Source organism: Epinephelus lanceolatus, chromosome 1 (genome assembly GCF_041903045.1).
Source record: "Epinephelus lanceolatus isolate andai-2023 chromosome 1, ASM4190304v1, whole genome shotgun sequence".
NCBI classification, from domain to species: Eukaryota; Metazoa; Chordata; class Actinopteri; order Perciformes; family Serranidae; genus Epinephelus; species Epinephelus lanceolatus.
In genome coordinates this window covers 32,774,417-32,845,174 of record NC_135734.1, presented here as the reverse complement: position 1 = coordinate 32,845,174, position 70,758 = coordinate 32,774,417, and the positions used below count along the sequence as shown (strand labels likewise).

The 70,758-nt window shown below is 40.2% G+C and overlaps 3 protein-coding genes across 3 annotated transcripts; 1 reads left to right on the top strand and 2 right to left on the bottom strand.

Annotated features, from left to right (window-relative positions):
* Positions 1-7,545: 7,545 nt before the first annotated feature.
* LOC117257353 (protein shisa-4-like) lies at positions 7,546-12,797 on the bottom strand. Its single transcript, XM_033627506.2, has 5 exons — positions 12,640-12,797; positions 12,199-12,355; positions 11,924-12,081; positions 11,478-11,627; positions 7,546-8,457 (listed from the first exon to the last, which is right to left on the bottom strand). Exons 1-5 carry the CDS (start codon positions 12,713-12,715, stop codon positions 8,327-8,329), a joined length of 672 nt encoding a protein of 223 aa, XP_033483397.1. The 5' UTR covers positions 12,716-12,797; the 3' UTR covers positions 7,546-8,326.
* An 8,363-nt stretch (positions 12,798-21,160) lies between these two features.
* On the bottom strand, positions 21,161-37,074 carry LOC117257286 (protein shisa-5-like). The gene is made up of 5 exons (XM_033627362.2): positions 36,917-37,074; positions 35,322-35,460; positions 34,690-34,829; positions 25,470-25,697; positions 21,161-24,002 (listed from the first exon to the last, which is right to left on the bottom strand). Exons 1-5 carry the CDS (start codon positions 36,984-36,986, stop codon positions 23,833-23,835), a joined length of 747 nt encoding a protein of 248 aa, XP_033483253.1. The 5' UTR covers positions 36,987-37,074; the 3' UTR covers positions 21,161-23,832.
* A 12,799-nt stretch (positions 37,075-49,873) lies between these two features.
* Positions 49,874-55,960, top strand: alas1 (aminolevulinate, delta-, synthase 1). Its single transcript, XM_033627580.2, has 11 exons — positions 49,874-50,049; positions 51,674-51,915; positions 52,084-52,266; positions 52,368-52,514; positions 52,791-53,010; positions 53,535-53,719; positions 53,839-54,018; positions 54,163-54,327; positions 54,851-55,119; positions 55,239-55,401; positions 55,634-55,960. Exons 2-11 carry the CDS (start codon positions 51,696-51,698, stop codon positions 55,792-55,794), a joined length of 1,893 nt encoding a protein of 630 aa, XP_033483471.2. The 5' UTR covers positions 49,874-50,049; positions 51,674-51,695; the 3' UTR covers positions 55,795-55,960.
* Positions 55,961-70,758: the final 14,798 nt, after the last annotated feature.

Sequence of the window (70,758 nt, the reverse complement as noted above, 5' to 3'; positions counted from 1 at the left end):
GAATCAAGGAGACAAAAGAAGCCTAAATGTGCACAGTGACCCAGGAAACTTTATTACAGACCTTTAGCTGTGACAGAGCAGTGAGACAAAATCAGGAAAACTGCAGGACTCCAACAAAGCACATCAAGTGTTATTTTATGTATTCCCTGATGTGAATTATAAGTGGTTTACCTCAATGATTTTCCATACAAGTAGCTCAAACAGCTTAATGCCAGCCTACCTCAGTCATGCCCTCTCACCCACAGCTGCTGTTTTAACCAGCTGATTTCTGTCTCTCTTGGGTCAGTCTGTGTGCAGCTGTCAGTGTGTCACCTCATGTTCCACACAATAAACCTCACACACACAACAGTTGCACACCAACAACGTGAGAAAATGAGGTGCTTTTGTGTGTCACCTTCTCAGTTAGGATTTTGGATAATAAAAGAAAATGCTTAGAGGGATGTGACTTAAGATTTCATTGAGCAGTGAGGTTTTATAGATGAATATTCAACCTCAGTTACCAGAAAAAACGTTAGATTTGCACGTTATTGTGTAACAGATACGTTGAAACCTAATGTTGTTAACGTGGTTAGGTTTACGCACAAAAACCATGTGGTTATGGTTAGGAAAAAATCATGTTTTGTCTCAAAATACTCAGTTTTGTGAGCACGACTGGCAGGAAAAGCAGTGATTTCTCAGTAAAAGACAACTGCTTTTTGTGCCACTATCCCCACCAACGGGTCGCTACAAAACACCCACATTTGGAGTCTAAAAGGTCATTGGAAACATAGCAATGACTAGCTAAAATACAGCCAGTTTGTTGTCTCTTAGTCTCGAACAGCTTGGCTGGCATCCACTTATAGATTATGTTACTTTTGAAATGTTGACATGATACATATAAAGGTGCAAATGTAACATATTTGGGGTTTGCAGAAACATACGTTTTCTTCTAACACCTGGACTGGATGTTCATATTTCCATTCAAGTGTAAATCGTTTTATTTGCAGCTAAACGTGCAAGATGAATACATTTATTTTTGAACTTATCCCAAAGGTCTGACTTGCGTGTGCAGAAAGGATCCCATCGGGGAAGTGATATCAGAAAACAAAGACGTTGAATGAAGATTTTATATGAATGACACTGCGGGACCACAACAAATAAAAATGCACTTCTACTTTTTACACTGCCAAGAAAAAAACCTCAGAGTTCATTCTGTGGAGGTTCTCTTGTGCGTAATATAGGCTACACTCTATTAGGTACACCTATACAATCTAATGCATTCCAGTACAACAGGTATTGTAGTTATTGAGTATATCCTCAGTTTTAAATAGCTTGTTTTCTCCAGTTGACTAAACCATGTGATGGACTTTGTTGGTGTGATTTTATTATCTGAAAATTCAGCTAAGATGTTAGCTCTGAGCTTTGACAAAGAGGCAGCGAAGCTTCTTAACAAAACTTGCACATTAAGGAGGATTATAACTGACCAAAGATTAGTGTCTCTGGGCACTATCATCAAGGATGAGCCCCTTTCATGTGATCATGCTGGCATCATGTACCAGCTTCTGCTGTCAAACCCTCTCTGCCCCCTGCTGCCTTTATGTGGTAGATGCCTCTTTACACCTTGCTAAAATAATACAGTCTCATCTGATGCTGCTGAAATGTATTGTCTTATACTGACAGGTGTTTCTATTTATTGTTCACTTTATTTACATCAATAATATCTGATGAATTACAGTCCAGCAGCACCACAAGCTCCATCTTTACTGCAGGATTGTTTTCATTAGGCTGCATTGGTTTAAGTTAGAAACCCAATACACTGGCAACTGAGGAGTGGCTTCACAAAAGGACTGTGCAGCTTTTGTGGCTGCTAAACCTGCAGAGATATGACAAAAAGAATCTGTCTGCAGAGAGTTGGTGGGAACTGAAGCACACTGAAAGCACTTGGATATTACATCCCAAACGCAGTTTCTCTCTGCCCTGTTAAGATTCAGCTGCAAAACGTTATTGGCGTGATTGTGCTGTAATAGCATTAGTGCAATATCTTTTGTGAATTGGACCTTAAGACGGGGCAGATAGCAGTTGTGAGTGATGCGTTATTCATAGTGCCATCAGCATTCTTTGTGAATTCACTCCTCAGTGTATCTACAATTTCAGGATAAGATATTTTAGGTATTTATTGTAAGCTACTTTGAGACCAATGCTAATGTCAGCATGCTAACAAGTGCACAATGATGATGCTAACATTAAGCTGGTATCAGTGTTCATTTTATTGATGAAAACTATGATAAAGATTTTACGTCACTGACTTTTTGTCCGTGGCAAAAACAAGACGATGACTAAAACTAATAAGCATTTTCGTCTCAAGACTAAGACTAAATCTAAAATAGCTATCAAAATGTACACTGGCTGGTATAAAGTTTGCCATGTTCATCGTCTCAGTTTAATGTATTAGCATGCTAACATTTGCTAATTATCACTAAACACAAACTACAGCTGGGGGTGATGAGAGTATGTCATTAGTTTTGTTGATATTTGGTCATAAAACAAAATATTGGACACATTTGAATATTGAATCCATGGAATTCATCATGAGGAGGACATGAGTGTGTGTCCCAAATTTAATTGAAATCCATCCAATCATTGTTGAGATATTTTACAGTAAATGAGAAATGTCAACCTGCCACTGGCGCTAAAAGAAAAGTGGACAAAGCTGGTAGGATCCATCCTCTGGGGATAACAAATATCATGGCAATCCATCCAATAGTTGATATTGGATGGATGAGATATTTCATTTAAATCTGGACCACAGTCACCAATCAACCACCACTGCCAAACCTTGAGTCATGCAGCTAACATTTCGGGGGGTTTTGTACCTTAAATAGATCATTTGTTAGCAATTATCTTAAGAGATGGAAAAGATGTAAAAATAGCAAAACATGAACACAGTTGGAAACTTGTTATCACTCATCTTCAATGATGGAAACTGATTTAAAAATACTGAAAGATAAATAATGCTGTCAAGTCTGTTTGTGTTTCCAGGCATGTGGGAAAGTTCAGCATGCATGTATCTCCTTGGAGCATCTTGGCCGCAGTGAGAGCACGCACTGGGGAGTTTGTCAGCAGTTGCTCCCACACACAGCTCACTGACTCAGTGTCCTGAATAAATATCTCAAACCTGATCAAAAGGCTGATTTCTGATATCCAAGAACATAGTGTGACCCCTGTCCGCTCTCTGTATGCTGGGCAGCTCTGACTTATAAATACCAGAAGGACGCCACAGAGCAGAAGAAAAGGAGGAAGAAGAAAGGAATGGTGTGGGATGTCGAGAAAATGCTGCAAACATCCTAATGGCAGCTCGGGCAGGAGGCCAGACAAGAATGCCTTCAGACAGAACAAAGCACAGTCAGAGGGAACGACGGAAGAAAGGGATGGAGAAGAAGGGAGCAGAAGTGATGGCTGGCCTTAAAGATTATCTGCCACAACGTCCATGACACCGGCGAAGTGCTCATTAGTAGTCTGAGCCACACCTCAAGGAGAGATCTTATTTTAGACGGCGAGCGGGGAGCAGTACACACGGAGGCAGGGTCGTTTTTCCTGTTATAGCGCCCCTCCACTTTGATGACTGAGACAGCCGCAGTCAGCACTATTACTGTATTGATTAATGGATTGTGTGGGATGCTATAAGAGGGAGTGGTGCTGGTTATTATGGGATTAAATGAAAGCACGCCCACTCGGGCTATTTAACTGCACATGATCCCAAAGGAAGTGGCCAAACTGAGCACAGTGGTTTTGTCAGACTGTTTAGCTACAACTTTATGGATTTATGTAACTCTGATTTAATTTTTCGAGGATTTAGCAAGCAAACTAGTAAATTTCTGCTTTGTTTTGATGCATTGCTGCAAAGCTCCACAAGGTTTTGTGTCCTAAAGACTCCTCATATAATCCTCATTTATGCACACACTGCTGAGACAAATAACTAACTCCTGACTCGAGACAGCAAACAACTAAACAGCTATAACAATATGTAAGTATAATCAGGAAAATGTAGCTGAAATATGCAGTAGTCAATGCAGAAAAATGTCCCCTGTGACTGTTACACTTGTATATCATTAGATTATTACTAGTCCATACCCATTGAGTACAGCATACCATACCATGACTTAGTCATACCAAAAATTAGAAGAAAATCGGTCACATTTTAGCCATTTTTAAGCATTTTTCTGTTGTTATAGCGCCACTCAGTTGCCAATTAGAGTTAAATTTCTCCAGTCACCTTGAGGCGTCCTGTTCTACATATCTATCAAGTTTAGTAAAAATCGATATGGCGGTTAGGCCTAGATAAGAAATTAGCTCTCTAGCGCCCGCATTTTGTTTGATGAGGTCAATAATGGAAGGGTCCCCTCAGATTATGTGTGGTCATATGCCTACAAAGTTGCGTGGTGATCGGTGAAACCCTTGAGATGTTATACACCTTTATGTCACGAGCCACACCCTCCACAATATTCATTGCCTTATAGAAGCTCAGTTTTAGTAAGTTTGCCAAGAGGGAACTTTAGATATTGGTCCCTAGATTATGTTCACCGAGTTTCATGCAGATCGGTCAAACTTCCTAGGAAGAGATCGATTTTAAGTGTTTTTCAAAAAATTCAAAATGGCGGAAAATCTATATAACCGCAAGTTATGGGTTCTTAAGGCAAATTTGTTCCTTGTGAGGAGAGGCGTCACTGTGCAAAGTTTCATGTCTGTACGACATACGGGGCATGAGATATGTCCATTCAAAGTTTGCAATTTCAGTCGGTTGCTATAGCGCCCCCCTTTGGCCAATTGATGTAATATTGCTTCATTCGCATCCTCCCATGACCCTCTACCACTGTGCCAAATTTCACATGGACTGACCGAGTCAGTGACAAGAAAAACGTGGAACAGACCCACACAGACACACACACACACACACAGACATAGTTTTCGTCATTATATAGGATAAGATAAGATGAGATAATCCATGCATTAATATCAATGCAGGATTTTACTGTTGTAGTTATTTATTTTCATTATAGCTTGATTCAGTTTAGGACGAGACCCCTTACATACATGAGACTACAGGCTGGAGTGATAGTGTCATCTGAGGGTTTCCGAGTCGAAGCCACTGGGTTAAAGGGAAATTTCGGTTTATTTTAACCCGTCTCCTATTGTCCTAAATTTGTTTCAAGTGACTAGTGACATAGAAATAATAGTTAGCATGTTAGCCGTTAGCCTAGATACAGCCTTAGCGTCAGACCTGTTAAAACGTAAGTGAATGGGCATCCTTTCAAGTGCAAAGTTAGTCCACTAAACAAGCTTTTTCTCCACAAAGACCGCCTCATATCGTTAGGATAAATGTCAGAGAACATATAGAAAACGACATGTGAACGTGTTGTCTTACCTTACCGGTGTGCTGCCATGTTTGTTTACCATCTAGCTCTGCTTTCCAAAGCGCAGCCGAAATATATCTCGCCAGCTCTAGATAAAGCCCAGCTGGATACTAACGTTACTCCAGGTGGAGGTGTCTCGTCCTTGGTCACATCCAGACCTTGAAAATAAGGCTGCAACCGGTCCCATTCCTTGCAACAGAGGCATTCCTCTTCTGTGGGCACTGGGGCACAGCATTCACAGATACACCACCAATCTCCAGAGCGACGCAGCCTTGCAGCAGCCATTCCTCCCCTCTCGTCCTCTACCTGTTGTGCCTCTCTCTCTCTCTCTCTCTCTCCTCCTCCGTTCTTCAGTTTCACGAAGCTCTTCGTCAGTGTATTCTGGCTCAAATAAATAAGGGCGGCCATCTAACTCTGCAAAATCAAATTCCTCCTCCACAAAGTCGAAGTCTGGCAAAAAGTCAGCCATTATTCTATAAATCTTTCATAAAAAAAAATGAATGAACTTTTCAGGCCACTGTCAGGTTCTGCCTTGCAGCTGTTGCTGCTTGTTCAGGCACGCTATGAGATCGCTGCTTGTTCTCGCCATATTTCGGCTGCGCTTTGGAATGCAGAGCTAAATGGTAAACAAACATGGCAGCACACCGGTAAGGTAAGACAACACGTTTATATGTCGTTTTCTATATGTTCTCTGACATTTATCCCAACGATATGAAGCAGTCTTTGTGGAAAAAAAGCTTGTTTAGTGGACTAACTTTGCACTTGAAAGGTTGCCCGTTCATTTACGTTTTAACAGGTCTGACGCCACGGCTGTATCTAGGCTAACGGCTAACATGCTTACTATTATTTCTATGTCACTAGTCACTTGAAACAAATTTAGGACGATAGGAGACGGGTTGAAATAAACCGAAATTTCCCTTTAAGTTTAGGTGGATAGAAAAGTAAGAAAGTGCACAGGGAAGGCAGAGCCAAGGAGCGACGTCTGTGCAGACTGAACTCTCCTCTGTCGGCCAGGCCATACACTTTACCTCCCCTACTCCCTCATTTTCATGAGAGAGGAGAGGGCAGAGGAGAGGAGAAACTAAAAGGAGAAAACTTAGGCTGCCTAAATTAAACTGAGGTGGAAAAGCATCACTGGGGTCATCAGTTGGAGATAGGGTTGCCATGTGGCAGGATGGTCCCCTTCCTTGTTGCACATGTCTAACAATGTCCTGGTGATTAAGGGCTGACCTATTGTGAAGCTGCAGATGGGGTTCACTTCCTTCCACAACCGCGTGTTGGAGCTGTTTGGGCTACACATGGGTGACAGGATTCTGTCAGTGTCATCTCCAACCTTACCTTGAAGCACTTGCACTCCTCTACAAGACTATATAGAGGGAGCTCCAGAGGGCCTTTAGGGTTAGGGTTAGGGGGTTAGGGGGTAACCCTCTCCAGTCTGTCAACCTTTTCTCCATTAATCAACTGTTTATTTGGTTTGTAAACAGTATAGTAGTAAAGAAAATAGTGAGAAATGTGGTTACAAGTTCTCAGAGCTAAATGGTACAAAATTCAAAATTAATTAAATTAAAAATTAAATTAAATTAAATTAAAAATTAATTAATTAATTAAAATGAGGAAAAGCAGCAAATTCTCACAGTTGGGAAGCTGGAACCATGAAATGTTTTGCATGAAAAAAAAAAGATTAAATCAATTCAAATCAAAATGTTCAATCCCATTTACATTGGACTTCAGACTAATTATACAGTTGATACCTCTGTATATTCTCACCCAGCTAATGAGCTGACACAAGGCTTACCTCAGTGCTGTGGCACTTTGGATTCTCTCTGCAGTCACTGAAAAATTAAAATTATATATTACAGTAATTAAAGGCAACAGAGGATGACCCAGCATTTTTATGGTACCCATCAGACTCAGTTTATAGTCTGCAATCGTCCCTAAAAATAAAACAGGACAACTAACCATGTATCTTTACAGCACCTGTGATTTTAACCCTGGACTTACAAGTATTCATCATCACAATGAGACAATCAGAGGTTTATTGTCTGGCATGTAAAATAATATGCTTGATAACATGACTTTGCAGCTCCAGCAAGCAGCACACAGTATCCCACTGGTTCCATTTTCTATACAAAACAAAAGCAGGTTAGAGGCGACCTCTAGTGGCAGATAGAGTTTATTAAAAAAGAAACATTTTCATCATACATGTTTCATCATAATTTCACCACTGTTTAAGGTCAAACAGGGTGTAGAGTACACACATCCAAATAATCTAACTAACTACTGAAGCCAAGAATCACACAAACTGTACAAACTGTAATAAAAGCTCCCAAAATCCCCAAATTCCTCAGTTGTTCTCAGAATAAACACAGATGGAGTGCAACAATTAAAGTGATGTTTGTTCAGAACATGTGAATGGATCTAAATTGCAAAGAAATACTGAATTTTTCAGAATAAATATCACCTTAACTGTTATCCCATGCTTAATGTAGCCTATTTGTTTGTTGTTATATAATTTGTTTTATTTCTTTTATTGTAATTTTTTTTATCTTCTTTTTTATCCTGACTTGAAATGTGTCTTTTAGTTCTTGTGTTTCTCTCCTAAAATTCAACATTTCTTCAACACTAAACACAAAAAGTAAGGACACTGCTAAACAAATGGCCATAACTGAACCATTATTCATATCACTGAAGCATTATTCATAAAGGTTTACCCGTAAAAAGCAGCAGCAGCAGCAAGATATAACGATACATTAAAGTAGTTTATATTGCAAACACATTACTAGAAAAATGCAGTTTTCCCGAGATATATTTGGATTTAACACCTTGCAAAGAGGGTTTCCACTGTATCAACACACCATAACCCACACATTTCACATGTCTTTGACAGTGGTAGTGCAACCAGGGTTTCAAGGCATGTAGTGCTCTAACTATGCAGTTCAGGAGTAAGCAGGGTTGTAGGGCAGTGGTGCATTGTCATTTGAAGGTGGCGCTGATTCCAAAGGCGGGCCGATGAAGTTCACCATCGGCATCCCTGGATTGAATCCACCTTGACCGTGAGGTGGATTATCTAAAAAGAAAAAATCACATATTTGGTTTGTTATTGTGTCTTTCCCACGCCCCCTTTTTTAACTAGCATGGCCGACCTTGAGGTAAGGAGGAAGGGCAAGGCAAGTTTCAGTCTGTTAATCATATTGTTAAATTACATAATTTGTGTTTAAAGTAAACTAGTAAACGTGTAAAAAAATCATATAAAAGACTGACAATGTTTACGCAGTATTTTTAGAAAAGAAATCTATCCATTGGAATGGACAGCGGATCAGAGTCACACCGGAAAATCTATAGTATAGGGAGATCCTGTTCTGATTTGATTTTCTAATGTTACAGTCAACCTGTACTGCATTTTATTGATTATGTACACAGATTATTAATCTCAGGAGGTTTTCAACATATTGTTTTCTGGAGATACTTGGAAAATTTAGGATATTTTGAGTTGTGATGACAAATACAAAACAATATATAATGTGTTTTAAAGCATCACTTTATTTATTGATATGAGTTACCTATGAATGAAAAATAAATAATCTCATGTTTTTGCTGCATTAATATTCTTCCTCCATTGGAATACACAGGAAAAAATAACACCTAAAGTATCCAAACCAATGTATTATTATTATTATTACATTTAATTTACTTTAATTTAATTCTATTTTATTTTATTGTATTTTATTGTATTTTATCTTATTTTATTTATTTATTTACTTTGTAAATGAGAAGTGAGAGTAAAAATCCAGCTTTACAATATTTTTTGTGTTTGAAACATAACTGGGTTCTGAATGGGTCAAAAGTTTATATGATTTCCCACTAATACTTGGGCACTGTAGTTTTTAGTAAATATTTCTCTATCAGGAGTGAATAGCAGATTTGTTAGGGGCTATTGTCAGATACTGATTCATACACATCTGGTGCTCTGGTGAGTTTTGTCAACAATAGGACTGTGCATGTTTGACTGACTCAAACTAAACCGCCCATGACCATGGTAATGTGACCCAAAGGGTGGCTCCTTGTATGTTTTTAAGTAGGGAGGGTCCGCTAGTTACAAATATGTTTTTCCCCATTCTGTATCACCAGTTCAACTTTTATTGTAAACACTATCCTCAAACATAGGACTCAACTGGATAATGTGATAAGCTAATAGGGTTGTGTTATCGGGCTAAGTTTTACCTGATTTCAACTTACATTTTAAAAAATTAAGGATTTATCCAAAGGTCAAAATACCACAGTACCCTTGAGCCTTGACCTCCACATTTTTTAAATACACAAACTTGTAACTTTGACCTTTTGTAAAAGAAAAAAAAGGTATTTTTTCATCTTTGGTATTGATTATTTGATCAAGGCAGTTTCTTCCAAGTCATAGAGTCTGTGAGTCAAGGAAACTTTTACTTTGGTAACCAGGGGCACCCGAAAAAACCCCTCCTACTTTGGTTTTGGACAACAGTGGAGCTCCATAGTACAGAGAAATATGATATATCAGACTTTGGACATAAACACAATACTCATTAGTAAGATACATTACTTGTAGGTTTTGGTCTCTTCATCAGTTTTGTTGACAATAAAAAAATAAACAATGTGTTTCTAACCCTTTAAATACATAATCACAACACCAACTGATACATAACATCCAGATGGGCTAGTTTGATCAACTGGGTGAAATCCTCCAAGCCTGCTACACCTGGAGGCTCTATAAAACCTTATCACCAGATTAAATGTTGGCATTGTACATGTGTGCAAACCACAGATATGTTACATTTGTACGTTTAATGTATAGCAGATATGTGAAACTGTGAAATTTTATGCTGTGACAGCACTGTGGCTAACGTGTGGATAGGTTCAGGCACCAGAAACACTTGTTTAGGGTTAGGAAAATATCATGTTTTGGCTTATAATACCTGGTTTGATTGCTACAAACACTACTGGACATGTTCTGAACTGTCTTTTTGTGTGTTTTATGTCACTGTCCTTCATCACCGGAACATCTTAGCTAAAGTGGGACAGCCAAGCGGCAACCTCTGAGGCTGAAAAAGAAGCCAATGTGGAAGTGACAAAAACCGCAGTTCATCGCATGGCCACTCGCCGGCTCCAAAACAGAGTCAGTCCCCATAGACCCCCATGTTAAAATACCCAACTGTACAGCAGATATAAACATGTTTACAACCTGGTAAAAACAAACAAAAAAAACATTTTAGTCTGAGTGACAAGCTGTGTGCAAAGGGTTGCTACAGTCTGAGTCAGATCCACCCCTCGCTCCTCCACAGCTCCAACTTTTTGTTCAAATATGGTCACTTCTGGCCCCAAAAAATCAAGATGGCCATGGCTGAAATGCCGAACTTGAGGCTTCAAAACAGCAGTCCACAAACCAATGGGTAACATCACAGTAGCTACATCCATTTTTATATACAGTCTATGGGGACAGCATTATTTAGGTAAACTGTGACCTCGTGTTATGCTTTGTTTTTGCTATAAAACTACATATATCAACTGTTACCAGCATGCCTATAAGTCACACCCCAAACCTGATTGCAGCCATAGTCCCCCCACCCAAGCCCTGAAGTCTATGAGCTCCAGTCAGAGAGAGACATTAAGGTAAATATAGATTAGCTCACCTAAATGGCAGGGTCATCCTTTAGGCTACATTGACATCTAACTTTTAAAATCAGTGTATCCCCACCATACCTATTAATGAGTGAGCTTCCTGATCCCTGATTAGCCTACACGATAAAATATTGACATGATTAAAATAGTGATGAAAATGGAAACATGAAATAGCTACATTCAGACAAGAGTGATTGATAGGCTACATGATTAAAAAATCCTGTTGAATTGTGTTGTTCTGATTACATGATTAACACATTGACAAGACTGAGATGAAATGCTGATAAAAAATAATCCTACATGTAGTCTGAGCTATGTGATACGACATGAAACGTACACGTCACATATCAGTAGGTTGCAGAAATGTACAATACCAACATTTTTTTCTGACAACTGGCCTGCTACTTCTTAGTTTATAAATGTCTGAAAATAACTCACTTCCTCCCATGTATGGTGGCGGTGCTGAAGGGTTGGGCATGCCTCCAAATCCAGGTTGGCCGGGTACGGAGTGGTAACCCCCCGGGTGGGATGGGTAATTATTGGAGGGGGGGAAAGGAAGCTGGGGCCCACTGATCATGGTGGGGGGAGCTGTTGGTGAAGTCATACATTCAGTTTGATTTGAAAATAAGGTCCATATAATTTTAACAAAGCCAAGCTGTTTCTATACTTTGTGCTAAGCTAAGCTAAGCTAACTGGCTGCTACATATACATACAGATGTGAGAATAACATGAAACTTTTCATCTAACTCTCTTAGCAAGAAAGCGAATACGCATATTTCCCAAAATGTCAAACTTTTCCTTTAACTGCTTGCACATATAGTATATTAAAAGTTGTACACTGTAGAGCGTGCACAAACTAAACTGTGACCAAAAATGTGTCCTACCCTGGGACCCTCGGCTGCGTCCTTTTCGACACTTCTTGTAGAACAAGCAGCAAGGAGCCATACAGCAGATGACGACACCCACACAGAGGATGATGGGAAAAAGAGACCCTAAGATGCTTCCAAGGAGTGTACCAAGTTTGCTTTTCCCATGGCCACTCCTGAGGAAAAAGACACAGCAAAAAAAGCTATTTCAGTTTCTTCAAAATGCTGAAATCGTTTCTTGAATTGCAACTGTCTTGTGTTTTTTTAAACACAGGTTGGGAGCAGGAGCACACCCTTTAGAGCAGCGTTGTTGGTCTTCTTGACTAATCCGATATGATCTGTCACTGCAGCAGGATCTTTGATAGCAGTTTCCACAGCAGTAGTAATTGCCACATTGCTGACCTTGATGTTGGTAACCATTTGCATCCACGTAGCTGGTGCAAATTTCAGCTGTAAGATATATAGCACGAAGTGAGGTGAAGACAGGTGAGGGTGGGAGGTTATCTAAGGTGTTTCAGTAATACAAAAACTGGTAACAGATTAGTTGCAAATACATGTACACAAGCTCAAAACAGGCGTCATCTCCACTGAAAAGCAAAATTAAAGTAGTTATGAAACTGCGGCACTCGATAATCAACTGACTGAACTGGTTTCACTTTGTAACCATCTGCATTTGACTGAGGACAGTGTAAACATCCTATACCTGCTGATAAAAACACCAAAATAAAACTCACCCCATACAGTCTGGATCAGGAGCGAACACAGGATGCACACAAGACAGGACAAGACCCTTGAAACCGTAACTGCCATGATGTAGTGTAATAAGCAAATGCGTCTTACTCTGCAGTGAGACGATTGTTTCAACCTGTCTGTCTGTCCCACCCTTAGCAAGCAGCCCTACGGCATTCCTCAATTCATAAGGAGGACTTGTCACTGGAGGATTTATGAAAGATTTTTTTTGCAAAAGGGAGTGCTCCATATAAACGAGCCAAGCATGAGCATAAAAACTGTGTCACAACAACTAATTCAATACAGACGAACAAGACAAGAAACAGTTGCATTTAAATACAGTCAAGATGTGTGTGTGTGTCTTTTTACACTGGCTGTATTTCACCTCTCTTTAGCTGCACACACTCAGTTAAAATGAACTTATTATTTTTGTGCAGGTTTTACATTGATCCCCCCTCTATGGTAATAAAGGAAACCCTTAAAACTGAAACCAGCTCATAAAAATTCATGCCACAGGTGGATGTGCTGTAGCATTGCTACTTTTCAGTTCCTTTCCACATGCGGTTAGGCAATATGTGGATCCACCCAAACTTGCTTTGAACAAGTGTTGTTTATTGCCTCCACCCACTCTCCTCTGAGCTGCTCTTTGATTCTCCAGCATTTATAACTTTCCCCATTTCCCCCTCCACGCCCTTGATAGTGTAGTATAGTGGAAATGTATTTAGGTCCTTGTTAGCAATGTTCTAAAATAATGATAAAGAATAAAAAGCCATAAGGCTTTAAATTAAAAGGGAAAACAAAAAAATATAGAACAAAAAGATGCAGGCTGAAGCTTATGCATGTGCTTTTTACTTAGTATATTCTCAACTCATTTACTACTGGGCTTAAGTCATACAAAAAAAAAAAAAGGAACAGAAAGAAGAGGGAGTATCCATTTTACTGAATGTAAAACAGTATGTGTATTCTTGCTTAGATGTTAACTCATTAATATTTTTGTGATATTAGGGCGTTCTGTCAGGACAGTAGTCACCATATACATTATACATAGACACGTCCCCCCCAGGGTTCAGATATGCTCAAATTGCCGTAGCAGAATGCCAAGGCTGGTTGCCATGGTTGCCATCATATGGTTAACATTCCAGGCAGGCAATGTAAATTTGTCTCTCTATTCATAACTGAATAAAAGTGAAAAACGAGAATGTAATATGAGCGTTACGTAGGCTATATTGTAACTGTTTATTGTGATTTTGTTAAGTGTTATGAAATTTTAATGTCGTGAATGGTTATTGTTTTGCAATGTTGCACCGAATGTAACCACGTTGTAATAGCTAGCTGGCTAGCTAGCCAACTAGCTAGCTCACAACAAGCCTGCGTGAAGTTTGAACTTGGAAGTGTCTCTCATAACGTTAGCGCTGCATGTGTAATTTCACAGTGAGTTGTCATGAGCAAGAGGAAGGGTGGCAGAGACATTCAGCTTTTTTTTGGCCAGTCTCAGAAAAGAAGCAAAGCAAGAGCAGTGAGAAAATGAGTAGCGTTACCCTATCAGTCAGATTATAGAAGTAGCGTTAGTTATATGGTACGGTAGCATTAGTGCAAAAAATGAGTCAGTGTTTCTTGATATAAGAATTATTGTCATTCAGATCAGAAATGGTTTGTAGGCTATCTGAGCAAGAGACACCACTTGTTATCTGATAATAATTCTTCCATGTTCACTTTGGTCTGTTTGACATTCAAAAAAAAAAAGAAACGTCTTTTGCTAATGACTCTACAGAGTAATTATATTCACATTCTTTAAATTTATTCCATTCTTCTTTTCAACCATGTCAGTTCAGACTGAAACATCTCAAAAACTACTGGCCAGATGTTTTCTGTTAGTGTTCCCTGTTTCATGTTGTTCATTCATGTTTAATCTGTTTCCTGTTTTATTTTGTAAATTCTCTCCTCGAGTGTTGTGTCTGGTTTTACTCCGTCTTTGTGTGTTTTCCCACCTGTTGTCTGTCACACCTGTCTCGTTAGTCCTTCCCTGCTCTTAGAGTCACACCTGTTCTGTGTTAGTCTTGTTTGCTCCGCCCTAGTGTTCCCCTTCACACCCTTGTTGATAGCCAACCCCCATTTCCCTCCTTTTGCCCATGTCCTCCTACTCCAGTTGTGTCTTGTTCTTGTGATTAGTTTTCTGTGTATATACAGGTGCTGGTCATATAATTAGAATATCATGAAAAAGTTGATTTATTTCAGTAATTCCATTCAAAAAGTGAAACTTGTATAATGTATACATTCATTCCACACAGACTGATATATTTCAAGTGTTTATTTCTTTTAATTTTGATGATTATAACTGACAACTAATGGAAACCCCAAATTCAGTATCTCAGAAAATTAGAATATTGTGAAAAGGTGCAATATTGAAGACACCTGGTGCCACACTCTCAATCAGCTAATTAACTCAAAACACCTGCAAAGGCCTTTAAATGGTCTCTCAGTCTAGTTCTGTAGGCTACACAATCATGGGGAAGACTGCTGACTTGACAGTTGTCCAAAAGACGACCATTGACACCTTGCACAAGGAGGGCAAGACACAAAAGGTCATTGCTAAAGAGGCTGGCTGTTCACAGAGCTCTGTGTCCAAGCACATTAATAGAGAGGTGAAGGGAGGGAAAAGATGTGGTAGAAAAAAGTGTACAAGCAATAGGGATAACCGCACCCTGGAGAGGATTGTGAAACAAAACCCATTCAAAAATGTGGGGAACATTCACAAAGAATGGACTGCAGCTGGAGTCAGTGCTTCAAGAACCACCACGCACCGACGTATGCAAGACATGAGTTTCAGCTGTCGTATTCCTTGTGTCAAGCCACTCTTGAACAAGAGACAGCGTCAGAAGCGTCTTGCCTGGGCTAAAGACAAAAAGGACTGGACTGCTGCTGAGTGGTCCAAAGTTATGTTCTCTGATGAAAGTAAATTTTGCATTTCCTTTGGAAATCAAGGTCCCAGAGTCTGGAGGAAGAGAGGAGAGGCACAGAATCCACATTGCTTGAGGTCCAGTGTAAAATTTCCACAGTCAGTGATGGTTTGGGGTGCCATGTCATCTGCTGGTGTTGGTTCACTGTGTTTTCTGAGGTCCAAGGTCAATGCAGCTGTCTACCAGGAAGTTTTAGAGCACTTCATGCTTCTTGCTGCTGACCAACTTTATGGAGATGCAGATTTCATTTTCCAACAGGACTTGGCACCTGCACACAGTGCCAAAGCTACCAGTACCTGGTTTAAGGACCATGGTATCCCTGTTCTTGATTGGCCAGCAAACTCGCCTGACCTTAACCCCATAGAAAATCTATGGGGTATTGTGAAGAGGAAAATGCGACACGCCAGACCCAACAATGCAGAAGAGCTGAAGGCCACTATCAGAGCAACCTGGGCTCTAATACCACCTGAGCAGTGCCACAGACTGATCGACTCCATGCCACGCCGCATTGCTGCAGTAATTCAGGCAAAAGGAGCCCCAACTAAGTATTGAGTGCTGTACATGCTCATACTTTTCATGTCCATACTTTTCAGTTGGCCAACATTTCTAAAAATCCTTTTTTTGTATTGGTCTTCAGTAATATTCTAATTTTCTGAGATACTGAATTTGGGATTTTCATTAGTTGTCAGTTATAATCATCAAAATTAAAAGAAAAAAACATTTGAAATATATCAGTCTGTGTGTAATGAATGAATATAATATACAAGTTTCACTTTTTGAATGGAATTACTGAAATAAATCAACTTTTTGATGATATTCTAATTATATGACCAGCACCTGTATACCTGTATGTTTCCCTTTGTTCCTCGTCAGTTCGTCCTTCCTTCATTCCTGTGTTTGTCCCAGTCTGCACGGTGTCCTTTCTTCCTCAAGTTCTTTTCTGTGTGCATCTCTAGTTGGTTCAGTTCAGTTTTAGTTCTTCTTTCATTTGGATTTTTAGTTACCTGTCTGTTCTGGGTATTTTTTAATCAGCTGCATTAAAGCATGCTTTTTGTTAAAACTTCAACCTGCCTTTTACTCTGCACATGGGTCCTCCCTGAACTGATTTCTCAAGCCATTTGAGATAACATAAAAATGTGTACATTATTTAGGAAAAACATGATAGATGCCATGAAAAAAAATCCTGTGGAGGCTACATCCTATTTTGTGTCTAACTGTTCTCTGTCTTCATCATTCTCAAACCATAACATAACAAATGTTGACTAGTTTTCACTCCTGTCGCCTAAAAAGGAGGCAGAAAACATCTTATGTGACTGTTTTTATGTTATGAAACACGGGTAGGCTAGGAATTTGGTGTAAACAGCGTTGCAGAGCCTGAGGATGGTTGTAACAGTATTGACATTTCCGGGGATGTTTGTAACATTTTTGACATTTCTGCCTATCTTAGAGCTCTTTTAAGCCTGTGCGTTTAAACCATAGACCTTTCAGTGCTCAAGTAAATACAGCATTGAATGTGGCGCGCCGTTCCTTCGTATGACAGTTTGTCAGTGGCACATGAAGCCAAAATGGTTCAAGTGTCATGTATAAAATCATCCTGATGATCTGAGCTTCTTCCATACTGTGAAGCCCATAGAGCAAGCACACTAGTTACTTGTGGCAGCTGAGCTATGCCGACTACGACCGTGCAGCCAATTTCTGGTGGCTGGTTTAGCACTGCGCCAACTTCAATGGGGAAAAATTATTTAATCTTGCAGCTCTTCTAGAGTTTGTAAATGTTATTGGCGCGAATGGATTAAATTCTGATGGTGAAACGAGTCATTTCGTGGTGGTTATGAGGCTCAAAATAAGTATCCACTGATTTACAAGCGTTTCTTTTGCCATTGAAGTCAATGGGAAAAAGTCTTTTTGGGCCGTAGGACATCATGTGACGGACCCTGGAAATTGCAGTACCACTGTTTGGCCACAACGAAAACTGGATGCAAAGCCTGGCGCACTTCTTGTTGGCCTGGTTCAAACTAGTTACATCATGGTTTGGGGCTGCATGAGTGCTGCCACCACTATACCTGACTGTAGGCAAGAGACAGTTGTCTTGGTGCTCTTCACCAAGGTGCCACACACGCTGAAAGAGCACCAAGACAACTGTCCCTTACCTACAGTCAAGTATAGTGGTGGCAGCATCATGGTTTGGGGCTGCATGAGTGCTGCCAGCTCTGGGGAGCTCGGTTCATTTAGGGAAACATGAATTCCAAGCAGAGCACGATCGCCCCTCTTCAGAAACTGGGCTGCAAGTTTTCATTATCAAGTTTTCCAACATGATAATGACCCAAAACACACCTAGAAGATGACAACTGCCTTGCTGAGGAAGCTGAAGGTCAAGGTGATGGACTGGCCAAGTATGTATCCAGCCCTAAACTCACCTGTGCACCTGTGGGCCATCCTCAAGCTGAAGGTGGGGTAGCGCAAGGTGTCTTCACATCCATCTGCTCCATGATGTCATCATGGAGGAGTGGGAGAGGATTCCTGAAGCAACTTGTGAGCTCTGGTGAATTCCATGCCCAAAAGGGTTAAGGCAGTGCTAGATAATAATGGTTGGCACACAGAATATTGACACTTTAGGCACAATTTGGACATGTTCACTGTGGGGTGTACTCACTTATGTTGCCAGCTGTTTAGATGTTGATGGCTGTATTTTGAGTAATTTTCAGAGGAAGGTAAATCTATGCTACTATACAAGCTGTACACTGACTACTTTAAGTTATATCAAAGTGTCATTTCTATAGTGTTGTCCCATGACAAGATATAATGAAATATTTGCAAAAATGGGAGGGGGGTGTACTCACTTATGTGAGATACTGTACATGTGTCTGCTATTAAATAGTGTAGCTGTTTGCTCCGTTACACAAACAGAAAATAAAACACAAGGAGTAAATGTTACAATTCACCCCATAGATTGGGATAGTTGGAACATAGCCTGAGGTGAAAAGTAGCATTATGAAATAAGGATTATGACAAACATCTAAGATATAATAGTTTAACACTTAAATGACTTTTAAACATAGGTCTAATTGGTGCGTGTTTCTGTGTGTCTTTACTGCAGTCGTGTATGTGAGCCAAGTCTATTAAAACTTTGTTTGGGATAGATTCTGATATTTTTCCTACATGTTGTTACAACTAACCCAGACTCAGGCTGCCACACACCTGCTTACCTCACAACTAACAGCTGAAACACTAGCACTGACGTCTTGCATGAAAGATATTTACATTGGCAAATAATTAACATGATATAAGTTTGATAAATTTAACAACAGAGCAGGCAATGTTTCTACAAGACATTAATATTTGGTTTAATTTAGGTTGTGATGTCAGGTGACCAAAATTCAATGTCAGAACATCTAATGTCAATTTCAAATTGAAGTAGAATACTGACGACTGATGACGGTGATATTTTGTTGGTTTTATGGTGTGCTGTTAAATAACGTAAATCCATTGTCTTTTAAATGTCTTATATGTCAACGTCATCTTGACATAGAATGATGACATTCAGTTGTAAGGTATGGAGAGCAAAACCCCACGTCTGCAAAACATCATAATGTTAACGTCCAGACAATGTGGAATATAACGTCATTAGAGATTTAAAATATAGTCAACCCATTTAAACCAAATTTAAACATCTTTCTGATGTCATATTGACTTCCAATGCCAGCTGGGAGGGTGCTGGTTGGAGATAATGAGTGTTGCAACTATCCCATGTTACAACCATCCCCAGTCTCCCCTACTAAACATTAAACCTATTTTTGTCATACTGTGTTGGAGTAGAGTTCACAGATTAAATGTTTCGCTGACAAATCTGCTCCATTTGAATCAGTATTAATCAATCCATAATCTGGGCTGCTCTAACTGCAAGTCAGGGATCCCCATCAATGCCAAGTAAACGTTGTCTTCAATACTCTAAACTGAATTTTAGGCCAGACAACACTTACTTAATTATATTATATTAGATTCCTCTTTCAGGAATGATTCAAAGACATTCATGTTTCCCTCAGAATGACTCGCACTGATCCTCTCCATCATCAGGTCACAATTTTAATTTGTCGTATACTTTGCTTTGTGACTTCATACTTGCAAAATATATAATAACATAATAACATTTCCACCAGCCTCAGCTATGTTTGGCGTTAATCAGCAAATGTAAGCATGCTAACATGCTACAATTCAGATGGTGAACATACACAGCAAACATAACACCAGCTAAACATCAACATGTATTTGAGCGCACATCCGAATGCTGACATAAGCATGCAGGTCAAAGCCCCTCGGCACTGACCTTGTATGGCTGCTCATGAGTGTGATTTTGACTTTTATAAATGAGACTGATATATGTTCTGTGTCTTGGTCTTGTTGTGTATTCAATTATTAAGTAATATAAAGGTGTAGTTTAGGGGTTACCTTTACTATCAGAAGAGTTATTTTTGGCCCAAAAAATCTGTCTCCAGCTGCAAAATATATTCTACCCTTATAGTCTATTAAGGCTAAATTAGAATCAACATTACTAATAAGTTTAAATGAGCATTCATCGATTTGTCTTACCACAAGATGGCTACTGTGCAGTCAGCTATTTATGATTATTTGCAGCAAAAGCAAACAAATCTGTCAACACACTATTAAATTCTCTATTTTCCTCAAAGACTTTAACTTTTGTCAGATTTGAAATTTGTAGCCTCACTAGGGTGACTAAAACTAACCACCACTGTCATGGTTCAGCAAAATTTAGAGGGAAAAGGAGCTAGAGCGTAGACTGAATGACGCACAATTTAGTTGACGAAATGTTAAAACATTTTTTTATTTGGTGTATAGATACACATTTTTATATAACTGGAGAATATAAGAATCACTTTAACCCTACAAGAATAATAAATGATGATTAAAATTTTAATAATAATAACCATTACCTCTATATAAAAATACATGTTTTTGTTCCCTGGTGGCGCATGACAAATGTTGTATTACTCTGTAAAACTTAATCATTTCCTTTTTTTTTTTTTAAGAAATACATATCCATTTCTCATTTCCATATATTTTTTGTCAAAGTTAAATGGGGCCACTGGAGAGGTGAGAACCACATGGCGCTGTAGGTTGCTTACACCTGGTGTAGTGTGTGGGATTAGTGGCATCTAGTGGTGAGGTTGCATTTTGCAGTTAACTAATATCTCCCATGTGCCAAATGTGTAGTACAACAGTGGCTGACACCCTAACACGAATGGCCATATCTAGAGACAGCGTTTGGTTTGTCTGTTCTGGGCTACCATAGAAACATGGCGGACTCTGTGGAGGAGGACCTGCTCCATATATGGACATTAACAGTTATTCTAAGGTAACAAAGGATTATTAATTTCAGGTGATTACACACTAAAGAAAACACAAATACTAATATTATATTCAATTTCTGCTAATACATCCAAAATCCTGCACACTGGACCTTTAGCTGTTTGCATGAGTTGTTAAACACACACCAAGCGCACTTTGAGTTATCACCTTCAACTCTGAAAATCCAATAACCAAAGTTGGGGCAAACAGAAAATATATATTTTATTGAACTCTGCAGAGGAAGTGGTGGGTTCTTAACAAAATAAAAGTAATGTACATACATCTCAAAGTAGCATCAGTGACAATTATTCTTGGACGAGAAACACAGATGGAGCAAGAATAAATCTCTGCTGCTGTCTTCCACACAGAACACAGATGGCTATTATCCACACACACGCACGCACACACAAATAAAAACACTCCAACTAAAGTCATCTTGAAGAAACAACACTGGCCAAAGGACAATCACAGGTAAACACATTTATAAAGATAGAGTGCAGAGAAAAAGGCAAGCAAATAGGAAGTACAGACGAATCACTCAGGACACATGCACATTCCTCACAAATTAACTATTTTGCAAATTACAAAGACGTGAGAACATTAGACGTCTTTCGTTAGCTGACATGTGGTTTCCCGTGTCAGCTGGTAAAATAAAATAAGCCACTGCATAGATGTGACTGAAGATCACTCTGAAACCTGCACCTGTGACACTCGCATGTAATGAGACACTGAAATGGAATAGGTTCTACTGTGTGCCCTTTGACCCAAACCAAAGTCTGGAGAGAGGAAGTTAAAAACCCAGGGTTGCTCAAAAGATCAATGTCTCATCACATGAGCTGTGACTGTACTTCTCCAAGCTCAGCTGGGTCATAAGAAAAAAAGGTCACTTTAGCAAAACTGTTTTCAAGTCATTCCAGTCAGCACGAAGCAGAAGTGACCGAGCAGAGCAGGGAAGGCATATTAGTTTAGAGTTTAGATTTAAAAAAGGAACAGCGACAGGCTACTTATTCAAACATGGCTGCTACGCTGGTTCAGTGTAATGAAGGCAAAAGTGAGGACAATATCCAGAGAGAAAAACAGGATGTGACAAGACAAGTAACACAATACTGAATATAGTGACCTTTAAAAATTCGTAACACGCACAGTTTGGGCTGTAACTAAGGTTGAAAAGCAGCTTACTGCAAAATAATGTAGCAGGTTAAAGTGAATGTCAGTCTTTATGACAGTATAGCACAAGCAACACAACACTGAGTGAAACAGGCAAATCAAACACACGTGGATAACTAGAAAACAAGATTTTAAACAGTTAAAAATAACATGCAAAAAGTAATGTGGCTAAGAAGGCACAATCGTTTCTTGCATTCTATAAGTATAACATTTGTATTTTTTGTGGATGTTTGGTTAGTTGAAAAGAAATTTCCTTTGGTTAATTCATTCAAAGCTGCTGATGCATTTCAGCTCAGTTACACGCGTTGCAAGATGGAAACTGAATGAAAACGACCTGAGCAAAAGAGGAAATTAAGAAACATGATGTGGAATCTCCCTTGTACATGGACACAAAAATACTTTCATGTGCGTTTCTGTTGAATTGACATGATGAACGTTCCCTTTGTCTGGAGGGTTAGAGGAAGACCTTTTGTCCTGTACATCGTTAGTCAACCATAGACTGTACAAAAGAAGTGGACGTAGCCTATGGATCTAAAAAGTGCCTTACACCTGCATTCTTGTTAATGGCCAGCAGGGGGCGATTCCTCTGGTTTTAAAAAAAGAACTGACTTTGATTGTATACATGGCTATGAGAAAATGACACTACTTCTCACTTGATTTATTATATCAGTAAACATTTTCCTGATGAGTTTATGGTCGTAATCACTAGTTTCACATCCTCTTCAATAAAGTATGACGTTCATTTTGTAACTTAAAGTCCTGTTTAAGTAAAACAGACGATAAAGCTGGGTATGCTTTAGGGCATGGCTACCTTGTGATTGACAAGTCGTCGTCACTGCAACCTGTCAATCAGGATAGACGCAGCTCTACCCTGTCATCCAATTCTGATCACTTCTTGCTCGAAGAAATAAAACAAGATGGCGACAGTCAAAGTGCCAATCTCGAGGCCTAAAAATGGTAGTCCACAAACCAATTAGCAACATCAAGTGGCTACATCCATTTCCTTTATGCAGTCTATAATAGTTAGTTAATAATGACATGCACCCTTCCCATCACAAATCCTCTACTGAGAATTATTACACACTCTGAAGTTGATTTGTTCCCAAGTAACACACATAAGCATTATAAATTACATTAAAAAGAGATTAAAAGCACTTGGTCGGTCTGAAATAAACTGTCAGAAAGCAAGGAGATTATGGAGTCTGACTGCAATCACTGCAGATAGGGACTGAAGAGGTCAAGCAGGTTCAGCCGGTGCACAGCGTCTACAGGGACCAGGAGCAAGATGTTGAGGCATGTTTGGATGGTTGGAAAATGCTGTAAAGCACTTCATCTACTCTTTAAAATCAGACTCAGTGGTTTCATGTGTAATTCGTCAAGATGACCAAGATGGAGACACTAAAAAATATATTCTTAAAAAGAACAACAACAACAACAATTTCACCACTTGTATATCATGAGTCCATGCAATACGAGCTGAGAGGTATCAACATTTTCACTTGGCAACTCTTCGACAAAACAGATGCACTAACACAACTACAAATGTGTCATAACACTCCCATAATTAACCACCAAAACACATGGATCAAAGCACCTGTAGACGATTCTCATCTTTGATTCGGGTTACACAATTCCAGTTCTGCCAAGTTTGAAAATGTTGCAGCACGTTTAAAGTGGCTGAGAGCGTGGCACTGTGGTCCGTTATCCGGTCTAGGGTGGCGGAGCAACGTAATCTGGGTTGTATGCTGGCTGGGCTAGAAAGTCTGTGTGTGGAGCGTTGGGCTGCGGCTGGACGGGAGGATGCAGAGGGTACGCTGGCTTGCCGGGGGCGTACGCAGCCTGGCTGTAAGGCATCGGCTGGGGAGGGTAAGCAGGACCGGCTGCAGACAGAAAGACAACATGGCATGAGGATGAGAGGGATGAAAATACTTTGACACTAACCACATGTTCAGATCTGTCACACAGAGTAACCATAAATGTTTCATTTCTTATTTTACATAATCCAGACATGACCCAACATTAAACCAGCAGCGGATATTCCACCTCCACTTCCGACTGCAGCTATTCTGAAGCACCAAAATGGCACAATGTTTTTTTTTTTCTTTTAAAGCTACAGTGTACTGTGTCATTATCCAGTGTTGAGCAGTTATTTTGTATAGTCTGCTGGTTGTTACTGGGGGAAAAATGGTCCAGGGACCAGAACCGGCCCACCAAAGGGTCCAATCCAGGCAGATTTTCCACACCTAATGTTGATGCACATGTGAAGGCTGAGAGGTTTCCGGAGAAAATTAAACAGTGAGCAGATTCTTCATGTAAAATACTGCCTAAGAGGCTTTTCCACTCTGACCAGAATGCAGCTCTCTGAAATAACAATAAGTACATTCTATGCTCATGCTTAAAGATACTGAACATTATTGACAAAATATTGTCAACCAGCAGCTTCAGTTCACAGACTCTGTATCAGACTTCTGTCTTGCAACGATATTAGTGGAAACCTGCTGCTGAGGCACTCACAAAACAGGGGGTGACTTAACCCGCTTCTTACAAAGCTTCAACTTCAGTGGAAAATTATGAAAAAAAGTCACATGTAATGAAAGTGAGTAGTACACTGAGTGAAAGTGGAAAAACTAACACATTCAGTTGAATTTGCATATTTTTTTCCTTCTTCTTTGTTTGGTAAATGGATGAATGTTTTCAGAATGAAAGAAAAATTTGAAGGGGTTAATATTTATAGGTTATAATGCAGTGGTTTCAGTGGTCCGGCCCACTTGAGCTCAAATTGGGCTGTTCTGAACTGTAATGAGTTTGACACCCCTGATCTAGAGATAACCCGTGCAGATTTTTTCCCCCATGGACCAATCGATTGATTGAAGAGTAAGTAGAATTTCAGTGGACCAAGATTTTCTTTGGTTGATTACAGCCCTACAAAGTCCATCTTGTCTGATAGCATCCACCCTCTGCACTTAGAGTTTCAGACCTCACCTTCAAACACCCACTGGCCAAAACCAACTGATACAAACACTCCTTCACACCCTGAGCCACTTCACTGCTGAAGTCCAACAGAAAAATGTTATATCAACTTGGCCACCCAACCTTTTGATTAATCTGTTCACTCTGTTTTGTTTTTTTTTAATATATGTTGAATTGAATCGCCTTCTTGTATGTTTGTCTGGATATTTACCACTGCACAACTAATTGCCCCTCTCAGGACAAATCAAGTTTGTCTTAATTAGACAAATTACAACTATACTTTGAAAAAAGAATGCACACTTTCTGATAGTGGTTGACAGAGTGGTTACTGTTAAATGTGTTCATTTTGAGACTTGTTATAACAAATTCACACTCACTTGCTTCCTGATATGTTGGTGGCGGCCCTGGGACATACGGTTGTCCATGGTAGGGTGATGTTTGCATGGGCTGGGGTCCATAACCCGGCTGCACTGGTACGGGATGGTAGGGTTGATACTGGCCTCCCTGGTAGGTCTGAGGCAGCCCAGGTGTTGCAGTTGGCTGCTGTGGGTACTGCTGAGGAGCGGTGGTGACCACTGTGGTGTGGGTGGTGGTAGCAATCACAGCTGTAAGCAAACGACACAGAAACAGATTAAAAATACAGATAATAAGAGCTAGGCAGGAGGTTACATCGCAGCTTCAGTTGAAATGATGAAATGAAAACACAATGAAATAAAGTAAAACTAGCTTTGACCAATAAAAGCACATGTGGTCTGAGCTGATTGTTTGTGAACCGGGAAATCATGATTATATGCTGGTTAACATGGTAAATGAGATCACTGGCGCTGACGTACCCACTAACAGCAACATAAAACTGCCCTATATATGCACATCATAAATCACCTGGTTAACCAGCATTCATTTTCGGGGCATAACCACCAACACTGGCACAGACTAAGGACGATACTTACACAACAGTAAGAACAAGACATTACAACATTAAAACAAAAGGGAAGTTTCATACCACAAAATATGCAGCAAGAGTTAAATTAGACAATCACTTCTGCATTTATACAACTGTACAAACCGGGCAGTGACTCTAAAGCTGGCATTACACCAAATGACTTCCAGTGATTTCACTGTCAGATACATTTGGGATAAAATCAAGAGAGTTTTAGCTCATCTGGTACGCACTCCTGTGATCTTTATCGTTTGGTACAAGGTGGTCATAAAACTCTGTCCGAGCTGTCTCAAGGCAATCTCTTTCTCGTCTTGACGCTCCAACAAAATCAAACATCAAACAATATCATCACAAGTTTTTAGTCTTGGCTCATGCAAATACTGAAGTTTAATGACTTAAACATTCTCAAGAACTAATAACTGTACTCTCTCCGGCACAAAACAGGAAGCAGCAACCCAGGTAAAAGTAAAACATGGAGAGGACTCAAAGGAGGCACAAGAACCTGAACAAGTTTTGGTTCACTTTCGGAAAGGGAGGAGAAACTGGTGGAGCTGTGGAGTGAACAAGAGTTTGTGTATTTGGCGTGTACCTGATCCACTACCCATCACTTATTTTAGTGAGAAATCTTAACTTTTGAAATGGTTCTCCTCTCATTCCCAGTCTCCTCCCACTAAAACAACGCAGCTAACCAATGGAGGCTGGCAGCGAGTTGAGGGGACAAAATCCAAAATGTAAAGTTTGTACACAAATACAGTTTATCTTTATGAGTTATATTGACACCAAATCAACAAAAATACTGTTGAATACATATAACGTATTTCATCTTGTCTGGAGGTTACGTGTTTATGTGGATACGTATGGAGGTACTATATTTATTAAAGGGAGTTTGGCGTAATATTTTACACCCCGATGTGAAATAATCTCAAAAGGAAGCTAGTTGGTGAATCTGCAAGTTCCCCTGTCTTTGCAAAATCTTATACTGTGCGACTAAAACCTGAGACGAGTGTCAGACTTTAGTCTTTTAAGAGTTTATTTAAAGTCTACTAGTGTACGGCAGGCAAAAGAAAACTGAGTTGTAAAACTACTGAGTCAGCAAGCTTCTACAAAATGTCCTGTCCTATGAATGTTACTAAATTTGGTGTCACAAAATGACTGCATTGGCTTCTTGTTTTTATTACACTGGAGGAGGATACAGGGCCTTGGGGTGTAATTCACCCTTGGGGTAACTTTACAAAATCAGTGTTTTTTTAATCCACTGTTTTAGCACAGTTTCACTTATTTAGTAAAATCTCCTCTGACTGCTCAGCTGCCACAATCTAGACAAGAGAAGAGTAAATAAAAAATGTTTACACAGTTATCTAAGTCAGTTTCAGTTTTACCTTGTTACACAAATTAAAGTTGATGAGCAGCGGTGTGTGATTTTTCGGCATTATTTGCTCTGGGCTTTGCCTCTCAGACTGTGTACTGTCTGCCCTCTCTTATCAGTGGAGGTTGTTGAGGCCATTTGCAGACTGAAAGTAAGACCTGAAGACGGTACTCGGGACTGAAGAAAGCCCATCTTCTATGCATGTTTTCAGGTTACACAGATAATTATTTTTAGTTATAGTAAATATTCTTATAAAATGAGACAAGAATTCAACAAGGACAGCGCTAGTTAAGAAGGTGATGGTGATGGTGATGAACAGAGCTGATACACTGATATAAATGTATATGAATACAGAACCAAACCTCCACCCTAATGTTTCCACTCTAAGTGTAAACCCATCACTCTGTAAGCTAAGTGAAACTGAAAGAGGGCAGAAACCCCGAGGGCAGAGAGATGTGTGTGTGTCAGTCACTCCCCCACCATGGTTTTTTTCCCCCTTCACAGAGTGGGAGTCATCCCGACCACTTCCTGTAAATGACGTGGGATGGTCTCGAGTGTTCCCGACTGTGGTTGTCGTGGAAACAATGAGTCACACGAGGTGGAGCTCTGACATTCCTGGATGTGATCCCAAAATGCAACAGCCCAAGGCTGGGGAATCCACATTCCTGCTGCTGTTCTAGCCGACTGCTCTCTGTCTGCCAGAGCTGAGCCGCTGCATGGCAAAGTCTGAATGAGCTGACCACACTGACACGAAGTTTGAGAAAAGTGTGTCAAGTGCCAAAGAAAATACACAGAGAACTCAGGTGCTTTCCAACACCATGGGGATTTTTTTTAAGGAATTCATTTGGAGAAGCGGGTTAAAGGGCGGACATGAATAGATCAGTGATATCCAGTCCCAGCACTGGGAAGAGAAAGGAGGAGATATCTTGAGTTGGAGGGCTAAAGAGACTGGAGCTAAATCCACTCTGATGTAATGGAGCAAAGAGGATGAAAGCTGTCTGTCTCAGATTGCGCAGAGCCCATAAAAAATAAGGCGTGGAAATTCCCATGCCAAAGTTTTCCCTGTTTATGTTCATTCCTACTGTAAACGGTCTGTAAAGGCGTCTGTCTTCACCACCAAAGCTGAAAATATTGTATATAACATATTCAGGCCAATTTATATTTGTATCTCTTGAAGTTTTTCCCTTTCCTTTCTCTCAGTATGGTATCCTCAGCATCAAACAATTTTCTCACACTTTTTCTCTCTCTTTAATCATGATGCCTTAATGTGAATGAATGTGTAGTTTAAATAAGATACAGAAACATGCCGAAATAAAGTATATAACCAAGACAAACTTAATGCAACACTGATTTTCTGTTCACCACATCAATATCATCATGGCTTGCCAATTTAGATTTTAGTTTTTTAGATTTTATGAATTTTGTTGCTCCCCCTGACAGTGTAACAACACCTTCTGTGGACTATAATTCTCTTGTTAGATCTCCAAGACTGTCACAAGCCTCTTTAACACCTCTCATATCTTACACTTTGCTTTAAAACATTTTTTCAAACATTTAATTTCATGTTTAACTGTTCCCTTTTTATATCTATTCTAGTACAGCTGTGCTCTGACATGACGCTGTTGACAGCTTTAAAATTCATATATTAGAATAAGAAAGGACCTGAAACTCTGCGGTGTGGAGTTCTTGTTTTTACTCTTTGCAAATGAAACTTGCCCACACATGAAGTGGAAGAGGTGACATTATATGGCAAATTCAGGGGCATCAGGAGCGATTTACGATAAATTGAGAGAATTTGGTGAATCCAACTCGAACACTCTTAAGAGCAAGAGAGAAGAGAAGTTTAAGAGGAGTTTAGGATACAAAAATGTTCATGCATGAAGCCCACTGTCTTTGTTTGTCTCTCTGCACGGTCACTCAGACTCTTAGTAAAATTTGGTGGATAACGGCCAAGAAAGAATTCACTACATTTTTACGATCAGGATGTTGAGGAAACTGCGATAAACAGAAGTTTGGTTGCAAAGCCTGTGAAGTGTTTGGAAGGTGATAAAACTAAAGTAAACTGAAGACTTCTAAGAAGTCACACTACATGATGGGGGGCTTTCACACAGTTTGTTTCTGACTTCTTTTTCGTCACCTGCAGCAGTTACAACTTAGTGTCTGCTGTTCAGAGGCAACAATTCTGTGGCAAGAACATGTACTACATTTTGTGTGTGATGTATCCACGTCAGAGACAGCTATTATTTACACCTGTAATATTCACTGTTTACTGTGATCTTAATGGAAACGATGTGAAGATGAGCATTACTGTATTGTAAGTGATGTAAATAAAGCTACACAAAGTAGAGACAAAAAGGTAAATTAATATAAATCAAATAATGATCTAAAAAAATGAGGGTGGTGATATTCTGTATTTCTGGTATTGTCAACTAATCCCAGTCTGTCTGTGGTGCGCAGCTCAAAGCCGATTGGTTCCTACTGAGATGTAAATCTCTAAAAACAGCTAACACACAAACAGTTTCATTTATTTAAAAAGGGTTAAGATTTTCCTTTAACAGCTGGACACTGCAGTTTTTAGCTAACAGTCAAACAGGAGTAAATATTGTTTTTGTCAGGGACTATTTTCAGTCCTGGGTTTGTTGCATTCGTGAGTATTTATGGCTGCAGGATGTAGGTATACATGGTATTGGCTCAAAATAAACGACAGTGCCCCATTCATGGTAATGTTGTCACTCCGTGCAGTGCTGTTGGTGCATGCGTGTTTATCACACAAGAATAAGCTATATCCGGCTCTGGCTGCACAAACAATACTTGTTAGTGTGATCAATTCATTGTTGGTGTTGGTTTCACTCTTTTAATGAGATTTGCTGACAATAACATAAATATAGAATATCATCGGGCTTACCCTTAATAAAAACAGTTTGGCATCCCAAAGCTGATATTTATCCCATCTATGCCCTCATTCATAGCACTGACACTGAACAAGCCCTGGCTTGTAAAACAGCAGAGCAAATTAAGTAAGGATGTGATCTTTCCAACACGTGGTGTTCAAGTTTGGCACAAGCTTCAAAAAGTAATTATCACGGATGACTCTACTGGGTCATCAACCTGTGGGATACACGCCTCACCACAGCACATCACTGAGAAGCCAAGTGAAAACCTGCACGGCACGCAGAATGATGGGAAACACAAAAATCAGGAACTTCACAGCTCTGGACAGAGTTTACTTCACTGAGTAAAGCACCTCTTTGTAACTCTCGTCAGTGTCACATATCCTAGTGATTTGGGGAATGCTCTGCGTCTCAGTGTCTGTGTTATTAGTAAGACCAAGTCACTGCAGTAATGAAAGTCATGTGGTGGGTGGGCCGACAGACCTCAGATAAGTCCCCTGATGTTCAGTTTTCAAGACTAGACAAGCTGGTACACCGACACACTGGAAACTAAGAGTCTGACTTCTTCATTAGAACAAACCCCAAGAAATCAGACACTGCATTTAAAGTAGGTTGAGAAGCTACCAGTCTGACGGTCGTTGGTTTAGTGCCGGAAACTTACACATGTGCAACTACGTGTTGCAAAAGCAGCAGCACATGAGCACCTGCTGTCAATACAATACTTAACTATGTGTTAACAGACTGTTAGGGTCCTTTGTTACTGGCTCTGGTATTAAATAATACCTACAAATTCTGATACCCGGTCGATGCTCAGGGCTTGTGTGATAGAGAAATGTAGTGAAAATGCCCCAGGGCTGCAACTAAACATATTTTCACTATCAACCAATCGGCCAATTATTTTTTGATCAAGTGATTCATTATTTCTGCCATAAAAATGTTAAAAAGGCCCGTCAAAAAATAACAATTGACACAAAAGTTGACGTACAGTATTTATGTTTTGTGCAAGAGCTTCAATAGCCTGTCTGGCTTTCCCATACGTTCATTTACTTTCGGTGGCCCACCACACACTGATTTCTATTTTTGGAGTTGCAGGAACACAAAAACACATTGACAACAGACCCACCTGTGTCTACTGTTCTTCCACCTTACTCTAGATAAAACCACCAGTGTAACTATTGAAACTGTGCTCACATAGTGATATGAGGGAACTGATTTTTATTAGTTTCCTGTTTATCAGACTACAAATGGCACAAGGCAATGCGGCGCAGAAGAATTGGGGACATGGTACACATTTTAATTTAATAATAGCTTATAAGTAAGATACACATTAAGTCTTACATCTAATGCAGCTTGAAAAAACTGTTGTCTGAAGTTTGCTGTTAAAGCTGGGAACACAGCTGAGTTTACTAATGTTAACAACAGCTTTTTTTTTTTTTTTTAAAAGGTAGCCATTTCAAGATGAAAATCTAGGCAATTCTTCAAATTGTTACAGTAAAAAATGCTTGATTTTGAGTCTGTATGTAGTCAGAGATGTCTTTAATTAAAATGTATTAGTCATTGTCAGTGTTTTTCCTAGCCACTCAAAATCAGAGCAATCAAAGTCATTTCAGTCATAATTTAGAAGGATTTCTTATTTATTTCTTATCTATAACGACAGGTAACATGTTTCATACGTCCTATAAATATAAGCCTATTAATCTGATTTCCATATATGCATCTGTGTAAACTCTTTTGAAAAGCAGATGTAGTCACGTGTTTATCCTGGGCTGTTTCAATGGGCATTTTCCTTAGGGGTCAGGTGCTAATGTCTTTTGCTTGGTGGTCCAAAATGCATTTTGCAAGAACTCACACTACAACTGAAGCTAATAATGCATGGTCTTTGAAAGATAAACAACTACACAAAATCTTTTTACATGGACATAACACCACAACATTCAGATACACAATACCTAGGCATGTAACGATATATCGAATTTCGCGGTGTCGCGATAAAGTAAATTCTCGATACCGTCGTGGGAATGCCACGGTAGTTATATAGCTGCGTTCTCCTACAGAGCCGGTAATATGACTGTGCAACTACATTCCCCATAATCCTTCGCATGCAACAGCACGCGCAGGTGAGAGCAGACTCGTGCAGCTCAGCCTCCGACTGTGACCCGTGTGTGACTGGAGGAAACGGCGAATAAAAGTAAGGAGATTGATTGTTCTTCTCTGTGGATTTTCTCCGCGACCGTTCGTCAGAGCGAGAAGCCAGACTTATCATGTGAAACAGCGGAATCGTGGCTTTCCGACAAGACCAAGCACTTGTCGGTAGTCCATGTTTTCACAGCAAAAAAAAAAAAATTAGAAAGTTACAGTACAATAATGTATACAAAGCTTTCATACAGCTTTGCACACACATTACTTTTGGATGGATTACTCGCGAATGCAGGGTCGCACAGAAATACCACGCATATCACATGAAAGCGCAGGACCAGAGCTTTCCTCTCCTCATCTCCTGTTCTGAGAAAGTGTTAGGGTCTCCTTGTCAAGATTGTCAACCTGGCGTGAACAAATTGAGTGAATGTGTGTTTTTGAGTTTTTCTATGACTTCCAGAGAAATGGCTGGGCTTTATTTATTTTGGTTTTCTTTTACACACATCTCTACCCACCTCTCTCTCTCTCTCTCTCTCTCTCTCTCTCTCTCTCTCTATCTATCTGTGAGTGAGGGATTGTGTGTTATTGAGTTTACATTATTTCTAATTTGTTAATTTTGTTGTTGTTACAGGGTCTGATTGTTCTAAGTTCTGCATATTTGATGAATATTAAGACTATCCTCATAATTTGATGTCATTCAGATGACTTTCTAGTAATAGTACTACACTACTTTTGTTCAGAGTAGGTTAAAAAATACTGAATGTTTCCATTTTCATATTCTGTCACTATAGTTTTAATTGACATGACTTTGTTATGGCACTTTAATGTCTGCCTACCTAGCAGCAATAGGGGGGAAATGAATGCATATGTTCAACTGTGTGTTGATTTGTTTATGATACGCTTCCAAGTTAAAAATAACTTGCTGTACAGTGTACATGCACTATTTTTGAATAAAATAGCTATTTTTAACAATAAATTTTCTCTTTTTTTCCCCTTGTATAAATATCGTGATAATATCATATCGTGAGTTTCTGGTATCGTTACATCCCTAACAATACCTGAACTATACATGATAAAGGGACAGTATTTTAACCTTAAATGTCAAATTTATGCCTTAATAGGCTATTTATAGAGTTATTTGTTATTGAAGAACAACTTAATGGACTAAGTCTAAATGCAGCGAACATTGATATGATACTGTAGTGGCACACACTGATAGTTGTCTTTTTACATAACAGGTGGCGTGAGTTAGTGGTAGTAGTGTCAGTGAATGAATGCAGTTGTACAATCAGATTGATATTTTGAGTTTGTCACACTTTGATGATATAGAAAGTAAAATCAATTATCAGAAATACATATTAAAAATGTGGATGGTAGCAGCTTTATCTCAATACACAGGACTGAACCAATGTCTGTGCATCATATCACTACCAGTATAAAAGTGGGCACTATGGCTAAACTCCTATATTACAGCAATCTGTCATTTCATATTGTGATATTATGATAGAGTTCAAGGTTAAAATAACCAGATGGGAACATCTGTTCTCAGGACTTCAGGGCATTGTTGGATTTTCTTCCACTTTCCTTTCGCACCTATTTAAGTCACTATTTATCAAAAACCTCTTCTGTGCTGACCTGTATTCAACTTTTCACGTAGTTCCCGGACGTGAACTGATCAGGATTTTGCTGGTGAACTAGTGAACAATGCAAAACATTTACTGACTTCCTGTGTATCATGTTATCACCTAATCCCAATGGATTAGTGAGTAACGCATGCCACCTTATTATTGACAAAGCTCAACTACAACTTTAAAATCTTTTTGTGGCCTGGTAGTTACTTAAGCAGAAACACTGATTTGTCCACATACTGTAAGGCTGTGCCAAAATAAATCCTTCTTACACCCTTCAATGGAAGAGGAAGATGAGGCTTTGCTGATTTGGGGTTTTTTTTTAAGTACAAATATTTCCCCATGGTTATTTCAAAGGGTTTTCTGTTGGCTACCGAATATGGAGACTACTGAGGAAAAAAAATCCAACAAAATGAAGCATAAGTGCCTCACAGACTGAAAAAACTGTTTGCATCCACATTTAAGTCAGCCAAATTAATGAATCAAGCCACAGTCTGTTTAAATTTCTGAAATATTGGCCCTTGTAATTATAAAGGCACACCAACTCTTGGCCAAAGAACTAGCTGCTGGTTCTGCATCTGAAAAGCATCAGCACCGACAACAGACATGTTTAATTGCTAATGGAGGGCTACTTACGTCTTGGCTTGCGGCACATCTTGTACAGGCAGCAGCAGGGACAGACACAGCAGCAGATGAAGATAAGCAAAATGGTGATGAAGCCACCAATACCAAGGACCATGGGCAGCGGTGTGTAATGATAGCTAAAGGTATCATCACTAAAAGAGGAACAAAGAAAAAAATCATGGAAAACAATATTTATGTTGCCATTACCTTACTGGTTCAGAACAGTAGATGAGAAAGTTGAATAATGTTTCAAGCACTCGTACAACTAATGGTGGTAAACAATATTAATACACAATATTTGTCACAACAATTCCCTGGGCAATGATCATAAACAGAATACTGCTCTGTTTGTGAAATCCCCTTCCCTGTTTACTCTGCTGGTTAACATCAGATAAGTAAGCTAAATATATTTCATGAATCTGTGATGTATAAGGGGGACTTCTGCTGCCGCAAGCAGCAAAGACGTTCACACATTAGCTTCACGCCGGTGGTCGTGCACAGGAAGACACTACTTCCTGTTGCTTCACTGCATAATCTTTGCATAACAGGCTGCAATGACACATGTGTACAGAGTTTACACAGGGAACAAGAGAAACTGTAGTTAGAGGCTTTTTATCGTTTATTAAAGAAATGAAATAGAATACCAATCCTCTTGTTCGTCCTCAGAAAAACGAAAGACAGAATCCTGACAGCAGTATCTTCTCAGACAGGAACCACAGCAAAATCCTGTGAAACATTTTTGGTATGGCGTGGAACCATAGGCCATACAGTCACGGCCCAGTGCTGTAACAGAGCAGAGAGAGGAAGCAGAGGGGGACAGGAAGGGTTAGCCTTGTTACCACTTACTACAAAGCTGTAGTGTTGATCAACTGCCACAGATGGGTAAAATAGGAGTAAATCATGGCAAGATATTAATGAAACATAGGCATACCTCCAACCACTTACAAAAAAGGCATGACTGCTATTTTAAGAAGTTTATATATTGGTTTTACGGTCGGTTTACGGAAAGCTTTTTTTTTTTTTTTTTTTATAAATGACTAATCGTTTTGGGATCTTTTCAAGCAAAAATGTCAATTATTCCCCACCTTTATCTCCTCCGAAATGACTATTTGCTGTTTTTCCTTGTATTTCAATGAACTGAACATGTTTTGGTTTTCAAAGAAAAGTAAAAGCAAAGTAAATATGTTGCCTCTAGCCCTGGGACACTGGAACGTATAGGTCATGAGAATAACCATTAGTTGTGGCTAGAGCTGGGCAATGTATCTAAATTCTATTAATATCATGATTTCAGTCTCGATATTGTCTTAGATTGTGTGTATCATAACATCGTAGTGTTGTCTTCTCCTGGTTTTTAAGGCTGTGACATGTAAGTGATGTAATTTTCTGAACTTATCAAACTGTTCTAGCTGTTGTAATATTTGCCTTTAGTCATTATATCCACATTATTCAGGATTATTTGCCAAACATCTCACTGTGTTAATAAATACACCAATGGTCAACCCACAAATATCCTTGCAATATCGATTTTGAGGTATTTGGTCACAAATATTGTGGTATATGTTTTTCTCCATATCATCAAGCCCTAGCTGCGGCTATACAATCCAATCACTACTTTAAACATGAACAAGCTTGCCAGTTTTATGATATGAAAAAGTAATGCAGTATAAAACAAAAGCACTGCAGTAAAAAGACTACATTTATGAGGGTTTAATGTTCAGCTACTGTTGAAACTACTACTATAAAGGGGTGATTCAGCTTTACCAGTCACAGTAATGTGTTGTCAACCTTTATCTATATAAACTGGCATAATTTATACTTAATTAATACTGTAATAGATTATGGAAATAGACAATGTTAGACAATAACGTTAGGAAATGGCAAAGCCCTGGCAACGACGAGTTGAGTCAATCCCTTCACGTTAACGTTTTATATCTGTCGTTGTGTTGGCCTTCAAATCTTATAATAAAGATGGACGGTATCCGGTTGATTCCCCGTTAGTATCATAAAGTTGAGACACGCTAACGTTACAGTTTACGTCATGGTTTCTGAACAACAATCGGTAACTTTAACAAACAGCTCTCCGCTGCGGGGCTGACATCGCGCAGGATTCTGTTAGTCTGTTGGAGGGTTCAGGCTACGTTCACTGAGCTAACGTTCAACGTTAAAACGCACAGAAAATGAAACAATAAGAGAGACGGGAATAATGACAGTTTAGAGTTAAATAAAAATTCAAACTCACCTGACACAGACGGGGCCAGGACCACACATAACGCCGACAAAACAACAACACAGGACAGGCCTGACGCCATAGCTACTTCAGGACTCCCGGATTCAGGCAGGAAACTGGTCTGAACCGAGCTGCCGCCGCAAAGATCGTCTATACACCGTGATGACGTCACTCAGGCGAAGCCCCGCCCTTGTTCCTGGAAAATGCCCTGCGTTCCAAATCGCATACTTCTACTATATACTTTTAGTATGTACTGCAGCTGCCCTTAAAAAGTATGTAGTGTAGTATGCAGTATGCATGCAGTGTGCATACTATTGGGACACACTACATCCGCCATCACATCGGTCCCTGAACTCCGACCCTCTTGCTCACTTCCGCCGCCGTCCGTAGCGTCACATTTGAATATTTTGTGTTGTTGTACTTCGGAGATGCAGCAAATCTCCTATTATTAGTGACCTGTCTACTGAACTAGTCACCAGTAGGCATATTAAATCCCCTTCACACACAGCTCTCTGTTGCTGGTAGATATTTGTTGTTAAATATATTTACAGCTATGCAGCTGCTGGCACTATATTTTGTCTGCACGTGAAGCAGCCTTACATTCACATTACTTTTATTTGTAGTGTAACATACTTGCACATTCTTACTACATTACTTAATATGTATTTGAATCTTAGTATTTATATATTTACTAGTCTATACTGCTCATACCTGGCCCATAGTGTATTCATATTTAGTCATATTCATTCATTATTTATACCACACTTACACCACTGCCTGTACTGGTAGAATCTTCTATATTGTAGTCATAGTTGAACCCTAACACTGATTATACTATAATCACAATAAAGTTGAATGTTGTAACCGTGTTCTTGCAAAACTGTATGATATGTGACAGTATATAATCAGATCATTGCAGTCCTAATATGTAGTGTCTTAGAATCTCAAATTAAATAAATCATGTATGAAAGGAAGTGTGGGCGTTGGTTGTACAAGCAGCTCAGTCAGTGTGACGTAACTTCCGCTGCGCAAAGGATTATGGGTCAGAATGGCCAAAGAAGCATGATGACATGCATACTGCAAAATATGACCGGATGTAGTAGAACATCCTGGTACTTTTGGCACACTGCATCTGACATACTATGTATTGGGACACACTAATTCTTTTTCTGGCATACTAAATAGTATGGTAGTATGGGTATTGGAACGCAGGGCAGAAATGAATTCTTCTTCTTCTTCTATCAATTTTTGGCGGATCGCAAACAACTTTCAGTAGGTGCATACCGCCACCTACTGTGCAAGAGTGTGCAACATCATGTCATCCAGCCTGTCTCTCAAATCCTACTCATCAGCCTAGTGTCCTTTAAGAAATTAATAAGTGCCTTCCTGGTGGTTTTAACCCCCTCTCCCTCTGTTCCCAGTATCCCACTTAAATTCCACTCACATCCTGCCTCTCTGACTTTATCCTGCAGCCTTTCTCATTCGATTTCATACATGTTACAGTACAGTAGAATATGTTCAGCGTTTTCTTTTACTCCACAGTTCTCACATTTATTACTATTCCTTTTCCCCATAACATACAGCATGCCATTTAGTCCTGTGTCTTATCTTGTTATGACTCTTTCCTCTCTTCTGTTCCTTTCTTTATAATTCTTTATTATGATAGACTTTTGTATTTTGTGGTATCCCTGTCCTTTCTGGTCTTCCTTCCACCTTTTCTGCCATCTTTCCATTCCCTTCTTCTTTATCACTGCTTTCCCTTCTCCTTTTCCTAGTGGAACTGGCACTGTTATTTCCTTTCCCAGAGCTGTTTTTGCTAATTTATCAGCACACTCATTCCCTGCTATACCCACGTGTGCTGGCACCCAACAGAACTGTACTTCTGTACCACCCCTGTGTATTCTGAACAAACTGTGATAAATGCCAATGAGTAAGTCTTCTCTTCTGGATGATGTTGATTGAATACTTTGCACTACGGCTATTGAATCTGTGCATACCACCACCCTATCTGGTATGACCTCTTCCACCAGCTGTAACCCAATGATGACTGCCACCATTTCTGCTGTATATACTGATATTCGGTCTGTCAATCTTTTGGAAATTGATATATTATACTCAGGGCTGTACACACCAATTCCCACATGTTCCTGTTGATTTTTTGACCCGTCTGTGTATATTTTCATGTAGTTGTGATAGCTATTTCTCAGGTAACAACTTGATTTGATGCCCACTTAATCCATTATCCATTCTTTTTTCTGTTCCAGAATGCTGATGTCTATATTTACTTCTGGAAAGAGCCAAGGAGGTATATTACTGTTTGAGATTGCTTTACTGAACTCTAACGTCTCCATTCCATATGCTACCAGTCTCTCTTCTCTTGACCACCCAAACCCCTGCCTCTGGAATTTAGAATATTCCCAGCAATCCTGCAGTATCAGCATAGTAAGGTTTTCCTCCCCACTCCCTTTAGGTCTTATCCAATATGCAAGTCCAAGTTTTTCTCTTCTTAACTCCAGTGGTGTCTCTCCTAACACTGCATTAGTGGGTGTTGACCTAATAGCTCCTAAACATATTCTCAGTAGTCTCTGCAGTCTGTTTACTTTTTGTAATGATGTCTTTGCTGCTGCTTCGTATATTATACAACCATAGTCTATTGTTGACCTCATAATTGCCCTATATATGTCAATTAATGACTGTCTATCTGCCCCCCAGTCTGGTGGTAATTTATTAATACAAGCCACAACTCGTAGTAAGTTAATAACCTTTTTGCATTTAGTTTCCAAGTGTTCAATAGTTGAAATTAATTCTTTTTTTTTTTGTTAGTTTAAGTAACCTACATATTTAATACTTGTATTTTACTTGACTTTATCCATTTTTGCAACTATGTACCTCTACTCCACTACATCTCAGAAACAAATATTTAATTTTCTACGCTTCATTATTTTTCTTGATAACTTTATCAGTGATAATAATAATAATAATAATAAAAATGAGAGTTCATTTAAGTAACTTTGATATTTAATACTTGTACTTCACGTGGTTTTAGCCATTTTGTGCAACTGTATACTTCTACTCCACTCGTTATTTTTTGTTGTTAGTTTAAGTAACCTACATATTTAATACTTGTATTTTACCTGAGTTTATCCAATTTTTGCTACTGTATGCTTCTATTCCACTACATCTCAGAGGCGAAGAAGAAGAAGAAGAAGAATCTTAAATTTCTGTTTTTATTTAATTGTAGAGATAAAAAAAAACAGTGACTGGCCAGCTCACTCAGTGTAAAAGTACATATAGGCAGGCAGTCCAAAAATGCATTCGTGGCACTCTGACTGTAGTTAAAAATCCTTTATTAATACGTGGATAACCAATGTATTTCAACTAGAGAGTCTTCATCAAGGTGTAAAATGCACTGGAAACAGGTGGGCAATTTGAGAGCTCATGTGAGGGTCATGTGACACAGGTCACATGATGTATTAGTGTAGTCCTACTAGACAAAAAAACCCCCCACAGTGACAGAAATGAAAATGACATAAATGTGTACTTAAAATAATGAACACATTTATAACAAGAAAAAATGTTAAATGCCAAATGAATAAAAAGGAAACAACAGTGAAATAAAATATTGATTAATCAATTTAATATGACAAGGTGAAAATAAGATGGCAATTTAGTCTGATTACCAGCCACGAGCACACATGTTGCTGATTGACATCACATTTATGGAAATAGTGAGTGTAAGACATCTTAGTTTTTCACTGTCTCATGTATCCCTCTCCATGCAGAAGTCGATCACATTTTTTTATCTGAAGTGGCTGGTGTGAGTTACATTCTCTCATATGTGTGGTTTGCAAGAAACTACAAACCATCAATAGGCCGGATGTGCATCTGGCTTTTGTATTTGTGGTTGAGCAATTAAAAGCTTCTTCCTGAGCACATCACAAACGCAGTCTGAGATTTGCTGCATCGCCTACTAATCTGACATTATGAAGGCACTTCAGAGAAGATGTGTGGGTAAATCATTGCATTGGCTTCAAGTTAGAGTAGGAAATGAGAAATCACAATCTGGGTTTGCTATGGTGGATGTGAAACCCACAATGATGCACAGATTCGTATACTTTATGACTATTTGACTGAACCCTTGGTGGCAGTGGTGGAAGAAAAACCCAGCTCCTTTTGTAAAAGTAGCAATAATGTGAAAATACAATTAAAAACCCTCTATTCAAAATGTTACTTGAGTAAAAATAAATATCATCGGCAAATATTACCAATGTATTAAGGTGTAAACAGAATTTTAATATTGTAGCTGGTGAAGGTAAAGATATTTTCCACCATTTTATATGTAACATCATATTTGATAAGATAATCCTCAATTTTGTATGTTAAATCTGAAAAAAGGCTATAGCTGTCAAAATGAATGTAGTGCAGTTAAAACTACAATATTTCCTTCTTAAACATGGCATAATGAAATATTAAGCAGCACAAAATTAAAATACTCACGTAAAGCACAATTAACAAAAAACTTTAGTACAGTACAAGTACATACAATCTCACCTGGACTCCCCTTAGGGGCCAATTAAAAAACATTTATAAAAAACATAAATATAAAAGATGTGGGTAGAAACTAAATAGCAAGCAGACAAATCAGACAAAAAAATAACATAATAAATAGATGTGTCTGTTAATGTTACTATTATATCTTCACATTGTCAGGTAAGGCCTCAGTGGCTGATGAACTCTGCTCCAAAAGTAAAAATTACTTGAATTTTGCCAGCCTCAATTATAATGTATAATGTAAAAATAATATATAAATGAATATTTTTGTATTTGCAACCTCCTGAAATACATAATTTGATAATAAATAAAATAAAATAAAATAAAAATGAAAACATATTATTAAATTAAATTAAATTAAATTACACTAAATTAAATTAAATTACATTAAATTAAATCATTAAGCCTACATGTTAAGGTCTCCACTATTCTTGTGTACTTAAATACATATAGGCTGTTGAATTTATCTGTATGTGGTTTACCGTTATAGACAATGTTCTGCAGTGGCATCTGTTCTCAAGCCTCGATCTTCCATTTTGAATGTCACTCATGAAAAGCTCCTTTCAGTCTGAGTCAACTGTACCCATAAAAAACACATCAAAAACAGCAGGTTAAACTTTTACCCCACAGCAACCACTGCCAGAGCCTAAAAAGACCTGTAGGGGGCAGCAATCACCATGACTGTCTCTGCCTCTGAGGACAGAAATACATTTTATAGATGAAATTTGCACTGCACTTTCTGTTCCGTTTCTGTAATGATCTTGTTTAATGCCTTTTTTTTCTCTAAACATCCTGCACTTTTATTTATTCCTTTTTCTTTGAAAAAGTACGTACTTATTAGAAAGTGGTTGGACCTATATGTGTGGGTAATGGGGATTTGGGTTTCAGGAAGGGTTATATTATATTCTTGTACATTGTTGTATTGTCCATTACATGCGCTGTTAGGTTACAAAACCAATAAAGACAACATTTAAAAAATGTTTAGCATGAACTTTCATGGAGCACTGGTAATAAGCCAAAAGTGTGACACTATCCATAACAGAGGCGTAAATATAGATAGTGAAGGCAGTCTAATTGCAAGGGGCCACTGGGGTGGAAGGGCCTGCAGAGACAGTGGGCCCTTGCAAGTGATTCAGATTACCACTTTGGAAATTTACCACTGTTCACTGTTCACTGTTGATAAATGATAAAAGAAAGAATATTATTAATCAAAAAACTGTACCATTTGCTTTATATGTCCTCAAAAAGGCAAACCCATTTACATCATGGTTTCCTTTTTATTTCTTTAAATAGTCAGTAGCTATCTAAAACAAAATGATATGCTTTTTTTAGTATAAGCAATACAATCTGTAAATATACTGTAAAAACTATTGAATGTCAAGTCTCTATACAGTGCCCTCCAAAAGTATTGGAACAGTGAGGCCAATTCCTTTATTTTTGTTGTAGACTGAAAATATTTGGGTTTGACATCAAAAGATGAATATGGGACAAGAGATCAACATTTCAGCTTTTATTTCCAGGTATTTACATCTGGATCTGATACACAACTTAGAAGATAGCACCTTTTGTTTGAACCCACCCATTTTTCATGAGAGCAAAAGTATTGGAACATGTGACTGACAGGTGTGTTTTGTTGCCCAGGTGTCTCCCAATTACACTGATTATTCAAACAATAAATACCACTGAATGTCTGAGCTCAGTTTCAGATTGGGTACGATAGGTTTTGCCTGTGCAGACTGCATTTAGAGGTGGAACCAACATGAAAACCAGAGAGCTGTCTATGGGGGGAAAGAAGCAATTGTGAATCTGAGAGAAGATGGACAATCAATCAGAGCCATTGCACAAACATTGGCCATAGCCAGTACAACCATTTGGAATGTCCTGAAGAAGAAAGAAACCACTGGTGTACTAAGCAACAGACGTCGAACAGGTAGACCAAGGAAAACATCAGCAGTTGATGACAGAAACATTGTGAGAGCTGTAAAGAAAGAACCTAAAACAACTGATAGTGACATCAGCAACAACCTCCAGAGGGCAGGAGTGAAGGTATCACAATCTATTGTTCGCAGAAGACTTCATGAACAAAAGTACAGAGGCTACACCAGAAGATGCAAACCACTCATTAGCAAGAAGAATAGGAAGGCCAGGCTGGAATTTGCCAAAAGGTACAGAGATGAGCCTCAAAAATTCTGGGAAAAAGTTTTATGGACTGATGAGACAAAGATTAACTTTGTCATAATAGAGTGCACTAGGGCCCATCATAATAGTGTGCACTAGGGCCCATCATAATAGAGTGCACTAGGGCCCGTCATAATAGTGTGCACTAGGGCCCGTCATAGAGTGCACTAGGGCCCGTCATAATAGTGTGCACTTGGGCCCGTCATAATAGTGTGCTCTAGGGCCCGTCATAATAGTGTGCACTAGGGCCCGTCATAGTGTGCACTAGGGCCCGTCATAGAGTGCACTAGGGCCCGTCATAGAGTGCACTAGGGCCCATCATAATAGTGTGCACTAGGGCACGTCATAATAGTGTGCACTAAGGCCCGTCATAGAGTGCACTAGGGCCCATCATAGAGTGCACTAGGGCCCGTCATAGAGTGCACTAGGGCCCATCATAATAGTGTGCACTAGGGCCCATCATAATAGAGTGCACTAGGGCCCGTCATAATAGAGTGCACTAGGGCCCGTCATAATAGAGTGCACTAGGGCCCGTCATAGAGTGCACTAGGGCCCGTCATAATAGTGTGCACAAGGGCCCATCATAATAGTGTGCACAAGGGCCCATCATAATAGTGTGCTCTAGGGCCCGTCATAATAGTGTGCACTAGGGCCATCATAATAGAGTGCACTAGGGCCCGTCATAATAGTGTGCACTAGGACCCGTCATAATAGAGTGCACTAGGGCCTGTCATAATAGTGTGCACTAGGGCCATCATAATAGAGTGCACTAGGGCCCGTCATAATAGTGTGCACTAGGACCCGTCATAATAGAGTGCACTAGGGCCCGTCATAATAGTGTGCACTAGGGCCATCATAATAGTGTGCACTAGGGCCCGTCATAATAGTGTGCACTAGGGCCCATCATAATAGAGTGCACTAGGGCCCGTCACAATAGAGTGCACTAGGGCCCGTCACAATAGTGTGCACTAGGGCCCGTCATAATAGTGTGCACTAGGGCCCATCATAATAGTGTGCACTAGGGCCCGTCATAGAGTGCACTAGGGCCCGTCATAATAGTGTGCTCTAGGGCCCGTCATAATAGTGTGCACTAAGGCCCGTCATAATAGTGTGCACTAAGGCCCGTCATAATAGAGTGCACTAGGGCCCGTCATAGAGTGCACTAGGGCCCGTCATAGAGTGCACTAGGGCCCGTCATAATAGTGTGCACTAGGGCCCGTCATAATAGAGTGCACTAGGGCCCGTCATAATAGTGTGCACTAGGGCCCATCATAATAGAGTGCACTAGGGCCCGTCACAATAGAGTGCACTAGGGCCCGTCACAATAGTGTGCACTAGGGCCCGTCATAGAGTGCACTAGGGCCCGTCACAATAGTGTGCACTAGGGCCCGTCATAGAGTGCACTAGGGCCCGTCATAATAGTGTGCACTAGGGCCCGTCATAATAGTGTGCAGTAGGGCCCGTCATAGAGTGCACTAGGGCCCGTCATAATAGTGTGCTCTAGGGCCCGTCATAATAGTGTGCACTAAGGCCCGTCATAATAGTGTGCACTAAGGCCCATCATAATAGAGTGCACTAGGGCCCGTCATAGAGTGCACTAGGGCCCGTCATAATAGTGTGCACTAGGGCCCGTCATAATAGAGTGCACTAGGGCCCGTCATAATAGTGTGCACTAAGGCCCGTCACAGAATGCACTAGGGCTCGTCATAGAGTGCACTAGGGCCCGTCATAGAGTGCACTAGGGCCCGTCATAATAGTGTGCACTAGGGCCCATCATAATAGAGTGCACTAGGGCCCGTCATAATAGAGTGCACTAGGGCCCATCATAATAGTGTGCACTAGGGCCCGTCATAGAGTGCACTAGGGCCCGTCATAATAGTGTGCACTAGGGCCCATCATAATAGAGTGCACTAGGGCCCGTCATAATAGAGTGCACTAGGGCCCATCATAATAGTGTGCACTAGGGCCCGTCATAGAGTGCACTAGGGCCCGTCATAATAGTGTACACTAGGGCCCGTCATAATAGTGTGCACAAGGGCCCATCATAATAGTGTGCACTAGGGCCCGTCATAATAGAGTGCACTAGGACCCGTCATAATAGTGTGCACTAGGGCCATCATAATAGAGTGCACTAGGGCCCGTCATAATAGTGTGCACTAGGGCCTGTCATAATAGTGTGCACTAGGACCCATCATAATAGTGTGCACTAGGGCCCGTCATAATAGTGTGCACTAGGGCCTGTCATAAAAGTGTGCTCTAGGACCCATCATAATAGTGTGCACTAGGGCCCGTCATAATAGTGTGCACAAGGGCCCATCATAATAGTGTGCACAAGGGCCCATCATAATAGTGTGCTCTAGGGCCCGTCATAATAGTGTGCACTAGGGCCATCATAATAGAGTGCACTAGGGCCCGTCATAATAGTGTGCACTAGGACCCGTCATAATAGAGTGCACTAGGGCCCGTCATAATAGTGTGCACTAGGGCCATCATAATAGAGTGCACTAGGGCCCGTCATAATAGTGTGCACTAGGACCCGTCATAATAGAGTGCACTAGGGCCCGTCATAATAGTGTGCACTAGGGCCATCATAATAGTGTGCACTAGGGCCCGTCATAATAGTGTGCACTAGGGCCCATCATAATAGAGTGCACTAGGGCCCGTCACAATAGAGTGCACTAGGGCCCGTCACAATAGTGTGCACTAGGGCCCGTCATAATAGTGTGCACTAGGGCCCATCATAATAGTGTGCACTAGGGCCCGTCATAGAGTGCACTAGGGCCCGTCATAATAGTGTGCTCTAGGGCCCGTCATAATAGTGTGCACTAAGGCCCGTCATAATAGTGTGCACTAAGGCCCGTCATAATAGAGTGCACTAGGGCCCGTCATAGAGTGCACTAGGGCCCGTCATAGAGTGCACTAGGGCCCGTCATAATAGTGTGCACTAGGGCCCGTCATAATAGAGTGCACTAGGGCCCGTCATAATAGTGTGCACTAGGGCCCATCATAATAGAGTGCACTAGGGCCCGTCACAATAGAGTGCACTAGGGCCCGTCACAATAGTGTGCACTAGGGCCCGTCATAGAGTGCACTAGGGCCCGTCACAATAGTGTGCACTAGGGCCCGTCATAGAGTGCACTAGGGCCCGTCATAATAGTGTGCACTAGGGCCCGTCATAATAGTGTGCAGTAGGGCCCGTCATAGAGTGCACTAGGGCCCGTCATAATAGTGTGCTCTAGGGCCCGTCATAATAGTGTGCACTAAGGCCCGTCATAATAGTGTGCACTAAGGCCCATCATAATAGAGTGCACTAGGGCCCGTCATAGAGTGCACTAGGGCCCGTCATAATAGTGTGCACTAGGGCCCGTCATAATAGAGTGCACTAGGGCCCGTCATAATAGTGTGCACTAGGGCCCGTCATAATAGTGTGCACTAAGGCCCGTCACAGAATGCACTAGGGCTCGTCATAGAGTGCACTAGGGCCCGTCATAGAGTGCACTAGGGCCCGTCATAATAGTGTGCACTAGGGCCCATCATAATAGAGTGCACTAGGGCCCGTCATAATAGAGTGCACTAGGGCCCATCATAATAGTGTGCACTAGGGCCCGTCATAGAGTGCACTAGGGCCCGTCATAATAGTGTGCACTAGGGCCCATCATAATAGAGTGCACTAGGGCCCGTCATAATAGAGTGCACTAGGGCCCATCATAATAGTGTGCACTAGGGCCCGTCATAGAGTGCACTAGGGCCCGTCATAATAGTGTACACTAGGGCCCGTCATAATAGTGTGCACAAGGGCCCATCATAATAGTGTGCACTAGGGCCCGTCATAATAGAGTGCACTAGGACCCGTCATAATAGTGTGCACTAGGGCCATCATAATAGAGTGCACTAGGGCCCGTCATAATAGTGTGCACTAGGGCCTGTCATAATAGTGTGCACTAGGACCCATCATAATAGTGTGCACTAGGGCCCGTCATAATAGTGTGCACTAGGGCCTGTCATAAAAGTGTGCTCTAGGACCCATCATAATAGTGTGCACTAGGGCCCGTCATAATAGTGTGCACTAGGGCCATCATAATAGAGTGCACTAGGGCCCGTCATAATAGTGTGCACTAGGGCCTGTCATAATAGTGTGCACTAGGACCCATCATAATAGTGTGCACTAGGGCCCGTCATAATAGTGTGCACTAGGGCCTGTCATAAAAGTGTGCTCTAGGACCCATCATAATAGTGTGCACTAGGGCCCGTCATAATAGTGTGCACTATTTCATTTATTTGTTTATTTATCAGGGACAATGCATATTAATGAACAGTGAACTGTAAATATGCTGGAATTAGCCAAAAGGCTAGTTTTCATCCGCAGTCCCTGGCCAGATCTGAGTTGGCAGCCTAAGTAATATAAAAGTTAGAACAAGTTCAAAACAGTATCAATGCATGCAGTTTAAGCAAAAATATAGTAACAGGTAAACATAGCAACACAAACATAAAAGCAGAGCAAGCTAAGACTCTACAAGTAACAATTACAAAGCAGCCTAATTCACCAGAAACAAACATAGACTGCGACAAACAACAGCAAGATAGTAACAATTACAGAGCAGCCTAATTCACAAAAAATAAACATAGACTAGGGCCCGTCATAATAGAGTGCACTAGGGCCTGTCATAAAAGTGTGCACTAGGGCCCATCATAATAGAGGGCACTAGGGCCCGTCATAATAGTGTGCACTAGGGCCCATAATAATAGAGTGCACTAGGGCCTGTCGTAATAGCATGCAAAAAAAAATGTAGGCAATAATAATTACAACAAAACTGTATTTTTTGAATTTGATTTTTCATAAAGGTAGAAATTATTACAGGGTTGTTGACTGGTTGGTGTACCTAATAAACTGGGTGTGTTGCTGCTCCTTATGTGTATTGATTTTTTAAAATGTTTGAGACGCTAGGTGGAAACTTCACAGTGTTCCTCCACTGTTGTCCGAAATCCCACAAGCAAACACACCTACACAGATTACGTTTCTAATCAACCCAGCTTCAAAACAGTCTGTGTTGAGGTACAGGCTCAAGTGCAGTATCTCTTTTCAACACCAGAGGTCACATGTGGACAAAAAATCTCTCTGCACCTCCACATTAGCCGGTCTATTGAGGAAAATTTTGAGCTCAAGTTAGAATTCATGTCATGTATGCCCATTCAAAAACATGCGACCCTGTACCAGAGTTAGACATACTACATTGGAAGAAGCAGTTTAAGGTGCCACTTTTACACATACACACTCATTTCTCCACAGTGTCAAGTTCACTAGGGACACTCACCTCACCTCTCCCTCTCCATAGTCTCTCTGCTGGACTGATTATATACCTCACCATATTGTTTATATATCCTATTATATATTATACTATACCAGATGACACCATTTAAAAAAAAAAAAAATCAATTCAGTTCTGTATCATAAACATGTTTTATTGTTCTGCTATACTATATATTACACTATCAGCCTACCATACTACTACACTTTATATGCCACATATCCCATACTATATCATAATGTATATAATGGTTATATATTATATTATGTTATTATGTTACTTTTGCTCTTGCACTATATTCTATGATACAATATGCAGACAAAATTAAGCACTATTATTTAAACACATCATACATTGACCTGGCGTACACTGCTTACACAGACCTGTTGACCTTTCTGCTATAAGTCACAGCACTGTTAATTTATCAGCACCACACTCACTCTACCGTCTCACTTATCACCATATGCTCTTGTGTCTATTTTAATTTTAGCTTATGTACTTTTTATTAACTATGCATGTGACTTTCTATACTTATCGTATTTCTTTCTATCCTTGCACTGCTGCAACAGCCGCATTTCCCCGCTGGCGATCAATAGAGGTGTAACATAGGCTGTATTCTTATCTTATCTTTTAACATAAAACTGACAGAGACATGCAGCAATGCCCTTGAGATTTCGCAGTCCTTGAAAATGGTCTGTAAAGTGGATAAACTTAGATTGATTTGTATGTTAAGTGTGTAATAATAAACGAGTGTATTTATATCTTCAAACATATATATTTAGAGAATATACCCTACTTGATGTGACAGTGTTTGATCACATGCATGAGTCACAGCAGGCTGACTGACTGGAATGACCTTTGACGTAAGTAAATAATATCTCGCGAGATTTCGGCGCGGTTTCAGCCATGCTTATAAGCACTTGCAAGAGCTCGTCCTTTTCGTTCGTCCTCAGTGCAGGATAACGAAGCAGTCATCTTTTTCTCGGCTTCTTCTAAAACAACGAGACATTTTACTCAGAACGCATCATTAGACTAGCTCCACCGCCATTATCCCGTCCACAACACGACTGTTGAACAGATTTACAACATTAAGCGTGCCATTTTTAAGAGGTGAGTTTCTTATTTCGTTGCCACTTCTGGTTGTAGCTTCTTAGCTAATGCTAGCACCTTAGCTAACGTTAAGCTCGTCCAACCGGCAAAGATCACGAGCGGTGGGCTTAGCCTCTTTTACAGTAGCTAGGGTGTATAAAACACTTAAACCGTATTTGTGTATTTTAATATTAACCGTAGTTAACTTCAGAGACAGACAAGTCGTGACTCTTGCTTTATCAATGTGAATAACCGTGAAATGCTTTGCGTGTCAACACGGAACACCACCCGAGAGGGCTTATATGAACGCTTCCATATGTGTCTAAAATTGTCAAGCTTGTAATAGCCTAATAGTAAGTCAGATAGATGGCTGTGTCGATGCCAATATTTTTGTCGTGCCTATGAAATTATTTGGTGCAAGTGAGGTTACCGAGATTCAAGCTACAAAAAGGTGACGGGATACAGTTTTCAGTGTAATACCATGGTACAGTACCGGGTTTGAGTGAATAAAGACAACACGTAATAAGACTGTCATTATCATCAGAAAAAGTTATTTTGGTGGCTTATTGATTCTTGTTTTTTTATTTGTGTTATTTAAGTTAAAGTATTTACATTTATCTAAACGCATATCTTCTTGGCTCATATCCCTTTTCCTCGAGCCTCAAGTTGGGAAAATGTATGGCAGTGATTACTCTGTCGAGGAATGTGTACACCTGACTTCCAATGGGGGAAGGGTTATGACACAGGGATATACGTAAGCAATGTAATTTTCCTTTTTACGCAACGAGGCTTTGTTTTTATTAACATGTTTATTATACTGTCGTGATCGGACACCTGTTGCAGTGACTCCCAAGCGGTTCATCCAGTCAGATAAACATGACTGTACACTAGTAGTTTCATTTGAAAGATTAAAATGGAAAAAAATGAGCAATATTTTAGATTTCAGTGGAAGTACTTACAAAATGTTGTGTACGTAGATTACAGCGGGGTGAGAAAGCAGCCAAACTTTGAGCTTGAAGGCCCATCATTGACCTTGAAAAAAAGTAGTTACACACATAAAAAAAAAACATGAAGTCCACTTACGTGACATTTCAAGGTTTCTTCTTTATAAGTGAATAAATCTAAGCAAAGAAAAACTTCTGCTAAGAATCTCGTTTCAAAGCCTAGATTATTGTTTTATTGTTTCAAGTCTGGTTCACCATAAACCACAACTGTTTTCCTCTCTTTCCTGCACAGTATCCCTTTCAAATACTTTTGGTTGGTCGGTAACACATTAGAGTCCATGAACTCTGCACTCCAAGAATTTCAAAATCCAACACTAACATCTCTCCTTTGATATAAAATGACATGTATTATCTGCAGACCTTATTGTGAATTGTACTCTGAACAACTGACTTAACCACACCGAAAGAAGAAACTGTTGACTTAAATGTGTTGTTATTATTATTGAAATGACACCGAAACTGTTCAAATGGATTGATTGCATTTCAGGTAAACGAGGAGGAAAAAATCCTTTGTGTTTTGTTGTGTAATGGGCCTTTAAACACCCCGCACAACCGGTTTTTGCACCACATAGAACAAAGTGCCTGAACTGTCTCTTGCATACAGTCAATTGAGTTTCATCTGTCTCCTTTTAAACCTCTAGACAATCATCGCCAGTGCTAACTATGGATGTGATCGTGCGACGCTGCCCGTTCCTGGCTCGTATGCCCCAGGCTTTCTTCCAGCAGTCCAAAAAGTCAATGGTGGTTTACGCCCAGCGGTGCCCTATCATGATGGAGCTTGCCTCTAAACCAATGGCTCCATCTATGGCAAGGGCCCTCTGCTCCTCCTCCTCCTCCTCCTCCTCCTACGAGAGGACCGAGGACACCATGTCTGCTAGTGAAGGTGAGCATGACACAGAGGAACTAGATGGGGTTTTTTTTTAATTGTAATTAATGTATTAGCCACATTACATCAAATGATATCTCCCAGTTATTGTGATGATTATTGAATATTGCTGTGTATAATATTGTTTAAAGGTTGTTAAACTCTAAAACTTTTGTCTACCTGCAGGCCCCAAACAGGAAGAGGAGCCCAAGCTGCCTGCCTGCCACCCTGTGGTACCCTCAGGCCAGACAGCAGCCTCCAAATGCCCTTTCCTGGCTGCTGAGATGGGCCAGAAGAACAGCAGTGTGGTCCGCCAGGTCAGCATGGAGTTCCAAGAGGATGTTCAGGAAGTCCGCACTGTTCAGAAAGGTAAGAGTTGTTTTGAAAATGATTAGACTTTACTGTTTTTGCCAGTCCATTTGCACATAAATTGATGCCATTTTCTTTTTGTCCTTCCTTAATTTTTGCAGAGGTGTCCCCTGCCCAGCTGGATAAGCCGTCCCTGGTCAGTACCATTAAGAGAAGCGGAGGGGATCAAGCTAATTTGATGAAGACCCTCCTGAAGCAGCGACCTAAAAATGTCTCCCACTTGCTGCAGGACAACTTGCCAGGCAGTTGTAAGTTACATTTGGGGTGCTCTGACAACTTATTAACATTAAAACATATTGACACAGAGCTGCCATGCTAATTTGAATGGTAGCGTTGCTAAGCTATCTTATTCCCTCCACGATGATGATCATACTAGCAACAATTTCACTCTCATATTGTAGTTTTCTCACTAACTCAGGTCTGTTTGTTTTGAGTAAGGTGAAGTGAACTTTAGGTTAGGCATTGCTTCATCCGTCTCAGCGCAAACCACATTAAGCAAGCTCTGCTTTCCTGTTGTGTTACAGTGTCCCGCTACCAATACGACGACTTTTTTGAGAAGAAGATAGAAGAGAAGAAGAGCGACCACACGTACCGTGTGTTCAAGACTGTGAATCGTCTGGCCAACGAGTTCCCCATGGCCGACGACTTTACCGGCTCTTTAGAGGAGAAGAGGGAGGTGTCCGTTTGGTGCAGCAACGACTACCTGGGCATGAGTCGACACCCACGGGTCGTGCAGTCCATTATGTGAGTATTGGAAGAGTTTGTGTAGTGTTGGAAAAACCATGTGTGAGTCAGTCCTTATGGGTCCGGATGTGTTTACATGTAATGAGATAAATATTTTTCTTGGATACCCACGTCTCTTGTTGACGCTTCAGTGACCTCAGAGAGAGAAAAAACTGAGACGATTTGGCACAGCATGTAATAGCTGAAACAACCTGACACCTATGGGTCATCCAGTCAATTGTTTGTGTGGGTGTAGAGTGTTAGCTGGTCACCTAAACCTCTTGGGGCCCTAGTGGGTCGGGATGTTTTTCTTCTTTTCCTTTCAGCTTGTTTGTGCTTGCCCAGCTCTCGTATCCTCTGTGCAGCAGTAACACCTTGAGGTGTCACCTAATACTAAGCAACTCTCCTGCCTAATTAGTTAAATTTTTCCATTTGTTGTAGTCTTACCCCTCATTAAGCCTCCATCTGGCGTACAAGCATGTTTGCTCTGCAGTTTTCAAAAACAGACAAGATAAAACTAATTATTTGTTTGTCTCTATTTTCAGGGATACTTTACGAAAGCATGGCTCAGGGGCAGGAGGCACCAGGAACATCTCTGGGACCAGTAAATTCCACGTGGAACTGGAACAAGAGCTGGCTGACCTTCACAAGAAGGACGCAGCACTGCTCTTCACCTCCTGCTTTGTCGCCAATGACTCCACCCTCTTCACCCTCGCCAAGATGCTACCTGGTATACAATAAATCCATCATTTATGGGTGTTTGTTGTAGTCAAACTGAATTAATATGTGATATACGTGCCATAAATGGAAACTCTCATTCTCACTTCCTCTCTGTCTTCTCTGTTCTAGGTTGTGAGATCTACTCTGATGCGGGGAACCACGCCTCAATGATCCAGGGTATACGAAACAGTGGTGCTAAGAAATTTATATTCCGCCATAATGATGTCGCCCATCTTCGAGAGCTTCTACTGAAAGGAGACCCCACGAAACCGAAGATAGTGGCCTTTGAGACCGTCCATTCTATGGATGGTTAGTTTGGGGCGGTCCCCATTATTATTTTTTAAATTATTTACAACACTTCATCATTACATGTCAGACTAAAATAACCTGTTTTGAGCCTGTACTTTGGCTAATGTCTAAACATTTATTTTTATCCACTTTTGTGTAACACAGGTGCTGTGTGCCCGCTGGAGGAGATGTGCGATGTGGCCCATGAGTTTGGCGCTATCACCTTCGTAGATGAGGTTCATGCTGTGGGCCTGTACGGCGCGAGAGGAGGGGGTATCGGAGACAGGGATGGCATCATGCACAAGATGGATATCATCTCGGGGACACTAGGTCAGCATTATTCTCTACTAAAATGAAATACTGATGACGTTCTACAAAGCATTTTGACTGTGAAGCCAAACCAAAAAGTTCTTGAGCCATCAAACCAAACATTTAAACTTGATGTGAATGACAAGTTACGTCTATAGTTTGCCATATTTTGAAGTGATGCGTGTTAATTGATCAAAACAACTACTCTCAGCTAGTGGGAATCTGTGTTTTGCTCTTATACTCCGGATCAGGCCTCATCTGTGTCACACAATATGCCAGAGGGCTTAAAGAAGCCGGAGCTGCTCTGTTGTTGCTAGGAGACTGTGGGCTCTTGTTGCGCTCTTGTTGAATTACTCTCTGCGTCTGTGTGTTGCTGTCAAGCTGAGGGGACAATTATTTCTAACTGAGAGCTCTGCAGCCGCTGTATTCCTGCAGCTGCCATTTCGGGATGATTGCGTTTGTGAGCTGACAATAGGAGGAGTTGGCGCAGACCACTGAGCATAATGTAGTGACTGTTTTTAAAATGTGTCATGTCCTCTTTCAGGCAAGGCCTTTGGTTGTGTGGGTGGGTACATCGCGAGCACCGCCGCCCTGGTGGACACGGTGCGTTCATACGCTGCTGGTTTCATCTTCACCACCTCTCTGCCACCGATGCTGTTACACGGAGCCAGGACCTCAATCCAGATTCTTAAAGGGGAAGAAGGCCGTGCGCTGAGACGCAAACACCAGCGCAACGTCAAGCTGCTCAGGCAAATGCTGATGGATTCGGGCCTGCCAGTGGTGCACTGCCCCAGCCACATCATCCCAGTCCGGGTAATTTATTATTTAATTTATCGCCTAATGACTCATTACAATTAAAAACATGCTAAGTAGTCCTCAGTCTGTCTCCCTGTAGCTCCACTCTAATCACCATGTTTTTGTACTATTTTTAGGTATCGAATGCTGAGAAAAACACAGAGGTGTGTGACCTCATGATGAGTCGCCACAACATTTACGTGCAAGCCATCAACTACCCCACTGTTGCCAGGGGAGAAGAGCTTCTGCGTATCGCCCCAACGCCTCACCACACCCCTGAGATGATGAAATACTTTGTTGGTAAGAAAACCCCGTAGTCTGTACTCAAAATATTTAAGTTAAAATGTAAATTCACACTGTTGGACATGAAACTTCCCCTCATTTGCATCAGAGATTTGCATTATCCCAAATGTATAATCTGTTTTTGTCAAATGGCTCTAGCTGGTTGTTGAAACAAAACATGCAGTAACTGACTGTAGCGCTCTCTCAGTGATCAAAGTTAATTTGGCTTCCGCTTTCTTTCACCCTACAGAGAGGCTGGTGCACACCTGGAAGGAGGTGGGCCTGGATCTGAAGCCCCACTCGTCAGCAGAGTGCACGTTCTGCCAGCAGCCGCTGCACTTTGAGGTGATGAGCGAGCGCGAAAAGTCTTACTTCAGTGGCCTTAGCCACCTCATCTCAGCCTGCGCATAACACTACTGCTGGCTCGTGACGGCACATACATACTTATCACCCATTCCTCTATCACTGTCATAGAATGTATTAATTATCTTTGATAAGTCCTCCTACACATGTTATTTAAAGTATTCTATGATCAGATGTTCTATATGCTCAGAATAAAATATGAAATGGAAAGAGAGTTAGTTTGTGTTGCATTTTTTTTTGCTGACTTGATAAGAAAAGAACAGATGAAAGGAGAAAATCCACTCCACACACATTAAACCTTTGTGTGTCAGGGCATCTGCAGCTCCTTAAAATGTCTGAAAATGCTGCTAAACTCAGTATTATAAACATTAAGGCTACAAAGATCATTACATTTGAATTTGTTAGGTCTTAATTATATATCGCAAACATTTTATCTAATTTATTTATCTTTATTTTTTAAATCTTTTTGTCAATACGAGTCAGGCTTTTTTGTGTGAAGGTCTGCATTCCTGATGTTACAAATCTTTAAACCTAGAACTGTGCCTAAATCCTGTCTTCATACTATATACTTGCACTTACCTGTTGGCAAAATGCAGATGAACCTAACTCACTATAATAACCATATTCCTACATAATACCTACTTCTGCATAGGACCGCATATACCCTTATACTTGCCGGCAATGCTTGGCTGAGAAAATAATGATTTGTCCAAAAGTCAGTCTTGAATTTGATTAAAAGTTATCTTTGAAAGTCTAAAGCATTTAAGTTAAGTGTCTGATGCCTGTTGACACCCTCTACGAGCAATAGTTGCCTTATAGTGGTCCATATATAAAAACATTAATAAAACAAATCCTAATATGTGATAAAATTATCCTCCTGCTGGTCAAGGCTGAAGGTTTTGTTTCAAAATTGGGGGCACACATGAAATAAAGTTTGGCAGGGTCAGATGTGATCAGAGACTTAATTTCCTGCTTTCTGGTGAATTTTTATACACCAATTTTAGCCTTTTCGTGATGTAAATGTCTTATTTTGTTAAAATAAATGCACATGCTCGAAATCTATGCCGATGCTGCTGGCATACATTGTTCAAAATGGGCTTATGATGCTATAACTGAGCAGATAGTATTCACCGAATGAACTGACATGTCCGGTAACATTTGGTCACATGCTCCTGACACTCAGAGGTAGAACGCTCACTGAACGCTCCTGTAAGGCTGCGAAAAACTGGGCCACAACAATTTGCCTCAGCAGATGAAAAGACTAAATCTTTGTGTTATACCAATGGTGGTGTTGGTAACTTTATTTTGACCCACTGGCCTACTTGTTTTGTTTTCCCACCTGGTGATGATAAACACTTGGAACACACAATTAAGAAATACGTAATAAATCCTTCACATGGTACTCGATATGCTGTTGCTGCTGCAGATGATTGTCAGTGGCTATTATTTGAAAAAAATACATATGAAATCTGATTTTTACATGCTTTATCTTCAGAAATAGACCTTTGGAGATTAACACATTAATCCAGGACAGGTTAGGGGTCGAGGATTTTACAGTTACTTGGACACATAAATAGAATAACAACTAAAAAAAACAGATAACAGATAAAAACATATGCAAATCAGGTGAAATCTTACACTCTGTGATTCTCAGGGGGACCTACTAACCTACTGTCCCTGTAAATTCAGATGGCGATGACATAAACCTGGCTGTGACACTCAAGGTGACCCAAATTCATGGTCACAGTGGTTCGCAACCATACATGCACACATCCTCCAGATCCACATAAGCCTCAGAGGCTATCATGGACGGCTCATATTCAGTGTGTTGACAGAGCTGCTGCACGTATTCAACTTTAATCTAATTTGAACCCAATGAATAAATATGAGCGTACATGGATCTAAACACAATCTTGCAAAAACACAGTTTATTCATTTCACTGTTTCCCAAGTGCAGGTGTTGTAAAAGCCGCTGTTGCTTCACAGGAGGCAGGGCTGCACTGAAAATGGAAGTGAGAGACATTTATAGAGAGTTGATGTTGCCACTGCTTTGTGTAAATAAAGACACTTCCACTTTTGAGTTGATCCTCATTAAACTCTATACACAAACTCCTGATCATCACTATAGGTGTCATTTACACTGGGGATGCTGGGACCTGTCCCATCACTTTTAAAAGCATACATTGTAAAAAAAAAAATGTTAAGGTAAATAACTTGCATCAAGAAATGTCAACTAACAAAGGAGCTCACTGGCAGAATGGTTTATTTGTACAATAAGAAAACACTCATTACAATGTAAATAGAGCAGAAACAAATGTGCATCGTCCAAATGTCCAGAGGTTTATAAATTAATTCAAATGAATTAATGTGTCATTGATGTGCAGAGCTTGAACATGCACATTTAAAGACATAACTCGTCTTGACAAAGGAGGAGGGAAGAGTAAGTCATGTATACATGAATGTTGAGTTAGCAGGAATAGTATTAAATGAGAAAAGTTGATCTACAGGTCATGGATGGATTACTGAACATGCCTGATAGGTACATACTCAGAGGCCCAAAGTGACAGAGGTCCTCGGGGCCGTCGCTTGCAAAATGTCACTCAAAATACCAGGTACTGACCAGGAGGAGACTCAAAATGCCACAAAGAGGTGCAAAGAAATAATTACAAAAACTGGCAAAAAAAAAACAAGGTCACACAATGGCACAAAAAAGACGTGAAAGTATCTCAAAGAGACACAAAACTGACACAAGATGACCACAAGAAGATGCAAAACCACCAAAAAAGTCTGTCTTGCTCCTATGTAGATAAGGTGATGGAGTCTTTTGCATAACTGCACCCAGGGGCCCACTGTCTCATAATACATCCATGCTGCAGGAGAAGAAATCATTAAGGCCAATACAGAATGCATGAGACATTTACTGCTCTATATTCTATCCTAGCATTTTTATTTTTGTAATTGTCACCTGCCATCTGAATTTTGTGTTTTCCTTCATTAATAAGCCTGAAGACATTTCAGCCATAAATTTGTGCACAGAAATTCACTCCAGAATGTTTTTCATGGTCAGAATTTCCTGGGGGAGAATCCCAAGGTCCCCGCCCTACACCCCTGGTCATCACACACATATGTTTAAGGAGATTTTTAGCTATGCATGAGCATTAACACATGTTGAATGAAAAATGTATTTCACTGCATATCTTTTATTTATTCTTTATTAAATCTGGAGTATAGAGAAGTTTTGAGAGGTTTTCATGAAATAGTGAGTTATAGTCAATCACTTAAAATGAAAAAGGCTTCACAGATAAAGCTGTCGAAACTGAAACAGACTACATGTTGTGTGCTGCCAAATATGGATCATGACTGTTGTTTTGAAGACTGAAATTTTATCTCTACTTTATCTGTTTGACAGAATCATTAGTGGCAGCAGGGACAGGTCATACAAGCTTTTTCTATAATTGTACCATCTACCCAAGAACATCTCAAGACACACTGTGGTTCACTATATCTAGAAGAGAGTTCATCTGGGGTCAGGAGGAGATTCACTGTATTAAAATGGCCAGATCAGCTCTTTATAGTACAAAACATTCCTGCAAGGTATTTTGTTTCTGTTTGAGTTTGCATTGAGAGTTTGCAGTGCAGTCACACACAAGACCATGATTTTAGATTTAGAGATATTTTTGGTACACTGTGTGGGAGTATATTATACAATTATTTGATACGAACATTTCAGAACAAAAGTATTTCTAACAACAACTTCAAATGTGGAACACTTGGCAGTGAACTGCAACACTTGGTGTCTTGGTTACATGGTAATGGTACTCAAAACTACTCCAAACTTTTCTATGACTGTAAGAACAACAACAAAACAACATGTGCAGTTTCATTCTTATTTCTCATATTGGTAGACCTATATTTGTCATATTACCCTGGATGAAAACGGGGCTGCAACGGACAATTATTTTCATTATCAATTAATCTTCATCTTCATTCATTTATCGATTAATTGATAAGTCATTTAGTCAATAAAATGTTAGAAAACTGTCTCACAGTCCAAGGTGATGTTTTTAAATGTCTTGTTTTGTCCAAACCCCCAAAGATATTCACTTTAATATGATATAATTTCCATATTTAAGAGGCTAAAAAACACATTTTACCAACATTTATGCGGGAGAAATGACTACAATTACCAAGTTATCAAAATAGTTGGCAATTATTTTTCCATTTGGTCAACTAATCGATTAATTAACTTATCGTTGCAGAAAAAATAAAACAGAAATGCAAAAAATGTCCATATTTGAGAGGCTGAAAATGCCATTTGCTGCCAATTTTGCAGAAAAATTAATTTGCAATTAACCAGTTATCAAAATAGTTGGCCATTATGCTAATGTGAAATGTGAGAGCAGCCAGGGCACCGTGCTGGCAGCTCAAAGTGACTAACAGACTCACCAATGTTATTCATGATAGTAAAAATATAATTGATATGAAACTATTTAGATAATCCAATAGGAACTATGCGAAAGTATGTTGAAGCTGCAGACAACAACTGTGCCACTGAAACTGAACAAAGCTTCCCAAGAGAAACCCAATAATGTCCCCATATAAAAAAGTGGCTTCAGTTTTTTTAATTCAAAGGTCTGCAATCAAGAGTGAATCACGCTGTCTCCTCTTAAAGCATGTCTTGACAGGGAGTGATGTCCTACCTCAAGACCAGTCTGCAATACAATCAAAGTAAAGCCATAGCCACACAACTACATTATCTGTTACAGAAACACAGTAATAAAAACCAAAGCAAAGCCTCTCACTGTCCATGTATTGTTTGAAAAGTAAAGTAAAGTGTACTTTGTAAATTGTCAACATTATATCAGGTTCAGTCGTGTGAGTGAAGTCATTATTAGGAGTGTGTGGGACGGAGTAAAGCTCATCTAACACGGTATCTTTTGACTCCCCTGCTATTTATATTCCCTCAGCTACGTGACTAACTTCACTCCCTTTACACACACACACACACACAAACACACATGCACACACACACACACACACACACACACAAATCTCACGTGTACAAATGGATGCATTTCATGATTCAAATGTTTTAGCTGTCACATGCTCATACAGTCTGTGGTGCTCCCAAGGTGAGGCCATGCTGGTACAATTGCTGCTCCCTGGCAAAAAAGCTCCCATTATAAGAGGCTGTGGCGCGCTCACTTTTAAAATAGCACAAAAACAGTGGTATCCTGTGAATCTGGACAACCCAAGGCATGAACCAGTGTCTTGTCAAGAAGTGAGCTAAATAAAAAAATCCAAAGTTGGGTTACATTTTGGTGAGGGAACAACTGGCACAGCCATTTTCAAAGGGGTCCCTTGAACTCTCACTTCAAGATATCTAAATGAAAATGGGTTCTGTGGGTACCGACAAGCCTCACCTAAATTTGAGAGGGCTTGTTCCCAATAAATGTTTTGTTTCTGACAATCCATGTACTCCTTCAAATTAAAGCTGTATATAGTATTTAGAGTAGAGGATTTAATACATTAACATTTTTGTGATTCTGCGGGACGGTGCGTGTGAGAGAGAGAGAGAGAGCTGTTTGCTTCGTTTGTGATCTCCCTGACCCCTGAGGGTGTGCTTCACCCTTATCCACCATTTCCATGACGACTCGTTCCTGCACGGCTGCCAAACTCGCATGGTCCGGACAAAAGACAGCAAGAAACAATGAAACCTACAGCAGGCTCACAGCTGAGGTTAGAAAGGAGTCAAATATTTCTCACATTGAATGAGTCGGTTTATCTGCTTGGTAACAACGCTGAATTGCACTTTGGACACCGCACAATAGGAAACCAGACACACACTCACCCAAAAAGACATCCGCTATGGTTACAGGAGATATTAAAGATCTGTTACTGGGCTGAATCAATTCTGTCAGCATTTTCTGAGGAAGAAGAAGAGTTGACAGAAGTTTCAGTGACTCAGTTTAACTGTAGAGCAGATACAGTTTCAGTTACAGTTATTTATTGTCATATCTGCACAACAATTACAGAAAGGCAGTCCTTGCATCTACTCACAGACGAGGGATTCATGCTCGTGACAGTGCGAGATTTAAACATTAAAGCTTTCCTCCTTGGCTGAGCAGTAACTTTAGCTAGCTCAGTGGTGCATGCTTCCTTCTGCAAAGTGATTCATTTGGCAGGTGTTGTTTGGTAGAAATAAAATAGTTCCTCCATAAAACTGATCACGTCTGTGGATTATTTAGATACCGGCTCACCCTTTTCCCCTTTATGCACAGTAGCCTCGTGAGGTTACCTGTGACGTGTGCTTTGTTGTATGTGGTGAGGAAGAGGCTCTCTCAGAGTGTCATGGTGAAGCAAAGAGTAATGATATTCAGCAGAATTAAGTGTCTAGATAAGGCTACCTCTTTGAAGGAGTGTCTTAAACTATTGATGGTTTGTCTTGAGTGATGACATTTAAAGGCAGCGGGCTGATAGGTGGCTATCTTTGCTGCATGTGTTTTTCCACAGCACGGCAGGTAAAACAAATTTACCTGTTAGAGGTGAGCTGTTTGCAGTAAGAGCCTGTTGTCTGCAGCTCTTCATCAACCTCACACTGTGGCTGTTTCTGCTTTCACTTTCCTCCCTGCTGCATTATTAGACCTGCCTTTATTGAAGAAAAGCCAGTATCAAAGTTCTGCTAATCCAATAATAACACATTTCATTTCCTGTAGATTCTTCACAATAAAAGTCTACTGGTATTTTGTTCTGTAAAATCTTTTATTGTGAAGCAGCAAAACAAGGAAATGTTGACTTTTTGAGCAGCGACTTCACACAACTTCTAATATGGTGGATAGCGAACATGAAACAGTAAAATAAAGCAGATATCTAAAATAAAAACAGGACGTAGGACCTACTCCGGAGAAGGTCCATCTCTGGTGTGGCTTGGCGTAGCATGGGGCGTCTAAACTGACGATGGAAACACAAATCAGCGCGGCCAAGAGTGACAATGGAAAAAGGCATTTGCTATTGAGTTTTTCAAATTTGTACTTTGATCACCACAAGTTGAGTAACATATCTAGTTCCTCTATATTTGAGAGAAAGCAGACATCTCTACGTCTGATGTCTCCAACACTCGGAAACTCACACCAAAATCAGTCTAGACAAAGATGAAAAATATGCAGTTTTGATTTTTGTAGTGAACTATTCCTTTAAGTTTAACATATAATTTGGCCACCTAAAACTTTTTTGAGTTATGTTCACTAGTGATGCTATGACGACCTGTTGTATTCTCGTTGTTGATTGCTTTTGACTGAGAGCAAAAAATAGATATTTCATAGCTACTGATTTACACAAAAGGTCTTTAAATTATGAGCTTTAGTTATTCACCAGTTTGATTGAAGCTAGATATACACAGACTTAACAGTGGATTTACATGATTGTCGCAGACCAACCCTGGACACTTAATAATGAGTTTTTCCTCTGTTCCTCTGTCCCTCCACTTCATATTAACTGGAGACAAAAATAAGACACTAATACAGCTGAATGATGGCTCTGTGTGCTCATACCTACGTTACAGCACAATAGAAAAAGAATTCAAGTAAGAATCCTGTCTTGCTGTGCTGTGCAAGAGACAAAAGCAGCATTTAAAGGCAGTTACACAGTTATTCCAGTTGTTTTTTTCCGGGTACCGGAGGCAATCAGCCCCCTGGCTACAATCTGCCAGACAGCTCAACTGATTGGAGGCTGCTGTCTGTTACAGCATTATCTCTCTTCCAGAAAGGTCATTTCCTCATTACACTGAGAGCGCAGAGGTGTGGTGAGACAGATAACAATAGACTGGTTAAACAACGGTAGGCTACAGTCAAACAGCCTGCAGATATGTTTTACAACATAGACGTATGAAATCTTGGTAGCCTTGTCGATCATGTGTCTCTGTGGCTGCGATCATACACACACTGTGCTGTGTGACATACACACAATATGATGTTTTGTACTTGTGAAATCTCGGTAACCTTGTCATCATGTGTCTCTGTGGCCGTCTGGTATGAAGCTGATTAAAACAGCATTAGATTTCAAAGTTTTAAACATTCCTCTGTGTTTCCAGGGAGGGCCCCTTGTTGCAGCTGGGTTTTCAAAACAATACGTCCCTTATTAGGATTGCAGTGTCATCCTTCAACATTCATTTTCTTTGAAATGTGACAGGATCATTTCATCCCTCTGTGATCCACTGGCTGTCAAATAATTAGGATAGATAGAGGTGTTGCTTTACTGAGGTCAGTGTCCTTTGCTCTATAAAGTTTAAATGTGAAAAAGTCAGAATGTGCATGTTCAGAGAGGCGGAAAGTACCAAAACAACATCTACACAAATGAAAAGAGATAAAGTGATGCACAAGCTGAGACTTGGTATCATTTCTGCTTTCCATGATTCAAAGAAAGGCGTATGTGACATTGTCAAAATAGCTGTGACTGCTGTCTTAATGTAATATTTCCTAAAGGCTTGATGCAAATAGTTATTTAAATGGGAATGTCTTTTTATCTAGTCTCGTGCTTTGGTTGTCTGTGACACTGATGTCATTATCGTGCAGCTGCCGTCAGGTTTCAGAAAACTGCAGGTCCTTGGTGCCTCCAGGAATGTGACCATGTGATTGTTTTATCACTTTCAGCTCCTCTTACAGGTGAAGAGCATGTGTCTGCATGTATTGCGTGCAATCAAAGGTGCCTCAGGGATATATGTGATGTCACTGCTGCAAAGAAAAAAGCGGAATTATGTGATTGTGCAGCAGTTAATATACTGTATATTGCATTACAGTCTGTGGAGGCCCAGTCTGTCACATTTACCTACTGTACAAACTCTATTTATACTTCAGAATACTCAGTGCTGCACACTTGTTGTTTGCACATGAGCTCATGCAGTCTATGAGTTATTATGAGTAATATAGTGCATTTAAGACTATGGAGACACATTCAATGCACTTATAACACATCTATCCATCGATTTTCATCTGCTTATCCCGGGCTGGGTTGCGGGAGCAGCAGGCCAAGCACAGCAACTCGGGCATCCCTCTCCCCAGCAACACTTTCCAGCTCCTCCTGAGGGACCCCAAGGCGTTTCCAGGCCAGACAAGATATGTAATCCCTCCAGTGTGTTCTGGGTCTGTCCTGGGACCTCCTGCCAGTGGGACATGTCTGTAACACCTCTAATGGGAGGCGGCCAGGAGGCATCCTGATCAGATGCCCGAACCACCTCAACTGACCCCTTTCGACGTGAAGGAGCAGCGGCTCTACTCCGAGCTCCCTCTTGATGTCCAAGCTCCTTACCCTATCTCCAAGGCAGAGCCCAGCCACCCCACAGAGGAAACTAATTTCAGCCGCTTGTGTCCGTGATCTTATTCTTTCGGTCACTATTCAGAGCTCATGACCATAGGTGAGGGTTGGGAAATAGACGGACCAGTAAATCAAAATCTGCATCACTGCAGACCCCAGACCAAACTGCCGATTCATCTCACTCATGAACAAGACCCAGAGATTTGTCAACTCCTTCACTTGAGGCAGTAAATCTCTCCCTTTATAACACAGCAACTGTCTTCATTCATACTTTAAGTGTTCAGAATACTCAGTAATGCACACTGATTGAGTGTACATATACTCATTCACAGTTTATGAGTTATTGTGAGTAAAACAATGAAAGTCTACAGAGGCCCATTCGTCAACTTCATTTACAGCTCAGATAGCTCAGTATTGCACACTGATCAACTGTGAATGAGCTCATTTTGATTATCAATACATTTACTAAATAATCAATTAAAATAATTCCAAAATAAGGAGACAGTAAACTCTGTGACTGTATCATGTTTACATTGACTCTTAAAGGTTAGACAGTTTAACAGAGGCAAGTCTGGGTGAACACTGCAACGCTCAATGACTGTGCCTGTGTACATGCATCCACACTGACCACCAAGGCCAAGCGGTTATTGCACTGGCTATTACACAACTACTTCTGTTGTGGGGAAAAAGATCACAAGAGGCATGTCTGTTCTTGCACCACGGTTGCAAAAAAAAAAAAAAAAAGACTTCCTGACTCCTTTACAGTAACCAAATAGAAAAACCCTTCCAGGGTTTGGCACAGGTGCTGCATGTTGGATGCACTTCAGGGAGAATTTATTGTGGCAATCAGAATTATGAGGTTTCACCTCCCAGTGACTCAGTAACCTCCAACAGGGATAAAATGTATGCACATGCAAATATTCTGTATTGTTATTGAGATATGCCTCTTGTGGTTGTATGGTAAAGTGCTTGATAACAAAATATTGTTTAAACGTAATGAATACCCTTTTAAAAGGAAATACTTCTAACTACTTGGTCTTTATCAGGTGCGACATCAACCCCATTGCTAGAAAAAACATTCGCATTGTAGGTGTCTGCATGCATACGTTATGTTTGTACATTACTTTGTAGCAGACACATTGAAACTTTATGTTTCTCACAACTGCTGCAGTGAAGACGTGGTAATGTTTGGGCACACAAACTACTTGGTTATATTTGGGAAAAGATCATGTTTTGGCTTAAAAAAAACATGATTGGTGGCACAAACACCACTTGAAAATGCAGCAATGTGACAATAAAAATCCCCCAGGTTTGGTGTCACAAACAGCGGTGACGCACGATGACATGCCATCCAACATCCCCTCCATCTCCTGATGATGAAGTCAGGCTATATATTAGGCAATGCCACTTTAGAAATGCTGATATGACACATATTATGAAAATGTGCAAATGTATCATATTTGTGATTTGCAGAACCGTGCAATGTAAACATCTTCTGGCGACTGGGTTGTACACACTGGGAACTACGTTTAAAAGCTTTGTGTATTTACTGTGGGTGTTTTTATGACTGTAGAAGTTTTCTCTGATCATAAAATCAGACAGGGATGAAACTGTGGGAGCTGATAGACTGCCAAATGTTCTCCACCCAGACTGGTTCACTGGAGGAATAAGGGGCTATTATATGCCCCTCACACACACTCTCACCCAGTTTGCTTTGTTAAGTGACGGCTGACATTACGTTTACAGCTCAAAGGCTGGAGATAATGCGGCTGTTAAAATAAGTGGGGGTTTTTGAGAGCCAACTGCAGTATGAAGCAGGATAAATGAAATATTGTTGTGTTTGAGGTCATTCATTTCAAAGAGGGAGTGTCCTGCAAAGAAGTTTGAAATCTGGTACAAATTACTACTACTACTAAACTGTATAGCAATTGTAATTAAGTAACTGAAGGTGCACCAGCTGAATCCTGTTTTTACCCTTATTAGTACTAAATTCATAGTTCTTTCCTGGAGACTTCGTGGAAATAGATAAGGAATTACTCAGAAATCATGGACCTGTGAAATAAAGCACTTCAGCTGATTTAGACAGTTCCATATGACCTTTTGGATCTGAGTACTGATTGTAGCGCATGAGGAGTTTGAAGTTTTGGATCACACTGTCCTTGCTGCACACTGGGTTTAAGCACAAGACATTCCCTCTGTCCTTGGTCTTTCATGCGCCCCTGTCCCTGGTTAGAAACATGTACAAGGTCATGTTACAGATCAGAAGAAATCAACAAAAACCAAAACCAAAAACCAACCGTACCCTCCATGTTTGTTCAAACATGCATTGCAACCTTCGCTCCAGTAAAACCAGAGTCAGACTTTGCCTGTGCCCGCCTCTGAGTCCACTCCAGGAAGAAGGATGTGTAAAGGTAACATACCCTCAGTAAATGTCACTCTCCTGTCTTAGAGGTTTTTAAATCAGGGAGCCAGTGACTTTACAGCATTTAGTCCTTGTTAAACTTCCCTGTTCATTTCCTTATTTTGAGGAACAAAAGAGTACAGTGAAGAGAAGTTCCAGCTCCAAAAACTATAAAAGGCTGTTAAACATTTCTCAACAGTCTCGAAGCTAAACTGAACTCTAAAAGAGGTGGGTCATTAAAGGGCAAGACAGCTCAGTCCCACAGGAAGTAGGAAGTCTCTCTGTGTTTCTGTAAAGATTTATGTTTATATCCATTGCACATATGTAATGAAGTACTGTGTTGTTTGTTCGATTGCATATTTTCTGTGAGAGCGAGATAGAGAAAATGCATTTTTGTAAGTACAGTATTTGTATATGTGCGTGATACCAAAATCTGATAAAGAGATATCATCTGAGTCTTGGAGTTCAGCAACTTCCTATCCTCCCTACCAAGCCAAACAACGCCCCATTCTTCTTCTTGTTTTTTTTTTTTTTATACTGTAAGCTGTCTGATAAAAAGAAGTTTCATTAAACCAATCTGTCACGTAATACCAACACCCTAATGACCCATGACAGCATTGCATGTCTTAATTTGATTTCACCCTTATTATATTATCATATGCACTGTTCCAAAACCTGCGTGATATGATAAACTGTATTCTCTGATAACATTGTGGGTGAGAAGGAAGCACAAGTTGCAGTCGCATCATGACTTTGTCCTTGTAGCTCCTGCCAACATGTTGCTATGCAGGTAAAAGGGTATCATGTATCAACATCATTGATGAGGGTCAAAGTGACATTACAGCAGTTGGATGCTTGTTTTTTGCATAATGACTCCATTTTACAGTTGTGATTTCCATATAGAGATGGCACAGTGGTGCAGAGGTTAGCACAGGGTGGTTCTCCCCGTGTCAGCGTGTGTTTTTTTTCTGGGTCATCCACAGTCCAAAGACACATAGGTTAGGTTAATTGGTGACTTTAATTTGGCTGTGCATGTGAATGTGAGCGTGAATGATGGTCAGACTCTGTACCCGTTTTTACACAGAGATCACACTTTTATGCTAATACCAAGTCCCCTTTTAATTCCTCCTTTGCATTTGCACACAGAATCAAAGGACAGCGGCATCATGCTGCTTCAGTGTGTGATTTTAGACAGCATGCTGGCATCCTGGAAGCAAAGAGCATGACATTTACCACAACAGCGTCAGCCTCTAGTGTGACAATAACGATGGCATAACATGGCAATAACAATCATTTACTATCCCGGTTCTATTGCAGATGATTTCATTCTCTGCTCGGACCTCCTTGACCTCATTGTTTTTCCAATTTGTGGATATGTTCTTCTTTGAGTTAGCCGCTAACTACTGTTAGCTGTTTTTAAGTCTCCCACTGTGGGTTGCACACAAAGCATGTGGTCAAAATGTTACACCCTGTCCCTTTTACACAGACTCTGTTCCAGTGCTGTTACTACCTCCATTGGTGGCTTACAGGCGATACAACTCTGTCTACCCATCCTGCAATCATACCTGTTATACAAAACTGCGAGGCGGCGTAATGGCGCGATATTCCCACCTTATACAGGCTGTGTAAGAGGGGTTTATGTGTCAGCCCTGTGATAGTGTGCCGACCAACCCAAGGTGTACCCTGCCTCTCACCCACTGTCCCTGCGACCCTGAATAGGCCAAGCAGTTAAGAATAATGAATGAATGATTTCCATTTATCATATTGTGAATCTCTGTTTTTCTTCCATTTGTTCATGTGGTTAGAGTCATCACAAAGACTGGGATACATCCTTCCTCGCTGCAGCAGGAAGAGCACAGTACAGCCTTTCAACTCCAAATTAACTGCCACCAGCAGCATTTCTGCCGTCAATATTCTTTCCATTGATCAGCTCCAGTTGTGGTAATAAGAAACTAATGGGGCCATAACTCATATTTTACAAAAGAATTAAAAATCTTTCCAACTATACACCGAAAAAAAGGCTGTAAATTTGCTGTTAACCCTTAAACAGCTTTAATACAGCGACCAAAAGTACATGTATCGTCAAAGCCCACAATTACCTCTACATTTACATGCAGTCATTTCTAATCACAGAGTCGAAATTCGAATTTCGTTAAGGCATACTGTATACACATATAGTCCTGACTGCAATTTGAAATTCAGATTGACAGTGAATCTCTGCGGCTTAAGTGTCATAGAAAAATAAATCCTACTTAATGGGTTTTGGCATACTTTTGACATTTTTTTAAAGCACTTAAATAAAGCAAAGAATTTGTTTAGGATGTTGAGTCAGCCTTTTCACACCTTCAGCTCTCCTGAAAGATTTCCAATTCTTTTCAATCAACAACGTTTGATTCATTTTTTGTGTACATACGCCAGTGGGGGTTCACACAGCATTTAGTTCAGTTAGCCTTGTTGTTATTTGAGGTGTGAATTCTGACACCTACAGTTTAATTTGTTTGATTGATTGATTGTGTTTTGACACACCTGTAATATCTTGTCTTTAAGTGTTTTGAACTTTGGATGTTGTCCAGTTAGACAAAACATGAACTCAATACACTTTTGATTGCTGTACTTACATTATCCAAAATCCAGCCACCTGACAACAGAAGTCACAGCACAGAGGTGAGAACAGAAATGCACATGACAAGACAGGATGATCGTCACTGCTCTCCCTGACACTTTTGTCTGTTACTATGAAGGAACACATGAGGCTCAAATCAGTTTGTTGCCTTTTAGGAATTTTCCTCAGTACAGCATATGCATAAATTGATAAATTCTTCATACACACGCTTCACAAAAAAAGCTGTTTTAAGTGCATTTGCATTAAAAATCCAAAAAGCAACACTGTGTCACCAAACTTTGACAGTAAATTGTGTTTTGGACTCTGCAACCACAGCCAAAGAAAAGACATCCAAAGGTTATGCACTGAGCAAATATTACATAATTCGTGTCTGCTTTGTGTCTGGGTAAAATGTGCACATATATTGAACAAAAATTTAAACACATTTGTTTTTGCTCCCATTTTTCACAGGTTTAGGTTAAAGATCCAATACTTTTTTATGCACTTTCTCTCTCAAATTTTGGTCCCAAATTTGTTAAAATCCATGTTAGTGAGCACTTCTCCTTCTCTGAGACATTCCATTCACCTGACAGGTGTGGCGTATCAAAATGCAGATTAAACAGCATGATTACTACACACAGGTGTGCTTTGCACAGCTCACAATAAAAGGCCACTCTACAATGTTCAGTTTGATCTCACA

Excerpts from the sequence above, each read along its gene's own strand:
- LOC117257353 (XM_033627506.2), bottom strand. The coding sequence starts at position 12,715 with ATGGCAGTTACGGTTTCAAGGGTCTTGTCCTGTCTTGTGTGCATCCTG. Across the intron at positions 12,356-12,639 it reads CCTGATCCAGACTGTATGGG|CTGAAATTTGCACCAGCTAC; the intron begins GTGAGTTTTATT and ends TATATCTTACAG. Across the intron at positions 8,458-11,477 it reads GCCACCATACATGGGAGGAA|ATAATCCACCTCACGGTCAA; the intron begins GTGAGTTATTTT and ends TTTTCTTTTTAG.
- LOC117257286 (XM_033627362.2), bottom strand. The coding sequence starts at position 36,986 with ATGGCGTCAGGCCTGTCCTGTGTTGTTGTTTTGTCGGCGTTATGTGTG. Across the intron at positions 35,461-36,916 it reads CCTGGCCCCGTCTGTGTCAG|CACTGGGCCGTGACTGTATG; the intron begins GTGAGTTTGAAT and ends GCTCTGTTACAG. Across the intron at positions 24,003-25,469 it reads ACCAACATATCAGGAAGCAA|CCGGTCCTGCTTACCCTCCC; the intron begins GTGAGTGTGAAT and ends TTCTGTCTGCAG.
- alas1 (XM_033627580.2), top strand. The coding sequence starts at position 51,696 with ATGGATGTGATCGTGCGACGCTGCCCGTTCCTGGCTCGTATGCCCCAG. Across the intron at positions 53,011-53,534 it reads CGGGTCGTGCAGTCCATTAT|GGATACTTTACGAAAGCATG; the intron begins GTGAGTATTGGA and ends CTCTATTTTCAG. Across the intron at positions 54,328-54,850 it reads TATCATCTCGGGGACACTAG|GCAAGGCCTTTGGTTGTGTG; the intron begins GTCAGCATTATT and ends GTCCTCTTTCAG.